Source organism: Microtus oregoni, unplaced genomic scaffold (genome assembly GCF_018167655.1).
Source record: "Microtus oregoni isolate MIOR12 unplaced genomic scaffold, Mior012 000006F_ref0000085, whole genome shotgun sequence".
NCBI classification, from domain to species: Eukaryota; Metazoa; Chordata; class Mammalia; order Rodentia; family Cricetidae; genus Microtus; species Microtus oregoni.
In genome coordinates this window covers 30,986,866-31,058,954 of record NW_024543065.1, presented here as the reverse complement: position 1 = coordinate 31,058,954, position 72,089 = coordinate 30,986,866, and positions in this window count along the sequence as shown.

Here is a 72,089-nt window from a genome sequence, read left to right as displayed (position 1 = left end):
TGCCACAGCCAGGGCCCATTAACATCAGCCCAGACAACCATGAGGAGACTTCCATTTCAGTAGCTTAGGCTTGTAAACAAGAAAATTGCTCATGTCTTCAAATCGGCAAAACTCTGGAAGCTAAATGCTTGGGGAAAAACTCAAGCACAGCAACTAGATAGGCTGAAATTATACCAACTCCTGTGTGGTTGGGTCTTTGGTTTGATCTTTCCCCAACCCCGTAAGATTGCTCCATCATGGCAAAAGCTTTGACAAGGTTCAATAGTGTCCTCTACAACTTTTATCAAAAACTGATTTAAAAAGCAGATGTGAAATCTTTTGTTTGTTTGTTTGTTTGTTTGTTTTTTTAAGAAAGGGCTTCTTTGTGTAGCCCTGGCTGTCCTCTCATTGGTTGGTAATAAAGCTGATCTGACCTATAGCAAGGCAGAATAAGGCTAGGCCGGAAAACCAAACTAGAATACAAGGAAAAAGAGGGGCAGAGTCAAGAGAGATGCGAGCCGGCAGCTAGAGGAACAAGACCTGCTAGAGCACAGACAAAGTTACAAGCTATGTGGCAAAATATAGATTAATACAAGTGGGTTAATTGAAGTTGTAAGAACTAGTTAGTAGCCGGGCAGTGGTGGCGCACGCCTTTAATCCCAGCACTCAGGAGGCAGAGGCAGAAGGATCTCTGTGAGTTCGAGACCAGCCTGGTCTACAAGAGCTAGTTCCAGGACAGGCTCCAAAGCTACAGAGAAACCCTGTCTCGAAAAACCGAAAAAAAAAAAAAAAAAAAACCTAGTTAGTAATAAACCTGTGCTATAGGGCAAACATTCTGTAATTATTATAGCCTTTTGTGTGATTACTTGGGACCAGGCCATCAGGACAGAAAAGTCCCAACCCCTTCCTACAATAGGTCTTACAAATCTATGATTACAAAGTCCACTACAGAGTGAAGACTGGCCCTAGGTCATTCTAATCATCTGACCATATTACTAGACATTTATCCTGAATAACAATTAGGCAAGGACCCCTGCTACCACCAAAGTCCTTCCTGAAGATGAAAACCATGAGGAAAAGTGTTACTGATTCTTTTGGTTTTGTTTTTCTTTGGGGAGGGCTGTTGTGTTTGGATCCTGGACCATAGGAGAATATATGCTCAACACAATAACATATACCAAAAATACCAAAGTGAGTAAGGGATTAAAGAATTATATCTAGTGGGTGGGAGATGGTGAATTTGCCAGTGCTGGCTGATTGTAGAACAGGCCCTAAACTTCATTGCTCATCATATTCAGAATATTTGACTCAAGACTTTACAGCATCCTTCTCTTCCATGAGCAGGAGTGCATTGCCCCACTCCCTGACTTGGGCTTTAGCCAGGCAATTGACTAACCAATGAAATGGCAGACATAACAGAACAACAGCTTTACACTCTTTCCAGTCAGCAGAACAATATGCCTTAGCGTCTCTGCTGGTCCAAGGGAGCCGGGAAACTCCTGGAAGAGATTCAAAGCTCTGCATCCTACATCCTGAACTGAGGATGCTGTCCTGGGAGGCACCTCCACCGAGACCAGCAGAAGGAGGCCAGCTGCCCATAGACTATGAGCTAACCACGAAGTTTCCAACAAGCACACCATTGTGAAGCCAATATTTTACTCCTGCCCTTTGCTCCTCTCTAAATATTTGTGCTTGTATGTTTAAAATTCCAATATGGGGGTTACAAAAAGGAAGGTGGTCTTTCCTGCTTTGTTTTATTTTATGACCCTAAGAGCAAGAAAACAGGTGTGACATTGCAGTCCCTTGACAAATACTTGATGAATAAGACAAGTCTGAGTTGAGTATCTGACAGTTTACACAACAGCCCCAGCTTACAACACAAGCCGCAAATCACCACAATGGCCCCGCATCTTGTGGATTTCTCCTGGATTTGGAGGGTGTGCATCGATAACAAATGTTAGTGCATGGACAATTAACACAAAAATGTAGATTGATAGTTAACAAAGTCTACCCTCAATTGCTTCTTCATAAAGAAAAGGCAGGTCATAAAGTCTTAAATTCACCTAACCAAGGCCCCACTGTGTCACCAATTCAACCTGCCTCATTGCTAATTTGTATTCCCTCTGCTAAGGAGTGACCGACCAGAGTGGTTCTGCACGATAGGACTGCTGTTGATTCTACATTTACAGAGAACTTTCCAAACCAGTACATAGGCCAGGTGTAGCAACGCATGCCTTTAACCCCAGCAGAAGTCAGGCATGGTCGGCACAATGAGTTCCCGGCCCACTAACAGCCAAGGCTACAGAGTGAGACACACACACACACACACACACACACACACACACACAAACAGAAGACTAGCACCTTGGATTGCGCCTTTTCCTTAAGAGTCATCAGTTCTTAGCATGTTGTTCCATTTGCTTCATCTCCTCTTGCTCTGTATTTTTCCCTGCATCATTTGAGAGATTTTACAGATACAGGGCTCCTTTATCAAAACTTCTTCAGTGGAATGTATGCTCCTCAGAATGAAGAGTCTTGACATCTGCAGAACACTTAGCAAAACAATAAACACAACACTCCTTGTCCACATCCAAATTTCGTTGTTGTCCCAATTATGTCCTTTATAATGTTTTCTCCTGTATTTGAGAGCCAATCCAGGATAATACTTTGTAATGGATTGGATTATATTTCTAGCCTCCTCGTATCTATCAATACTCTTCAACTCTTCACTGGTTTCACAATTTATATATACTTGAAAATGTTTTAACTGAACTGAAACCTATTTATTGGAATGTACAAAGAAGCATTTGTATATTTTTCTCCTTATTCCTCTCTCTCCTTCTTAATATATGACCGAGTATAAAATATCAAGAAAGTGTATTAATCTCAACAACTTTGCTCTTGTTTTGGGTAAGATAGCATCTCACTTTATACTGCAAATTGCCCTTGACCTCATAATATCTCTCTTGCTTCAGTTTCCAGAATGCTGAGTCACAGGTGGATTCCACTACACCTGGCATACTGAGAACTTTTCAAGTTTTGGTAAGATACACAGGGAAAAAAAATGATCATCATAACAATTTTAGGTAAAAGCTTTTTTAGGTTTTTTTTTTTTTTCGAGACAGGGTTTCTCTGTAGTTTTGGAGCCTGTCCTGGAACTAGCTCTTGTAGACAAGGCTGGTCTCGAACTCACAGAGATCTGCCTGCCTCTGCCTCCCGAGTGCTGGGATTAACGGCGTGCGCCACCACCGCCCGGCTGTACAACCACTGTTCGCATCCATCTCCCCAACTCCTTTCACCTTGGGAAGCTAAAGCTCTGGACCTCTCAAGCTGTAACGGGTCAGGCATGGAAGTTCTTGCCAGGCATCCCAACAGCAGAAAAATGTCCTTATGATTATTAAATCAATAATGAGTAAGAAGTAAGTATTCGATAACATCAAAGCTTGCTAATTCTGGGCCTAGGAATGTGGCCCCATTAATAGAGCTCTGGGTTCAACTCCCAGAACCATATAAACTAGACACCATAGCACACAGTAGCACTCAGGAGGTGGAGACAGAATCATCAGCAGTTCAAGGTTATTCTGAACTACAGAATGAGTTTGAGGCCATTATAGTCTACGTAACACTGTCTCAAATATCCAAGTAACAAACCAAAAGATTTATGGATTCTATTGGAATTATCAACAGTATAACTTATAGTTTTGAGTCTTTATCTTTAAAGTAGCATTGCCAGTGAAACACTATGGGTATCAGAATTTGTTTTTAAATAAGCCAGTAAACTAATTAATTATTTAAAATAAACTCATCATGATGGCACATACTTGCAATTCCAAAACTTGAGAAGTGGAGATAGGAGGATGATCAGACATTCAAAGTTCTCCTTGGCTATCCGAGATTGCCTCAATAAAACAGTGATAGTAATAATGATGATGATGATAATAATAATGACAATGAAAATGTGGGAATAAATACAGTAACAATAACATAAAACTAAATGGGTAAACTCGATAGACAGACATATACTCAGCATACTCTTTTGTTTTCTGTATACATTTGGAAATGTCCACAGTAACAAGACAAAAGTTACCAAATTAAACAAATGAAAATGTCCTGTGGCACAGCAGAACATTAGAGGACGGGTCCCAGTTTATTCTACCAATCTGCTAATAACCTGGCCCTCGACACTAGGACTCTGGACCTGTTTCTTTATTCCTAAAATAAGTTGCATTTTAACTACTAATGACTCTTTTTTCCCTTTTTTTTATTTATTTGTTTAATTTACAAATCAATCCTAGTTTTCCTTCCCTCCTCTTTTCAGACTCCGTCCACCTTACCTTCACCCCACCCCATCCACTCCTTAGAGTGTCAACTAAAGGCTATCCCATCATCTCTGCTGAGGTAGGACCAAGCCCTCTACCCCCACTCTATGCCTATGCCTATGCTGAGTGGCGTTTCTCTCCATAGAGAATGGGCTCAGTTTATGCACTAGGGTTTGAGCCTAGTCCCACTGCCAGTGGCCCCATATACTGCCCAAGTCCCACCATTGTCACCTGCCTTCGGAGGGCCTAGTTTAGACCTATGCAGGTTTCCCAGTGGTCAGTTAGGAGTCAGTGAGCTCCCACTAGTTCAGGTCAGCTGATTTGGTGGGTTTCCCCATTATTGTCTTGACCCCTTTGTTCATAGTATTGCTCCTCCCTCTCTTCAATACTCCGGGAGGTTGGCCTAGTAGTTAGTTGTTGATCTCTGGATCTGCTTCCATCAGTTTCTAGATGAAGGTTCTATGATGTCAATTAAGGTAGTACTCAATCTGATTACAGGGGAAGACCAGTTCAGGCACCCTCTCCACTACTGCTTAGATTCTTAGCTGGGGTCATGCTTGTGAAATCCTGGGAATTTCCCTACTGCCAGGTTTCTGGTTAGCCTCATAATGGCTCCTTCTATCAAGATACCTCTTTCCTTGCTCTTCCTCTCTGTCTTTCCCCACAACTCAACCTTCCAGATCCCTCCTATTCTCCTCCCCATTCCTCTTCTCCCCTCTCTTTCTACCCTTTCCCCATGCTCCTAACTTACTCTGGAGAATTTGTCTATTTCCCTATCCCAGGAGGATCCATGTATGTCTTTCTTAGGATACTCTTTGATACTTGGCTTTTCTGGGGTTGTGGACTATAGGCTGATTGTCGTTTGCTTTACGTCTCATGTCCACTTATGAGTGAGTATATACCATGTTTGTCTTTCCATGTCAGGATGATTTTTTATCTTGTTCCATCCATTTGCATACAAATTTCAAGGTGTTATTTGTTTTCACCACTGAGCAGTGTAAATGTGTTACATTTCTTTATCCACTCTCTTGTTGAGAGGCATCTACGTTGTTTTCAGGCTCTGGCTATTACAAATAATGCTGCTATGCACATAGATGAGCAAATGTCCTTGTGGTGTGAGTGTGCCTCCTTTGGGTATATGCCCAATGGACTCTTCTTATTCTAACATACCATGGCTCTGTACTCTGAAATCCCTATCAAGAATCCTTTTCTTGCCGGGCAGTGGTGGCACACGCCTTTAATCCCAGCACTTGGGAAGCAGAGGCAGACGGATCTCTGTGAGTTCGAGACCAGCCTGGTCTACAAGAGCTAGTGCCAGGACAGGCTCCAAAACCACAGAGAAACCCTGTCTCGAAAAAGCAAAAAAAAAAAAAAAAACTCGAGTGTATGGTGAGCCCATGTCTGTCCTGCCGGCAGCACTCAGGAACTGGAAATACAAGGATCAGGAGATCATCAACAACCCAGCAAATGCAAACCATCCTGGTGGGAAACAGACCCCCTAAAGAAATCAATAAAATGACATTTAAAAAAAAAAGAATCCTTTTCTTGGGCTGGAGAGATGGTTCAACAGTTAAGATCACTTGCCGCCCCCGCAGAGGACCTGAGTTTGGTTCCCAGCACCTGCACGACAGCTCACAAACACCTGTAATTCTGACACTTTCCTCTGGCTCCTGTGGGCACTGAACACACACGCCATAGACATACATGCAGGCAAAACTCCCATACATTTAAATAAAACAATTTTTTAAGAAAAAAAAAAACAACCTCCTTTCCCAACTAAGTAACTGTAAGCCCGGACTTCTCTAACTCTCTCAAGGATACGGTCTCTGAGTAGGTGGCAGAAAACACACACTTCCCTTTCTATTGTCTCATGCAGAAAAAGTTCTTGCCCTGGCTCCCAGAAATCCAAATCACTCAACACTTGGTATATGCGGTCTCTCCATCTGCTTCTGTTGCTTGCTGTGTGTGTCGGTGTTGTGCGTCTAAAACCAAACACACAATTAACCCAACCTGTGAGTGTTGGCTTTAAACACACCGGCGAATCAGCACAGTCTCAACATGCAGCAAACGGGCAGCGACCTAATATTCCTGTGTGCTCAGCAAACTGAAGTAGTTTGCTGCCACTGACCTCTCTGTCCACACAGAGAATGCAAAACTATATTTTCTGGTTTGTTTCTTTTCTCTCTGTGCACCATTATAAGTTAGAATTTGGTAGATCATATTTCTATGAATGAACAAAGAATTTCCATTTTTTTTTTTGTTCTGTGCAAAAGAGGTCTAATCCCACAAAGTTTCTCTTTTCCTGATACTAATAAGGGTATAGGACCTTTTTGTTATATTAAGAATATAAACCCTTCCAATTTTCAAATTTTGCCTATGAATTATCTACTGACTAGATTGCATTGTGTGGCATTTATCTCTACAGTTTCTTCTGAAATCTGCAGGACTGCTGTTCAAATACAGCAGATTTTAGAAAGTGTCGGTATACACCCCAAGATAGTACCTATTAGAAGTGGTCAGAAACAGTTTAACACTTGAGACAAGTTTAAACCAATTACTTACACTTTTCAAGACTTTTTTCTTCTAGGAAACAGTAAGCACACAAGAGCTTCTGTGGTTCTTTTCTTGTGGCATGAAGAGGTAAGGTAAGATGCTGTAGTTTGCAACATTTGACTACTCCGAGTCCCTACAGTTTGCTAATATGTAATTTCCCTACTCCGTCATCTCAGTTCTAGGAGGATGTTATCTAAGATATTCAGTAATTCAGATAGCCAAGTCCCATACCTGCTGGGTTAGCAACTCTTTTTTTTTTTTTCAAAAAGCTGTTTGAGCACAGCTCTCCATCAGAAGTTTCAAAGAAGCACTTCCCTCTTGTTCCAAATGACCTGAAAACGACACTGCTCTGATGTCATTCCTTCGGTTCTATGTCTTCAGTGTGTTACCTGTAGTGACATGGAAATTCCTCTGCTTGCATTCGCGGCATACAGTAATGACAACATATACATGTATGTATACATGTATGTATATGTTGTTACAAGGATTAACTGAAACCCTGACTAGAAGGGGCTAGCTATGCATAACCAGCTCTTTGTGTGTTCCCTCTGTACCCTTTCTCTGGGAAAGGAGTCTTTGTTGGAGAATGCATTGCCTAGCATAACGAGGAAAGTAAGTTATTCAGTGTCTGTGAACAAACAGAATTGATGGTTCATGTGGTGTGGAACTCACGGAGGGCGCAGAGGGCTTTTACGCAGGGTATCAAGTGTTGACTGCCACAACCCTGCTCTGATTCTTTAAAACCAGACAGCCCAGGTTTGAAATTTTAAAAGGAAGAGAGTTAATAAAGAGAAGGACCATTTATTCGGATGAATCAAAGATGAATCTGATATATAATCATGCTTTATTTGTACAGGGCCATTCACCCTAGAATCAAAGCGCTCACCACATATCTCATTAACACTTACGACACCCCCAGGAGGCATGTAGATGGCAGAATGATCCCCCCCCCTCTTTACAGAAGAGAGCCTCAGGCTCAGGACCCTGAAGGGACTTGTCAGGGGCCACATCAAGTGAGTGAGTCATGGGGCAAGAAAGGAAGCTGAACTCTGTCTTTTTATCTTCATGACACTATTATATTTTACCATGGGGTTGCCAAACATCATCATTACTTTTTTGTTAGAATTCGTTTAAAAATAACTGCTTCTTTAAAAAAAAAAATCAGAAAAAAAAGTGACTGGCTAAGAAAAAGATATTGGGATTTCTGTTTGTTTTAATGAATCCTTCATTCAACATGTCTAAAGAAGGAAAAAAAAAACGCTGCGTGAGAAACTACTGTCATGAGACAAACATCTACATTTTAAAGGTAATTAAGGGGAACTCAAATTCGAACTCTAATGTGTGACTGAAAAGTCCAAGCTGCTTGTTCTTGAGTTTTCAAACAGAACCACAAAAAATGTCTTTCTTTGCTGACTTGCCCCAGCATTGCTCTGGCAGTGATGGGCAAGCCAGTGCTTTAACTGCATTACCAGCGTAAAAATTATCATCGTTTTCAAATATTTTAACCTTTACATTTTGCTAAAAGCCCACAAAGTGAGCAGTTACATTTTAAGAATCCCTGTAATAACAACCAACTGTTCCTATGAATTCGTGATTCCACACAGTAAAATGGTTTACTCTCTAGCTTCCCTATTTTTAAAAGCTGTGGCGACATGAAATCAGGGTAACGGGTGTGACTACCTGACAAACTCTTCTTGCTGTGGAGTGGCGTGAGGGTGGCGGGGGGAGGGGGCGCAACAGTAAGAATGCCAGTTTGCAAACTGAGGCCTGCAGACTCTGGTGCCTAGGTCCCTGAGCCAGGCCAGCTTGGGTATGGAGCTCTGACCCACGCATGAATTCCGGGCGCTCACGCTACATTGGCCTTGGGATTCTCAGTTCCCAAAGCCCACAGTTCCCGATTTTAGTTTCCTTACACATGTGATAGCTGTGCGGGGATCTTCCCAGGGGATCCAGGGGAACGCCAAGCATAAAACCTGGGGAAACCCAAGGCCTAGTGGGTGCGACCTTTGGTGGCTCCTCTGCACTAGACGCTGACTGTGTGAGTTGTCTGGGTACCAGCAGAGATTCTGCGAGATGGCTTTGAAGATGCCGGACCTGTTGTTTTCTTCCGGACAGTTGAACTGGAGGGAGGCCACACCCACAGAGAAAACCATGAAAGGAGGTTCAGATTTGGCAGTCTCTGGCCTCTTAGCTCCTGACCATTCAGGATCCAGAGCCTCTTCTGTTGTCTTTCCAAGGAAGTCTGGGACACTCAGAATGTAAATTCTATATTTAGGCCTACCATTTATTAGCTGCTGTGTGACTCTAAGCAAGTTAGTTGGCCTTTCTGTTCTCTCCTCTCTTAATTAGCGAATTGGGAATTCTATAGACACACACCTCCCTCCAGGGGCTGTTGTGAAAATGAGGTGAAACCTTTAGTAGTACCTGGTTTCTGTCAGCACTGCTTAGGAGAATTAAGCTTTGTGTCACATCGGGCATTTGAAGAGGACCAAGCACACCAAACTCCACCCTAGGAACTGGAAGGAAAGCAAAGAAAACTGTTGACCTACTTGCATGGTTCAGACAGGGTGGGGCGTGGGGGTGGGGGTACATGTGTATCACAAAATAAGTAAAGCCAGGTGAGAGAGCAAGCTAGGGCAAGGGTGGTTGAGACAAAAGGAATACCACAGTACAACGGCTGTCTAAGCTACACACACACACACACACACACACACACACACACAAGCCCAGCACCCCATGGAGTGAGTCTACTTGAGAGAGATTTGCCTAGGAAACAGGCTGGAAAGCTGTTGGAAACCATGGTAGGTAGGGTCATTTCCAACCTATGGAAGTTTAAGTCATGTGTCCCCTCCTCCAAGACCTGTAGCCCCTTTCCCCTGGAAAGACAAGTGGTCATACACAGAGGAAAAGCTTCAGACACAATAAACAGGCCAACAGCCATCTGCCGGCCAGAGAGCAGCCTCAGGGGGAAGCAAACCCATTGACGTGGGTCTCACACTTCCAGCCTCCAGGATGAAGAGAAAATTCATTTCCGTTGTCTAAACCAAATTTTTAAATGGAGAAGTTTCCAGATGCCCATGTCCAGCCTGGCTTGTGTGTTTCCTTCATCTGGTTCAGTGATACGAGTTGTTACAGAGGGACAATGGGGAAAGTCTCAGTAGCTGGTAGGTTCCTGTCGAGAGCCTCTTTTTCTGCTCAAGATCTAGCCTGTGACACTTCTGGCGAGCTGTGAAGGAATGTCTACTCGCCCCAGATAGGGCAGATAGAACAAACAGCAGGAAAAGTAGGGTAGGGGAAAGGCTAGGCCGTTATGAGCAAGGACTGCTTGTCCAGGGGACTCGGTTTCAACTCACAGCATCCACATAGCAGCTCCCAACTGTCTGGAACTCCAGTTCTAAGGGATCTAATACCCTCTTCTGCTTTCCATGGGCACCAGGCATTCATGTGATAATGTAATACATTCAGGTAAAACACTCACATACATAATGTAATAAATATTTTTATATTATTTATAAATGATGGAAAGGGGGAAACTCAAATCTGTCAAGGAATCAGATTCCTGCTTTCTTTCTTTTCTTCCATGAAATGGATGGGATCATTGTAAAGCAAGCAGCACAGACCAAGGAAAGGAGGCTCTTCAGATCTTCTGAACGACCTTTTCCTTTCAACTGCCTCAAGTATTATTAATGACACACTTCCAAGGAACCAAAAATATCAATAATAAAAATCTGAGCCAGACGCTATATACTATAGACACAGAGGAAAGACTAAGATAAGTAGGCCAGGTGCTACATATATTTCTATATATTTTCAAAATCCACAGATATATCAAATATATAGCACAAGTCAGACCTGCATATATATCAATATTATATATCACTAGAAGTACTAAGTATTATATTCCTATGTTTCTAGTGTGTTATATGTTATTTAACTCTTATCGATAACCCTGTAAACTAAAAGATGCCAGAATCTTACAGCTGATAAAGTTGTGGTTTAGGGCAATCAAATAATTTGTACAAGGTCATAGAATATACTGAAGTTATTCCTTTCCCTAATTTTATTAAAAATAAATATTCATTGAATGATTTCCATGTGTTTGGTAATGGAAGACAAGAGTTTAAAACCAAAATGTTCATACTCTTAAATAGATTTTTTTTTTTTTTGTCAAATACACTCTTAAGGGGAGACAGAAGCAGCCCAAGAGGGGAAAGTCAGTCATTCCGTACGAGAGAAGTTAAGTACCATGAAGATGACAAGGAAGGGAAAGTGAAAAAGAAGGCCACTGGTGAACAGCTCACCCAGAAGATGGCTTAGGAGTGAAGAACCACAGTAGGGTCCAAGGAGCCTCTCTCAGCAGAGGGACAACGATGCACAGACCCTGAGGCAGAGAAGCAGGAAAGTCAGTGTAGGTAGAGGAGAACGAGATTAGGTGAGGCCTCAAACAAATTGAGTTTCAGATCTCTAGGAGCTGCCGGGCTCACTGGGAGGGACCAGAGTGGAGAGAAAGGCCAGCTGTGGGCTCTGAGGAGACCTTTATTCTGAAGTGGGCACACCAGGTGTTCCCTAGGGTGAAAAAGCTGCCATGATCATCTACGTGATAGAGGACAACAGAGCAAGCCCCAAACAGTGGTAGGACCCATGTGGAGTGTGAGTTCAGGTTTCAGGATGGCCTCATTGCTCCCAGATTGTAGACCTAAAAAATTTCCGAAAATCTGAAGGGAGAATGCTGTCCGGGAACGAGAAAGTTTAAATCTGAGGGGTTTAGATGTTGAAGTGAAGATGCCTAATCAAGCAGGCAGTTGAGCTGTAGTTGTGGGAGGGGTTCCGATTTTTGTTTTGCTTTTAATATTTGTTTTGGATTTTGTTTTCTTTTGTTGTTGTTGTTTGTTTATTTAAGATAAGGTCTCACAATGTATCACAGGCTGATCTTCAATTCCTCATCCTCCTGCCTCAGCCCCCTGAGTCCTGGGATTACAAGCTTATGCCACCATGTCCAGCCCAAGTGGGTAGCTGGCTAACCAAACTGAAGGTGTGGTTTAGGGAGGGTTGGACAAAATTCCTACCTAGGAAACAGCAGTTTCTGGCAGGCTGTTGAGGCGAGAAGGGTACAGGCTGAGCAGAGACCTGGGAAAACCAGAGCCGGTCACCTCATCTTACCTCCTAGGGACCCCAGCGGGTCTGGCAGTGAAAGGGCGAGCGATCCACCCACCCCGCCCTCCAGCCGCCTGCACCTCCCATCCGCCTGAGCAGCTCTGGCCTGTGTCTTGCCTGGTGGATGAATCCGAGGGGCTGTGGAGAGAGGGGGCGCACGTCTGCCTGCAGACTAGTAAAGTACCTCATCTGTTCTCCAGTTACAGGCTCAAAGGAAAGCGCTCCTGTTTCCCTCTATTGTCACCTCTCAGATTTCTGAGGAGAAAAAAAAATTGAGCACGGAGTTCGTATTTGCTCTCCACGCAGGGAAGAGAGCAGTGTTGGAAGCGGCGTGCAGAAAGTCGTCCCTATAGGAGCGGTACAGGACTTCTTTCACTGCAGCCCTGGTCCTTGTAGAATGCATCCCCCAACCTAGGCCCGGAAAGTCAGGTCTCCCTACGTGGAGAAATCAACTTGGTTGTTGTGGGCAGTGGTTTTTCACCTCTCGGGAACCACCAGTCTCTTCAAAGCTGGGTACAAACTAAAGATCCTAGCCTGGAAGACACCTGAAGTTTGAAGGTGAGGGGAACGGGGAACGTTGCGTCCTCACCTTCCACACAAACACACAGCCTTCTGTATCAGACTGGGAGCCCTGGGTAAGGACTGGGGGCTGGCTGAAAGAAAACGCAAACTTAGTTGCCTCTTCAAGGAAGGAGTTAAAAAAAAAACAAAACAGACAGATTGGACTGGCTTTTGTTAACCTGCTTGCTTTTCCCCTCACTGGAAAGTGGACAATAGTTAATCAAGGGATCAAGTAAATTTGGTAGATATGAAAGGGACACAGACCTCCTGGGGAAGGAAAGATGCAATTAGAATGAAATCATTCCCTTGGGTTGTCCTGGGCTCTTCAAACCACCAACGAAAATGTAATTAGGACAAAAATGTTTTGGAAGGAAGTTAGCAGATTGAGGATTCCTTAGACGTAATGCTGACAGTTCTGTACTTCCGTAATTCCATTAGCCAAAAAGAAAACTTTCTATGTGAAAAGCCAATAAGGTTTAGTGGCCTCAGGGTTGCAGTGTTGGGGAGAGACAGAGAGAAGGGGCAACAGGAACATATCTACTGCACCAGGGACTCTTGCTTTCCAGCATCTCACTGTCTTGTTGGTGGATTTTTGTGTAACAGCATAACATATCTGCCTTATTTTATTACACCAGATGGAGAAAACACAACAATATTTGGAGAGGGAAAAAAAAAACATTTCCTGTCTTTTTGTTCTTGACATAAAAAAGTACTTTATGGCTATTTTTCCAGCATATTTTCTCCTCCTCTGGGGCACCCTTTAAAGCCTTAAAACACGCATTTGCCAGAAAGTCTTTGAATCATCACAGCACTGTCTTCCTATCTGCAACTGAGACGCGCTGCTCTTGGCTCCATTAGGGAAACTTGTGTTTTACAAGCTGCGGAGGACAACTGCAATCGCTAGGGGTTTCTTTCTTTCTTCCTTTTTTAATCCAGAAGAAATGTAAGCTTAAAACACTTAGTATTTATGAGCCATTGATTTTATTTTTTACTACCCAGTTAACCATGTCTTTCCTTTGACGCTTGTCCAGGGGGACTCGCATCACCCAAGGCTAGATCAGAGGAACCAAAGGAAAGGGCTTCATCATCTCTAATCTCCATCTCTCACGTCCCTCCAAAGCGGTTCACAATAAAGAGAACTCACTCCCACATCCTGATCCCTGTTCTTCTTTGATCTTCCCCATCATTTTCTTATTAAAAACAACTGCTCTGTTGCCACCACTGCCGCCAGTTTCAAGTTGTGTGAGTAACTATTTTCATCCTTCAATTTTTAATTTTGAAAATCAGGTCATATATTAGCGCTACTATGGTGGCAAATACAATATCCTCACTTGAAAACCAGGGGAAATCTGAAGAGAACAACCTATTAATTTCCCACAAGCTAAAAAAGACTAAAATGCTACTTTCTGAATTCGGGTCTTTGCTTTCCCAGTCTAGTCTCTTCCTGTCTCAGTCCATACCACCTTTCATGGTTTCCTGAGCTATTTCTTTCATTGAGAAGAGAATAAACATGAGCAAGCATTGAACTTCATTCCTATCACCGAAGTTATTTAGAACTGTTTTCTGTATCACATCCTGAAACTCCAGCCACTGATGCAATACACCACCAAACTCCAATGAAGCAAAATAAGTTGAATAAACCCTCGGATTTCATAGTTTTGGAATTTATCCCTAAAACAGACATATTTCATTAAGTCAATTAAACAGGCCACATAACTTATCAAAAAAATAAAAACAAAAGTTTCTGCTTTAAATTGTGGACCAAAAGACTACAATCAGATTGTAGAGGAAGGAGGCACTAATATTAGCTAAAGTTGAAACAGCATTGATGTGGGAGGTCCTTCTGTATATGTGCTGCTTTTATTGGTTAATGAATAAAGCTGCTTTGGCCTATGGCAGGACGAATATAGCCAGTCTGGAAGAGAGGTAGTAAGAGAGTAGGTGTAGTCAGAGAGATGCTGCCATGTAGCTGTTGAAGGAGAAAGACTCTAGAACAGAATCTTAGCTGAGAAGCCACAACCTCGTGGTGATACACAGACTAATAGAAGGGGGTTAATATAAGATGTAAGAGCTAGCTAGAAACACACCTGTGTCGTTGGCCAAACGGTGTTGTAATTAATATAGTTTCTGTGCGATTATTTGGGTCTGGGCAGCCAGGAACTAATGAGCAGTCTCCGTCTTCACAACATTCTTCTGATTTCTTTTTAAATATTTATTTATTTATTCTGTCTGTGTCTATGTCTGCAGGCCAGAAGACCTCATCACAGATGGTTGTGAGCTACCATGTGGTTGCTGGGAATTGAACTCAGGACCTTTGGAAGAGCGGGCAATGCTCTTAACCACTGAGCCATCTCTCCAGCCCCCTTCTGATTTATTTTTAATAGCATCTAGTACCATACACAAGTCTGTGGAGAATGCTTTTGTTTGCAATTAGTTAGATCCCTCCCTTTTTCTAACTTTAGTGTCCTAAGACCAGCGGTACATTGCACTTAGAATTGTCTTCTGGCAGATGTCCTCTCAGGTGAGGTCTTCTTTCGCTGGATCAGGAGCTGTCTCTGCCCTGAGGACTGTGGGCTTAGAATTGTGGTTTTTCCCTTCTTTCTTCTTCAGTACAGAAGGGAAGGACCCACCTCTGCTTTGCTCAGCATTGAATTCTCTGTATCTGGTAAACACTAGATTTTTATCCAATAGTTAATAAATTAACAAATAGGCTTATTAAAATAGACAAATGTGCTGTTTCCTCTTTTGACTTTGGCACAAGAAGCCAAGTGCAAGAAACAAAAGCAAAAGCAAATGCTCTCATCTTTTTTATTGGGCCATCTGAGGAAGTCTCCAAAGTGAACACTGGCTTGACCCCCAGCCAGCTCAAGGGCTAGCTGTGCAACCTTAGATAAGTAATCCTCATTTCTTTTCTTGTATAATAGGTATCACAAACCTCCCATTTGGTTGTGTCAGGGATAAATATGTGCATCTAGCATACACAGCTACTCTACAAATAAACATTATTGTCATTAATTCTTGAAGTATTTGATGGCCAAGAAGGAGTACTACAGATGTCATGGTAACTACCTGCGAATCTTTTCTCAGTACCTATGTCTTCCAGATCATATGGCAAATATAGAACAGGGCTGCACACGGTAGCAACACAGCGAGAAAGAGGGATACAATTAAAACAGAAAGTAAATGATTAAAGACTCAAAAGTCTGCACATGATGGTTTGTGTGGGAGAGTGTGACCACAAGCGGTTGACCCCCCTAATTTATTACAAGAGCTAGTGAGAACCTGCCCCAAAGCACACTCATCTCCCATATTCTCTTCAGGCCTTGCCTCTCTCTACTAAGTTAAATAGTCCTTATCTCGAGTAAGATATGCTTTTGGTTTTGGAAATCTTTGAGTGTCTACTTGGGAGTGGGGTGAAAACTAAACACAGTATTATTTTTACTTTTTCTGCTTTTATGAGACAGCGTTTCGCTATGTACTGCTGACTGGCTGACTGACCTGGAACTCCCTGTACAAACCAGAGTGGCCTTGAACTCAGAGATCTGCCTGCCTCTGCTTCCCTGGTTCTGGGTTTAAAGGCATGCGCCACCTCATCTGGATTAAACATGGTATTCTTTTCAATTCCATAAATAGCTTATAACATAGACTGAAGATAAGATTACATAATCTTCTTAGTTTTTTTCTCTTTTTACTATAACCTATCACATACCCTATCACAGGTACAGAATTTTCAACCTGTGTCCCCTTGAGACAGGGTTTCTCTGTGTAGCTTTGGAGTCTGTCCTGGAAAGTGTTTCATATTATGTATTGGGGAATTAGATATACTCAACCTTACTCCCTCTTGTTCCTCTCTTTTTCTCTCCTTGATTGGCAAGGCCATTCCCACCCATCTCAGGGTTTTGCTTTGGCTTCCCAAGGCCTAGATAGCCTTCATATATATATATATATATATATATATATATATATATATATATATGTATATATATATATATCTACATAGCTTGCTCTCTCATGGTTTTGCTAACATATCATATTTGCAGTAAAGCCAATACAGACCAGAAGATCTAAAATTACCCTACCTACACCCTATAAAATATACATATTAGGTTTTTTTGTTTACTGCCAACCCTCCAGTACCAACATATAAGTTTGAGAACAAAGTTCAGTCTTGTTCCTTCAGGTACCCAGGGTGCCTAGCCTAGCAGCGGGCACACGCTGATATAGAATGCATGAAGCCTGGCTGGAATGTAGTCAGGGCAGGAAGTAGCGAGAGGTAAAGCTACAGAGTGCTAAAGAGGATTTGGATGCTGGGGCCAAGAGCTTAGATTTTATCTGGTAAGTAATGGGGAGCTTTAAAGGCAAGTGGCGTGTTCAGATCTGCTTGCCAGATAAATCACTCAAGGAAAGGATTTGAAGAGAATGGTCAGGGCAGAACCCGACAGTGAAGATGCTGCTGCAGTGAGAGAGGACGCAAGACAAGGGACACATCTAATTAGGTTAAAGGAGGCAAGTCTCCTGGACCCAGGGAGGGAGAAAGAGAACTCCCAGCACCATTCCCATACTTGCCTAATAGGTAACTGGGAAGGGGGGGGAGGGGGTTGAACTAAGTAAGAGAAGGAATGGGAGTGGGGAGTTTGGAACTCAGACCTCCCTCCAGCTCCCTCCCTTACCACCCCCCATCCCCGCACTCCTCCCCACCCCCCTCAACCTCCCACCCACCCCCACCCCACCCTGTCTCCCAGGGATCCAATGGGGGTGGGGAGGGAGTGTACTATACATGCTAATCAGTAGGCACTGGAACTCTGAGTTATATCCCTAGGCCAGAGATTTTTTTGTCTACCAATGAGTAGTTTTAAAGAGAAAACAGCTTTCATTTCAGGCTTCCACATATACTTGGTCCCAAAACCAGGAACCAAAGCAGGACTGTTTTTAAATGAAGAATTTATATATCTGTTTTATATGACTTCTTTGCCCAGATAGCAGAAAAGAATGTAACTTTTTGTATGTAATTAGTTCTTATTCTAGGCTTCACTTTATGGTAGACTTTCAGATAACCACCCAGAGAAAATAATAATGTCTTCCCCCCCAAAGTCACCGTGTTCGGTTATGAAATAACCCATAATATAAGTCCAGACTCTTTCATTTGGTAAAAGTACATGGGAGAAATTAGAGAAATTCAAAGGCAATATTATATATTCAAAACCAATCTGAGGAAATACTTTCAAAATGACATGTAATTAGTCAGTGGAAGTTACTTCTCACAACATACTATTGAAGCAAATTGCTTTATGAGCTTTGCTTTCTCCCTAATCAAACTTCTACATAAAAATAAAGCCTAGAAGGACCACGGCTACACCGTCACTTCAGACTCTGTAGGAGGAAGTGCAGCCTAATTTCAATAATAATTTATTGAGTATTTTGTGCCAGAAACTGTGCTAGATAATCAATGGTGCACACTTTGTCGATGTGGTTTCCTCTTACTCTTTAGAAAAGCAAAACCAAAACCAAAAAGAAACACGGGCTTAGTTCAGAGCTTGTTAAATGTCGCTTTGCCATCAACTTGTGGAGATATCTTTTCAAAGGAGGAAAAACAATTTTCTTTCTGAAACCCAATCTTTTGTTACAACCTGCCTGGCTTATTAAAGATGGGGGTACTAAACAAGAAAGGGATAAAGAAGGGATGGAGGCAGTTTGATGCTATGTCCCAGAAGTTCATAAGTAAAATATGTACAAAACGTAAAATTACTTTTATGTAATAATAAGAACAAACGACATGGACTATTGAGTGCCTGAAGATGAGATTACTCAGGATTGTGGAAGGAGCAGATCGGCTGAACAGACAGAGGTAAGAGCTGGGGTGTGCGTGGACACTCGCTTTGGGTTGCTTCTGAGTCATCAATTGATCACAGAGCTATCAGGGACCATCCTTTGCATATTTGCTGTACTAATTGGAGCCAAGGCATCCGCGTGGGCTAACAAGTGGCCCTTAACTTCAGCTAACCTAGCAAACTACCTGGCAGGTTTTCCTCCTCAGAAACAAAAGACTAAATCAGGGCTTGGCGGATTTAGCTCCCACTTGCTTCGGACTTTTGCTTACTAAGCCCCGGTTGGCGGGTGTCACTTCACAGGACATTTCTCGGACACACACACACAAGCTCAAACAGCCGTGCCCCCCTAAGGCTAGCAGCCCAATTTTCCAGGATAGGCACGCTACGCAAACAACCTCCTCACTCCTCGACACACACACCCCCAACTCCCGCCAAAAACATATGCGACTTCTTGTTCGAAGTCTCCCTCTCGCACTTAGTTGCCTCAAACATAAATCTTAAAAAACAAAAAAAAAGCCAGAAAGTTATCATTCGTGCATGAACTTCCAGTGCAGAAAGTGAAAGTAAGCACAAAGCAAGCGCGGTGCTACACAGCACGCGAGGAGGGAAGGGGCGGGCGCGAGCGCACCCTGGCTGGTCACGTGGCTGGAGGCTGTCCAATCCCTGAGGTCCCGGTTGCGACCCGGTGGGGTCCTCCGGTGCCTCGCCCGCTGTGAGAAGGCCGCTTAGCCAGGCTGGCCCTGCAGGACCCCATGCGCACAGTGGTTTTGCAGCTCGCTGCGGTCCCCGTCCGCCCTGACCACACACTTCCCCAATGGGACGCCCAAGCCCCGCGGCTCCTGGGGAGTGCGAACCACCTTCCTTCGTCTGCTGTAGCTGCTGGCAAGTGCAAGGCACTTGCAGATGCGTCGCTCCCTTTGGGGCCCGGAAAGATGGTTCTCGCTCGGTTCTGGAGAGGGAACTAGGGCTGTATGCCTTCTTCCCCTCAAGCAAATGTGCACAGTGATAATTAGATAGAGTCTGAAACTCGGGTTTCCAGGGCAAGACCCAGTGAGTCCTGCTCTTGCTACTTTTCTTAGTTTGACCTACCCCTGAGCTGGACTGGGCTACTGAAACACCTGCCAGGTAGCAGGATTCAACGTCAGTTCTTAGGAATATTTGAAAATTTAGTTTTATGTGAAGTGTGGAGTAGTTAAGTATTCCACGGTGAGAACTTGCAGAATTTGGATCTCCCACTCTGTGGGATCGAACTTGGGTCACCAGACTTGGCAGCAAGCACTCTTTACCCTTTGGGCCAACTGGCCCGTCCTCTTCAGAAGGTATTTCAATGACTGTAAACTATTTACACTTGATTCGGTGTTGTAATTTAAAAGAACCAAAATCCTCACTTGAAGTTAAGTTTTATCCTAATCTCAAAGACTTCTGCAAACTTTAACTGCGGCGTCTACTTTTGGCTTTTGCTTTGTTTTGTTTTCTTGTTTTGTTTTGTGTTTTTTTTTTCTTTTAACCACAATATCACCCACAAAACAAAAGCTAGCTTTTCTTAGCTAAATAACAATGGGGAAACTGGTTTCAACCACCTCTGAGCAGACAAACCCCCACCCTCAAGGCGCTCGTCACACTCCAACCTGCCCTTAGGTATGTTTGTGTAATCGGAGACAGATTGTAGCTGCCTTCAAGTTTCTTCGGGAAAGCTGAGTTTGCTTTCATTGAAGTTGCCTGTTTTCTGAGGTTATTGAGACACAGAGCGCGCCCTTAGGAAGACTGCGACTCTCAGACTGGAGGTCTTCTGGAGCTGACCGGGCTGCGCAGGTGTGCCACTTGTGACTGCGAAGAGCATTGGACGGCGGAAGGTCTTTAAAACGTTCCTTTTGCTACCTTAAAAAATAGATTTCCAAGTCGAGCCAGGGGTGGTTATTAAACCAGGATATCCGTGCGGGGAAAGACGCCCAGGGTTGGGATAGTAAATCAATGGGGGTCTCCTGCTGCTTCTTCTGTAAGCACATCCTCCGGTGGCAATAGTGATTTAAGATTTTTAAACGGGATGGAAGGGAAATTATGCTATATCCCCACATTCTGCTCAAAGGTATGTCGAATTTTGCGTTACCCGTTGGTTAATAAAACGCACAGTCGGATACACTTTATTTTGGAACGTAAACTTAATATTGTCCGAATTTTGAAAGACCTGTGCCAATTGAACTGGTGCAACCCACGTTTACTCTGTCAGTAGCGCAAAAGCTGCGCCCTTAGTTTTAGGCGCTGGGAGCGGGACAAGGAAGGCGGAGAGCGGGGCGTCTCTAGAGATGGGGCATAGGGCTGTCGCGTCCCGGTTTCTTTTAGGACTCCGAGACCTGGTGGGAGGCCATGGGACGAGGTAAGACTCAGAAGAGGGGGACTCAGGACCGGTGCTCCAGCCATTTGTCAAAGACACAAACTGAAAAGGGAATTCGGAACTAGCGGCTCTTAATTAGACTATGCTGTACTAGATTGCGCAATTTATTTTAAAAAGGAGAGGGCGGGCAGCAATCCTGCTGGGACTCTGGTCCTCCTAGACATTCAAGGAGGTATGAGAGAGTGGAGACACCTTTTATTCATCTTCTTTGATCTGAAGTCCCTTTCTTTAAAGTCCCATAACCAAAGAAGAGCGGATTTAGGGTAGCCTAGAGGTTGCGTCACTTTGGATATAATAAAAACTAAGGGTTCTGAGAAAGACCAGGATGATCCCAGAAGGGGCTTCTTTCTGTGTCGGGTCCCCCCCAGGCTCCGGATTGAATTGTTTTGCGAAGCAAACCTTCAGAGAACTGACGAGACCCTCCCGCAGTCATAGGCTGGGGTGCTGCCTGTCACTTCCTAAGTGTGGCTGCCTTCGAGCTGATTCCGCGGCTTTGATGGCTGGACTTACGAACTAAAGTCTATGGTGAGCGAGCCAGGCAGGCTTCCTAGTGCAAGGCAGCCTAGCCTAGACTCTGGGGCCACCAGAGCTTTGGAGCCCTTGCAACCTGTGAGCAATATAGCGACATGCAGAGTTTGGGAAGTCGCCAGCCTGGAGAGATGGGGCCCGGTGGCTTCTAGAGTAGCCTTGCTTTCTTCCCGGTTTTGAAATCCAGAGGGATGAGTCCCACTCGCAATGACACGAAGCTTCCGCGTCTCACCTCCTCAGGTTCTCGGTTCCTGGCGAGTGTGTAGGTTAGGCTCCAGCAGAGGATGGTTTGGACAGGTGCCAGTACTGAGAATCTAGCTGGCACGATCACCTTCACTATGGGGTCAATGAACCATGGGCTGCCTCTTTCACAAGCAGGCTAGGCGGTTTTTTTTTTTGTTGTTGTTGTTGTTGTTGTTGTTTTTTTCAGCAAGGGTTTATTTATTTATTTATTTTTCTTTTTAAAAGGAACCTTCGGAGATCACTATTTAGAATTTTAAACGTGTTGATGCAACAGTCAATTATAAACAGAACGAAAGGCAAAGGTTTGCCTTGAAACTGCTTTGCTTTGTTAATGCTGAATAAAACAGCAGAAAACAATTGGTTAAGTGAGTCTTCATCTGGAAAGTAACAGGAACGACCCAGAAAATGAGGAAAAGAATAAAATGTACAGTCGATACTCAGTAGAGATGTCTGGGAAGCTCTGTTCCCACTAGAAGCCTCTTTCTCCCAGGGAGAATATTTGTGGAGGAAAATGATTTGGTTATTTTCACAGTATTACAGCTCCCTTTGAATCAAACTCTTTTTTCATCAAGTAGACTTGGTTCTTTAATTAGGAAGCACAATTGAGTTTCTAACAGATGTTGTCAGCCACAAACTCTGATCCAAAATAATAGTGTAATTAGTTTGGGGGACATCTTTAGTTTATAAGGCCTGAAATTAAAATATGATGTTTTTAAACACTGCGGTACAAAACCACGGGGAACATTTGTTCCAGAGTCTGGGAGTAGCACCACTTCCTTGTTCTGCCTTGGAAAAGCATTCAGTAGGATGGATGCAGCCCTCCTCATTCGTTCTTGTACCTCTTTCAATTTTATTCAGGTCTTTGGAAATTCAAATTTCAAAATATTTTCTGATCAGAAAAAATGGAAATCCTTAAAACAGTGATTTCCCAATTAGTTGGAATTTTTGTATATATATCATAACTTTAGTCTTCTAGAGCTAGTTAAGCAGCTAACTATAGTTTTTTTAAAGCACACGCTTAATCTGAATCACTGTTACCAAACTTTTAGTACCCTGAAATATAAGTATAAACACAGATTTTCTGTAATAATCATCTGACAAGTGAGATGTTTGCCAATTTTACTCGGTGTGGTAAAATTAACAATTGGGCCTTTCTACTTTGAATATCAATATACAACATCAAGATAAGCCAAGCAGGTGTTCTTCTCCAGCTAGCTCTGGCGTCTTCTAGACTTTATGCTGCCTGGTTCAGATTTGTCTTTATAAACTATCCATTTCCTAGACATTGGAAGATGCAGGAAGTCAAGATGTTCTCCACAGTACTCGACAGATCCACCGCCAGAAGTTCTTATGATTTGAACAGCATTTGAATGTGTACCAGGCTTCAAAATCTATCTGGTGCTGAGCAAAACCCAGTTTCTGTTTAAGAATAGTCTGCCACCCTTGTGTGGATCTCTGTGCTTGTCTTCAAAGTTTTTTTAAACATCAAAGGCCAAGAGAACATTACATTGTGAGGTCTGGGCTTCCTTAAGAATCGTCCCCATTTGAGCCCCCAGCCTCCTGAATCCTCCTTATTTTCTAGTGACAACACCTCTTAGGGGCCAATAGAGTTAAAGTTACCCCCTCTGGCCACAGTCACTAGAATCCTTTGTTTCGGACACAAAGGAGACGTTATTTTAACCAAATAGAGTACCTTTGCCTTGGAGTCACATCTCTGTGGGTTTTATTTGTCTTAAGTTAGCGAGAAAACAAACCTCTGCTACAAACTTTGCTGCTTAGTTTAGGACTGCAGACTTTAACTCTATCCCCAAATTGTCCACGTACAGCTGATAGAGATCTGCGTGTAGAAACTTCCTAAGTGGACAATGTAATGTGAGTGACACTTGTGTGATGAGCACAGTTGTGGAGTAAAAGTCAGACAAGGGGGACCAGGCATTCCCAAACAAGTCTCATTGATAAATGTAAGGCATTCAGCATTCTCAAACAAGTCTCTTTGATAAGTGCAAGGTACCCATCATTCACAAACAAGTCCTAAGCATCTAAATGATTCCCCAGTTTCTTCATGCATCGTGAACCCCATGAATGCAAGGCCAGGATTGAATTTGTTTTAAGTTGTTTCTCTTTTTCTGTCTTATACCAGGGTGTGGGTTTAGTTACTAAAATAATTTTAGTCTGCTAGAACAGTGTTTGTTGGTCATCTGCTGGCATTTCTGGCCTGATCTATATTTAGGAATTCTTCCAGGTCTATCATCTCCTTCCTGACTGCAGGTGGTGACATGAACGTTCTCTGGGTTCTACTCTCAGTGACTCCTCAGTCCTCTTCAAAGGCGGTTGGTTGGAGTGGTTTTCCTCAGAAGTTCCTAGTCTGTGCATTTGTAAAAGAAAATTTAGATTGTTTCCTGACTTCTTGGGAATAATGAAGCCATCAAAGGCATTACAACTTACTAACAATTATTGGGAAGCTGATTTCTGGGCTTTATAATGAGTATTTGGGCGAACGCGTTTGTCTATATTTTAAAAAGAGCTATATAGCTTCTATTTCGGAAGAGCTTTATTGTTCTACACTGAAATCTTAATATATTATGGCTCATGACCTTCAAAATGTATCTTAATTTGAGGAAAAATTTCTCACAAAAATTGAGCCACATTTTCTTGTAATTTTTGCAGAATTCTACAGAGTTGCAGTGGGAGACTCTGTATACCAAGCAGCCTGTCTGTCACCAGTTTCCTGAGTAGAATATGAGGTTTTTCCCCGATGAAATTTCACGTATTTTTCTGTGACTTTTAATGCAATATGTGGATAATATATGAACAAAAGCCCGTGAGCTGAGCAATGCCACTGCAAAGGAAAAATATTGTTTGCTTCTTGTAACTGTGAGGAATACTTACGTGTTCGTAGGGATGGGGGTCACTGCTTGAAAGAAAAGGTCACTACGGGCAGTAGTAAACATCTGACAGCAGAGAGTTGATTTGTACCTAGTTCACTTATTGAAATCACAGGGAGCGGGTTGTTGGAGCTTAGAAACTTTCTATTAGAAAAGTATGTATTTAGGTGGTTTCTGTTTTATATTGATTTAGGTAACAGCAGCGTGCAAGTAGCTTGGATATATGAATTTCACGTATCTTTATTACTAATTAGACTCTTTTCTGGTGGAGGCTTCCAACAGCTTTGTCAACCCTTCTCAGCACTTCCCACTCGACATGTCTGAATATGGTATTCTGAATTCATCAGCGTGGGAGGTTGTGGCTAAATAGTAACCTTTGCCTTTGGTTGTTAGTTAGAAAGATACTTTAAATATGACACATACGAGGGCAGCTTTAAAAGGCTGCTCTGCACTTACTAAGTATTTTCTGCACTAACATAAATTGATCTAAGACCTGAAAGACGTTAGGAGTAGGAAATCCAGACTCTGCATAAACCCCTAATTCAGAATGACACATTCATTTTCCTGCCACACGTCTGACCATGAAAAAAAAATGTTTTGCTATGATTTGTAGGACTGGGAATATAGTTCAGTGCTAAAGCACTTGCCTTACTGGTGCATGGCCCTGGGTCCAGCCCTCAGCACAAAGGAAGGGATTTGGAGGAGGGACAAAGGGAGGGAGGGGTAAAGAGAGAGTGGGAGGGAGAAAGGACAATGAGGGAATAGAGCACACCTGTAATTCCAGCACTTCCGGAGGCTGAGGAAAGAGGGTTACCCCAGGTTACAATGGGCTGCATAGTAAATTCCAGACCAGTCTATGCTATGAACTCCCAGATTAATAGTCTCAATTTGTTCCCGAGTAAGACGCCAAGGAATCTGTCGACCTGGTTTAAAATCATGACAGTGATTTCAAATTTCTATGTATCCTTTTTTCGAACATGTTCTCAGCCTAAAGATTGGTAGTCAACTTTTGTAACAAGGTAACTTCTTGGGCTGATGGTTGTCAGAATACCTACCTACTATGTACCAGGCCCAGGATTTTATCCCCAATGATGTATCCCCATCATATAACAAAATAATGTTTGCCATTTATGATCCTGCTTCAGCTTCCTGGCAACTTCTGTCTTTCCTTGTTTGGTTGTTAGAATCAACCTGCCTAAATTTTTGTGCTAGGATTTTATAATTAAATTTTCTTTGCATTTAGATTTGAAAGACAATGTAATGAATTAGAATAAAAAATATTACCTTAAAGTGATATATAATTCTTTTTATTTGGGTTAAACTAGAACAAGACACCAATTTCTGGTTATTGATTACTGATATGTCAGATGAAGTGTTATACCTCAAAACAGAGAAGTGATGCCCCAAGTGCACAGCCAGCCCTAAACTCTTCCAAAAGTTTTCCCATTTGTTCCTCTCTAGGCTTTCCCCAGACTTGATGGTCATACATACACACTGTTGTGTGCTCCTGCTGTTTATGGTAGACATAGTAAACTAGGAAACCTTCTCTTCAGCCCAAAGTACTCTTTCTTGAAGTCATACTCTGATGCATGGCCTGGCACGAAGTCCTCTCAGACTTGAGTGTCATGGTGTGATAAGCTCAGGTGTACCGAAGCAGAATTCTCTGTCCTTGGTGATTTGAGCCTCCAGCACAGTAAAAGACTGTCTTATTATTTACTAACAAGCTTATGCAACTTTTGCTCTTATTCCATACACATATCTAGGTTTCACTAGTCAAACAGAGAATCCCAAAGTTATACATATTTGAATTGAAAAAATAACCAATTAAAATTCAACAGTTTCCAAATATTTAACACTTACATCTTTTTAAAAGATTTTGTAGATGCAAGTTTCTGTCCCTGATGGCCCCACAGCTGTTCAGTTCCAATGAAACATGCAGAGGCTTATATTAATTATAAACTGATTGGCCTATTAGCTCAGGCTTATTATTAACTAGCTCTTACAACCTAAATTCATCTATTTACAAATTCTTGTCTATGTTTAGCCACATGGCTTGGTACCTTTTCTCAGTGAAGAATTCTCATCTTGTTTCCTCAGCAACTCACTGGTGACTGCCTCTCTGCCTTTCCTCTTTCTAGAATTCTCTTAGTCTGATCACCCTGCCAATGCTTCCTGCCTGGCTACTGGCCAATCAGCGTTTTTTTAAATTAAACTACTGAGAGCAGCAAATCTTTTCAGTGTACAAGAGCATTATCCCACAACTTCCTCCCCCCCTTTTTCTTTTCAAAACAAGAGCTCTGAATCTAATCTCTTTTTTAAAGTTTTTTTTTCCCTGAACATTACAACTGGTACCCAATAATATAAACAAAGACAAACATCCATAATCCTTTTTTTTAATTGAGCATAATTATCTAGGCCACTTCCTGCTGATTGGGGGTGTTTATGGTCAAGTCCTGCCTGGAATATTCTGTGAGGCTGGATCATCTCAGGCAGCATTCTTGAGACTATTCTAGATGTAGAACTCAGAGGAAACTGCAACAGAGGTGCTCTGAAACATTGGATCACCTGAGCCATCAGCATCTATTGGAGATTTTTCAGAGGTCTTACTTGATGAAACTTTTTCTAACCAAGAATGAATCCATAGCATTTTGTGTTGGTAGGTTTGTTTGGATTATTGATATCTTTTTTCTGTGTCTGTTCTAGATTCCTATTCCTTTCTTAGTCATATAATATTTTTCTAATCTGTGGCTTAGCTTTACATTGTATATGACATCTTTTTAAAAAGTATATATTTAGCCACGTATGAAAACCTGTAATCCAAACCATGGGGTGGCAGAGGCAGGAGAGCCATTCTCAAAGACTTGGAGGTCAGCCTGATTACATGAGACTCTGTCCAAACAAATGCACAGACAAATGTGTTTTGATTTTAATAAAATGAAATATATTGATCTTGATTCTAATGTACCTAAAATTTATGTTTCTGTTTGTTAAAAAGCACTGGCCAGGCATGGTGGCTCACGCCTTTAATCTCATCCCTCAGGAGACAGAGGCAGACAGATCTCTGAGTTCAAGACCTCTAGGTCTACATAGTGTGTTCCAAGCCAGGTACATAAATAATTCCTGCTCCCCCCAAAAAATAAGTAAGGAGAAAATAACAGATAGAGAGATATATGTTTAAGTTTTTAACCAAGTGAATACCTATTCATTATTTGTCAACGCCCTCATCTTTTCCTCACACTTTACAAACGCTATCTCCTTCGCTAGAGAAATGGATCAACCACTAAACACACCCGCTACTCTTCCGAGGACCCCAGTTTGATTCCCAGCACCCACATCAGATAACTCAACTCTCAACTGCCTGTAACTCCAGTTGCAGGATATGCAGTGTCCTCGTGGGCACTGCACATATGGACCACACAGACCCACATTACACATAAGTTTAAGTTTTGTTGTTGTTTGTTTGTTTTTCAAGATAGGGTTTCTCTGTGTAGCCCTGGCTGTCCTGGAACACACTCCTTAGTGCAGGCTGGCCTTGAACTCAGAGACTTGCCTGTCTCTGTCTTGCAGGTGTGTCAACAACTTTAAAAAGCTGCCTCCATCACCTGTCAATCTCTTATGTCTTTGTATATGTACCTTTTCGTGTTTCTGTATCATTGCAGTGGATAAACTACTTTGTCTTTAACATCCGGCACAGTGCATCCCCTTCTATGTTCTTCAAAATAATCTCTTTGTGTGTTCATTTAGAATTACTGGGGACCAAACCTAGAACCTCACCTATGAGTAAATCATGGTTTCTGTGGAAACATTTTGGGTCCTTGACTTTTTCCTGTGACTTTGAGGTCAGCATATGTACCTTTTACATAGTGAAGATAACATTCATAAAAATTTTGGACATTAAAATCCACAAATAACTTTCTGCAGAATTTCAAGCTGAGCGTATTTAGTATGTTCTCCATATAATTTTTAGATCTTTGTTGAAATTAAAACTTATTATGTAATGGATAATAAACACTAAATTAAAGTCTACTGATTCTCTTGACTGTCCTGAATTTTGGTATGTTAACAAAGTCAGAAAGTTCATCTCATTTTAAAAAAATGTGAAAATTTGACTAAGCAGAAAAGTTTGCTTTGTTTCGCTTTCTTAAGTAACACTTGCATTGAGATGTGATGGTCTAAGCAGGCAATGGCTTTCTTTTTCCTTTTGTTTTAGCAGAGCTGGAACAATGGGTGTTACTTGAGAACAGCCTTCTCACCTTTGCTGGGCTCTGAACAGGTTTCAGGTCATCCCAAGGTTGTTAGAGGCATTTCAGTATTTTAATTTAATGTTTAACTTCTGAGAGAATTGCTTAGAAACATTTACCTTGTCGGTTCCCCAGGGAAATAGTTAGATAATGGTGACTATTTGTGAAGATAATACACTTCATAAGAAGCTTCTTTGGACAAAGGATTAAAAGTAGACTTGCTGTAGATTCTTTTCACTGGAAATTTATTTTTAATGCTTTCATCTTTAAGACATCTGAAATGGGAAATGAGCTTTAATATTAAAATATTAATATTATTAGATAATATAATATCTATATATAATATCTATAATAGATATAAATACCTAGAATGTCTTTAAAATGTATTTTGCTTTATACAAATTTAGAAATATCTTTGTATCATCTTCATCAAGTATAAATTTCCATCCTTCTTTTATATATTTGTTGAGGTTTTCGTTTTGGGAATGTTTTTTCCCCTTCCTTGTTTTTGTACTGTGGAGAAAGAAATGATACTTAGGGCAGGCAGTTTGTTCCCTGCTGTAACTTCTACATTGGTCTGAGAGGCACCTGGCACACTGCATTAACAGGCCCAGGGCCCTCATTTTGACATCCTTTTCTGTTCGAGGGTTAACTTGGCTAAATTTCTTAGTCAGGGGCAAGAGGACATTCAATGGGATTCTGGGTTATTTGGGTATGATGGGGTTAGTTTAGAGCTATTATTCTTCTTTCATGTTTAAGTTAATTCACATATTCCAAGTTATGCCCTTTACAGTTATGCCCAATATAGGCCCTTTACAGTTAGATATAAGACCATATAGTCGCAGCTTAGGATAGTGTCTCATTTATTGATTTACCTCCTGCATGTGAATTTGTATTCTGTGACTGAAGTGATCATTGTCTGCGGCAGGACACTTTGAGTGTAAAATGGGGCATTAGGAATAATCAGTGTCAGGATAATAAGCACAAGCCAGGCTATTTCCCAGCAAGCCAGAAGACACTAACTTCTAAGTGTCATGATTCCTACAGCCAAGAAGTTTTAAAAATAGCTTACTTAGCTCTCTCAGGAGAAAGATGGGAAAGAGGGAAAGAGTTGGTTGGAGGGAGAGGCATTGTCCGTGTAGGCATTGTACCTAGGACCCTAATTCACACAAGAAAAGACTGTTTGGGTGTGAAGTGTGCCCTACCTGTTCAGGTCCTTGAATTTGCACACCCAGTGCACATTTTGAAATATTTCCCTGAACATCTTCATTTCCTGTCCCTAAGTCTTATGATGTACTCTGTCTTGAGAATTTCTTCCGCTTTTTTTCTCTTGTTTTATAGTTGGATCAGTTTTATTCGTCTAGGTCTAGGTGAGTGGTTCTGTGAGTTGCAACCCCTTTGGGGGTCCAACAACCCTTTCACAGAGGTTGTAGATCAGATGTCCTGCATGTCAGATATTTACATGACAATTCATCACAGTAGCAAAATTACAGCTATGAAGTAGCAGTGACAATTGTCTTATGGTTGGGGGTCAGCACAACGTGGAGAGCTGTATTAAAGGGTCACAGCCTCAGGAGAGTTGAGAACCACTGATCTAGGAAACTGGTTCACTCTTTAGTTTTGGGTTTTTGCCTTTTGTCTTTTGAGCCACTAGGGGAAAAGGCCTCCAAGTGGGCCTTGTGTTGACTTTCTTGGTCAATCAAGCTGCAAGTCTTGTTGATTTCTTTGGATTGTAAAGATTGTGAGAAGGGCAGGTGGAGTATAGTAGCTCCCCACACCATGTAAACCAGGCATTGTGGTATACACTGTCTACGATCCCAGCAGCACTGGCCCCAGGGGAGGAGGAGGGAGGCAGGAAGCTGAAAATACCAATCCTTGACTGCATATAGCAAGCTCAGGCCAGTGTGATCATCTCAGAGATACAGGGTCTGAGAGGTAGGAAAAGCCTTTCATGGAAGCCTAGAGCTTGCTCACTTTTGGACACACGTGCGTGTGGTTCTTAAACCAGAAAAGCTTTGTATGCCTCGGTTGCTTTGATTGTTTGTCATCCGGAGGGAAAGTGAGGGGTGAGTCAATGTGGACAGGACAGCTGGGAAAGGGGTTGCCTCTCTTTGAGGAGGGTGTATGGAATGTTTATGTAGAGTCATTTTAGGTTTTTGTGGGTCATATCCCCTGACCCCCTCTGAAATCTATACCCGGGAATACAAAATATGGCAGTGTGTGTTTGCCGATCATCAGAACAAAGGTTCCCACAGGGGTTAAACTACCTGGAAGGGAGAAAGGGCTCTGTGGCTTTCCACAGCCTGACCTCTCTGCTCTCTCACTGTAGATAGATTCTGAGTAAGCAGCAGAGAGAAAACTGCAGCTGGGGGCCCTTCCCTGCCTTCTCTGGGCAGCGGTATGAGTCTGTGCCTGGGCGGGGTGAATCTGAGCTACCTTGAGGAAATGGGAGGAGACTGAAGAAAAGGTGGTAACATTGTTGACATAAATGCTGAAGCCCAGTGTTACAAGTTATTGGCTTCTTTGTTTAGAACCCTTCTGTTAGACAATAATGAATGGAAATGGTGTCCCATACTGTTTAAAAGACTGGTATTTGTGTCCCCAAAGATAAACATGTCCCCAGCAACTTTCTGAGGATTTACAAATATTTGCATGTAAAAGAATGTAGTTGAAAAAAAAGAACCAAGTGATTTCCTATCAGTCTATTCTCTAGTCTTCCTATAACTGAGAAGATAATGTATCTTAAAGGGGGTGGGGGCTTGGTTGTGTGATGTTTAACAGATCATTCACAATCTTATCCTTTTCTTTGGGGATTATTAGTATTATTACTCTCTATTTTCAGATTTGGGGTAAGAAATCTGGGGGAAATCCTGTCAATGCCAACTGTGTAACACAGTTCCTGAATGCATGAGTTTCAGTGACCCAAGCTGGTCTGCAACTCAGCGATCATACTGCCTTGGCTTCCCATGGTACTATTACAATATTGGGTTAATACGTGAATGTATGTTTTAACATTCCAAAGTGTCATCAAAAGGTACATGCAAGGGCTAGAGAGATTGCTTAGTGGGCAAGCTTGATGGCTTGACTTTAATTCCAGAGACCCACACAGTGAAAGGAGAAAACCACTCCCACAAGTTGCCCTCTGACCTCGGTAAACATACCGTGGCTTATACATGCATGCGTGTGTGTGCGCGCGCACGTGTGCGCGCGCACACACACACACACTAAAAAATATTTAAGATGTATATCCACTTTTACTGTCAGCATAGGACCAGCAAGGTAAAATGCTTGTAACCCCAGCACGGGGAAGGCTGAGGTAGGCGAACTGAGGCAGGTTGATGTCAGCATGGGCTGCTTAGCAAGATCTTGTTGCTAAAAAAAAAAAAGAAGCAGCTTTTTAAAAATCTTTTCTTAAAATAAAGACTTAGTTAAAATATTTACCCTTCTATATAACTTATCAAACAACTATCTAAATGCTGTATCTGTGAAGGATAGAACAGCTTCTCCCCAAATCAGTATTTCTGTGGAAACACCTGCTGGATCCCCCTTCTAGACGCGGCTTCAGTTGCCTCTAACTCTTCCCTCCATCTTTGCTGCCCTGCAGCTGAGCGCTGGCTGGAATTTTCTTAAGACAGAAAGAATGACACCTTCAGAAAATCTTTGACGACGTTTAAACACCTCTTATCAAAACTTAATTTCCATGAATGATTGATTTGGGCCCTTGAGGGGAGGCTGAAGGACGTTCAGTTACCGCATTTTCATGTGCTAATGAAGCCGAGGGTGACACCGCAGCCTGTTTGGATATGCACAGGACTTCTACAGTTTTTCTCCAGGGTTTGGCTCCACCAAATTGTTGTTTTACTGGGCCTTTGTGGCTAATCTGTCTGCCCGCACGGGCCTTGGCCTTCCTCGGCAGGAAGGACTGCAATTAGTGAAGCTGTCAGCCAGGGGTTTAATTTCAAGAGAATTTATTCTGTACAAATCTTCCAATAAGTTGCAAAATCAATGATGTTCAGGGGTCCTTCTTGTCCTCCAAGGTGCTCCTTGAGGATTCATTTTTAAAGTAAAATCATTTAAATCAAGAAAGAAAACCTTACAATTTCGAACTTTGAGGTTTTTAACTTTTTTCTTTTTATTGAAAATAGATTTTTTTCTTTCTTCACATAATATAACTTTGATACAATTTCCCCTCCTTCTACTCCCAGTTCATCCCCACCTTTCCCTCCTCTAAATCCACTCCCTTTCTGTCTCTCATTAGGAAACAAAAAACAAACAAGCTTCTAAGGAATAATAGAAAAATAAAATATATAAAGATAAAACAAAAACCAACACATAAGAATGGGACAAAAGAAACAAAAAGAAAAGATCTCCCCCAAAGGGACAAGAAACAGATATAGACACAGAAAACCACTCCTTTTCACACTCAGAAATCTCATTGGAAAAAAAAAAAAAACAACCAGAAAGCAACAACAACAAACCCTCTAAACTGGAGAACATATAATCAAAGAACCTGTAGACCAAAAAAAGAGAGGGGGGGGGACACAACTATATAAATAAATAAGATTAAATTAACAAATAAGATAAAATTTAAAAAGTGGTGGGGAAGGAGTGATCCCTGATAGAAGGAAGCTTGAGAGTCTCCTAGAACTTAATTTTGCTTCAGATACCATTTTATAAGGCTACTTGTACTTATAAGATACCTTCTCCTGTCTTCCAGCCTCCCCTTCCCATAGTAAAAATTAGAAAAGGGAGTAAGGCCGGGCGGTGGTGGCGCACGCCTTTAATCCCAGCACTCGGGAGGCAGAGGCAGGCGGATCTCTGTGAGTTCGAGACCAGCCTGGTCTACAAGAGCTAGTTCCAGGACAGGCTCCAAAACCACAGAGAAACCCTGTCTCGAAAAACAAAAACAAAAAAAAAAAAAAAAAAAAGAAAAGGGAGTAAGCCCTTTGCCAGCAAGCACCAAAGTGTCCTCAGGGTCTCTTTGTGCCCACCTAAGAAGCAGGCCTCCTTATGAGGTTCTTGGGGGTGAAGGCTATCCCTGCCACACTCCTGTCTGGGCACATACCACTCTGGCATTGCACCACAGTGGTAAGGGAAGAATCCTCCTAATGGCTTCTCTCTGGGAAGAGCACTGTCTCGGTGGACCTGGGCCTGAGAGTGACTCAGCGTGCTACCATGACTAAGGTTTTTCTGACAGTGGTGCTCCATGCAACTTGGGCCATTTCCTTGCCAGACCATAGAAAGCACATCGGACTCTTGTTAGTGTTTATTGCATCATGTCCCCATTGTTCCTTTGGGGCTTAGTCACAGTGAAATCAAGCCTGACTCTCCGTGATGTCTCTCCTGTACTTCCTAACTGCACGTTCAAGAGCTGGCGTGTCAAAACATCTTTGAAACAAAAGCAGATGTCATTTTGTTATACTGTCTGAGCAGATCATTCATGTAAAATTTCCTATTACATGATACTAAGGGTACGAGGAGACCTGGCAAATGAACAAGCTATATTTTTAAAGATTTATTAAAGTTGTTTTAAGAAAGCTTTATAGAGCTAGTGTGTGTGCACACACTGGGGAGTTGTGTATGCTGAATGTGTACATGAGTCCCACATACATGCAGGAGTCCGTGGAGGTCAGAGGAGAGTATCAGGTCCCCTGGAGCTGGAACAATAGACAGTTGGAACTGCCCGATAAGAGTTCTGGGAACTGAACCCTGGTTCCCTTGTAAGAGCAGAAAATGTTCTTCAACCACTGAGTCATCTCTCCAATTCCTGAACAAGCTTTTTTTACCACTCATGCGTTGTTACTTTTCCTTTCTTCCATCTTAGGGTTTTAAGCAGAGACAATGTGCTTCCCATATTATTGGGGATTTTCCCTCCCACATTGCTGGAAACCTTTCCTTCCTCTCACTCCCCACTTGAGGGCTAGTAGTCCAGTCTACCGCCAGCTCACCCCTTTCCCATTGCAGTAGCTTGTCTTTATAATTTCCAAAGCTCAACTCTGAAGTATTTTTCCCAGCTCCATCCTGTCCCCTGGCCAACCCTTCGTCCACCCCAGCATCAGCTCAAGCTCCCTAACCATTAGGATATTGTGTGAGGATGAAGCCCAAGATCATCTCCTACCCACCACACTCTGTGTATTGTGATGTTTGTCCATCCTGATGAAGTCTCTTTGAATCTTCAGATCTTCCAATGCACTGGTTCTCAACCTGTGGGTCATGGCCCCTTTGGGGGTGAGCGGCCCATCACAGAGGTCCCATATAAGAAATCCTGCATATCAGATATTCACATTATGATTCATAACAATAACAAAATTGCAGTTATGAAGTAACAGTGAAAATAATTTCATGGTTGGGAGTCTACACGACATGCATTAAAGGGTTCCAGCATTAGGAAGGTTGAGATCGCTGCTTTGCTTTAAATACAGACCAGATTTTAAGCACCTTAATCCTACATCCTTTTCAAAGCCCTTCAGGAAATTGCCTGATGTCTCTCCCCTCACTGCAGCGGAGTCTGTTCCATGTGTATTCTTTCTTCAGTTCATTCTCCCTGTGCATCCTGTGTTCCAGGATTAATTACATCATTAACAAGAACACTATCGTTTGGTGAATGCTTGCTGCAGACATTGCAAGCCCAGCAACTGCCTTCTGGGAACATGTGTGCACGTGTGTGTGTGTGTGTGTGTGCACGAGCACACACACACACACACAGACACACAGACACACACACTTTACCGGGGGCGGGCGAGAGGGGAAGTAGGTAATCAGGTGATATGGGACTGTTTGGTGGTGCCCCTTACCTGAACTACAGGCAGAGACCACTTCAGCACTCTCCCCAGTTCCCACAGGGCTTCTTATCTTAGCTTAAGAAGAATCCTGTTTCCTAACAGTGGCTTAGCCTGTCTTGATTTTCTTCCGGTACCTGAAAACCCTCTGCTTCAATCCTGTCTGGATGAATCTTACCCTTTCGGTAAGGTCCAGATCAAAGACCACCTTCTCCATATAGCAGTGGCCAGGTTCATAGCTGGACATCCTTTTCTCTGCTGAAGACCAAACAGGCTGAGCACAGCTGCCACCGGTGGGCAGGTATTCTCCCATGCGCCCTTGTCTTCCCTTTGCTCTGCACCCCAGTTCCTGTCTTAGTCGCTAGTTTCCCTAGAGTGTTTGCATGGGAGGCTGCTTGGCATTTGGTTTGCCTTTAGCATGAAGTAAATTAACTTTGACACGAGATATTTGAAACAGAGAAATTGTACAAATCGCAGACGAGTGGAAAGACACTCAAAGTGGATTTATGACAATCAGACTTCAAACTGTCACTCAGATACTTCCGGGCGGATTCACTCAGCCTTCCACATCCAGTATGGCGACCATGTATGTGGACTTTTAAGGATAACTTTCTCTTTCTGCTGCTAGAAGGGAAAGGTTACAGTAAAGTGAAAAAAATTGAGGAAGTTGGCAAATTGACCTGAGAAATTAGCATCTTCAGGCGGATCATTTTCCAGGGGAGGGGACCGTCCGCACATATTCACAGGTGTAGTAAAGGAGGAAGAGCAGCAAGGGGACACATCAGCATGGACACTTCTGGAAAAAAGCTATATCAAGATAGAGAGCACAGATAAACGAACCTGGAGTCTAGCTAAAAAAGAAAAGAGGTAACCAGAATGGGAGACACAGAACATCTGAGTTGCGGGGCGGGGAGAGGGGGGGACTGTGAATGTACATTCTCCGTCCTCAGTATGTAGGTCACTGCTGTGTCAGGTTACACTCAGAAGTCCCCTGAGCCATCTGCCATCTAAGGGTTCCCAATACATACTCCATCTCCGTCTCTGGTGCATGGGAAAACTGGCTTAGCCCATCATCCACAACCCAATTCAGCTGATCTAGTTAAGCCTCAGAGCTTGGGACCCCAGAGAATCTGCCTGAGTATTGTCCTGGGGCGGCCAGGGTTGTTTTTTGGTTTTTTTTTGGCTTTAATTTTTTAACCTGTAGGGACAGAAGTCATCCCCTTCTTTTTGAACAAGTGCTAAGAAGCTCAGATTTAAACATTTATATGCTATCCAATGCAATTTTATGTAGCCATGGAGAAAACGAAATGCAACTAGAAATCAGTATGTTAAGAGGAATCCGGCAGAATTAGGACAGTTGTCATGTGCTTTCTGTCATATGCAGAACGTAGATTTAATATTGTGTGTGTGTGTGTGTGTGTGTGTGTGTGTGTGGTGTGTGTGTTTGTGGGCCACAAAAGAGAAAGGGGATCATGAGAGGGAAGGAGGACGTCTTAAGGGAGGTGACAACTAAAATAATGAATTACAAGGGATAGGGAAACAGAGACAGGATAATTTAGGGGAGAAGAAACCAGCAGGACAGAGGGACAGGGCACAGAGGAAGAGACTAGGGAAGGGAATGAAGGAGAGCAAAGGATGATGACATGCCTGATGACGATGCTATGATGAAACCCATGTTGTTGCACGCTAACCTAAAAAATTAATAAAATTTTTTGTTACAGCTTAATGCTGCAAATATATAAGTACAAGATTAATTTTGTATACGTTTCCACTCAAAACACTGATTGATTGATTGATTGATTGATTGATTGATTGATTAAATCGTGCTGAAATCTATTTGTGAGATAAATGACCATGATCCTGGGCATGGTGAGAGATGCTAAGGCAGGGGGATCACAAGTTCGAGGCCTATCTGAGCTGCCCAGGGTTTTGAAGGAACTTCGTAAGAGCTTCTTATCATAATTAAAAGGCTTGGACACAGCTCCCCAGGCAACCAAGGCTTGGCCTGCAGTATTTGTTGTTGCTTCTCTCATTTTCAACAGATTCATCTTTTAATACTTACAGGCTCAGTGCCGCCAAGAGTCTCAAAGGGCGCTCTGTGCTCTCAGACAGCTCTGCCCACTCTCTTCTTGCCTGCACTGGCTTGCTGCAGGCAGGCTGGGTCTTCTGTATGCAGTTTTCCTTAGCACGGTTTGCCCCCCTCCCTTCACTGGGCTTGATCATCTCTTCACAGCAGCAGCCTTTCCTGGTGCTTCTGTCCCACTTCTTATCTGGCTTTAGTCAACTATTTCATAGCTCTTGTCACTTTCCAAATGCCTTTACCAATTTGTTTACTTCCTTATTGTCTGACTCTGCCAGAATGCTAACTGCCACAAGGCAAGAAATTGATTTGTTTGTGTTTCTCTTCTGTCTGAGGAAATCTCTAGAATATAAAAGTTTTTTTTAAAAAAAAATACATGAATAAAAACTTCACTAAACGACTTATAATACAAATGTCACTGCGTTTAGCATTTTTTTGAAAAAAGAAAAAAAATCCAGAACCGGGCATAGTGACACACATCTCTGATTCCAGCACTCAGGAGGCAGAGGCAGGATCTCTGAGTTTGAGGCCAGCCTGGTATGCAAACAGCCAGGGCTTACAGAGAAACCCTATCTCAGAAACCAAAAACAAACAGAAAAGACAAAATCTGAAATCAGATTATTTTTAATAAAGAGTATCTTCCTTTAACTTTAATATAAGTCTAAATATAGCCTTTAATATAAATTTATTATAGAATGAGTATAAATAACAACAGAAAATTATAGACTAGAAGTATAAATTTACATTTTCTCTATAATCACATTCCAAAATCGTAGATTTGACCTTAAAAAAATAGAAAGTATTGGGGGGGGTTGGTGTTGTTTTAGAGGACTTTAAAGGCAGCAGTTGGTTTTCTGGCGACAGGTGTCTCTCTCTTTTTAAATTGCCAAAGCTGGGAATGATTGCGACAAAAATAGTGAGGGGGCAGAGAGACTAGCCCAGCTGATGGGGTTTCACTTATTCCTTTCTGGGAGTCGGTGCTGGAAGCAGGAGCCTTCCGGACTGCCTGACGTCATAAGTAGTGGGTTCTCAGAGTTCAAGACGCAGTCCTGCAGGGTGCCAGGTGGATTTCCTTAAATTTAAAAGGGGCACTTAGCCCTTCCAGTTGGAGCAGTGGTCAACTTGGGGCCACTTCCACCCCCCCCCCATCTCTTCCCTTGCTGCGGTGGGTTAGGGTGGGGCCTTTGCTTTTCTTCCTTTCTTTTACAAGGTGGTAATCTCCAAGTGACCAATGGACATAAAGCGCTTTGAAAGAGGAGATTTACACACGTTAAACTTTTCCCCAGGGCAAGTCAGGCAGCCCTAATGTTCCTGAACCTTTAAATCCGCCCTCCCTTCCTCCTTCCCTCCCTCCCTCCTCTCCTTGTCCCTATTCCTCCCCTTTTCCCCCTCTTCTCTCTCTGTGTCTCAACTTCTGTTAAAAATAAAGCAGAAAGCAAACTTCTCTATACTATTTTACTTGGGTAAAGAAAATACAACTATGTCTTGTCGACAACTGTAAAATGAACAGTTTGGGGTTAGCTTTTTAAAATTCCAAATTCTTCAAGGTTTAGGCAAAGTGCTTAACAGTGAATATAGTCTGTCACCTTTTGAGTAAAAAAGTAGGAAGATAAGAATATGTGCTCACTTACTTCTGTCTGCTGAAGAAACGGGAAAGTAAAAGAGCAATAATTATGGTCTTTGATGGCCAGTTGGGATGTAAGAGGAGGGCCCATTGTAGGGAGGTGACAGGGGATGATGTCTGTGCTAAGGCTTTCTCCCTGTGTGTCTTTTTACATCAACCTGACTTTTGAATCATGTAGTGTAATAAATAATAAAGCATAAGATAAGGCCTAATGGAATGGCACAATTCTTTTTAATCGCAGTACTTGGGAGGCAGAGGCAAGAAGATAGCATCAAGGTTGGCCTGAGCTACATAGTGAGTTCCAGGCCGGTCAGGGCTGCACAGTGAGACTCCATCTCTACAAAATTACCACCAGCAGCACAGAACAAATCAGAAAATCAAAATTTTCCAAGTTTCTAACTCCTATTCTGTTTGGATCTTCGTCCTCCAGTGTCCTGGTTTTTGTTTGTTTTGTTTTCTTAAGTAGTAAAATGAAAGCAACAGGATCCACCATTTTAACGCTGCTTGGCTGGTGCTACGGGTTGAGCCCTGGGCCTTGCTCATACTAGGCTGAACCCGTTTTCTACCACCAAGCTATGCCCCAGCTCCATTCTGACCGTTTCTAAGCACATGGTTCACTCAGCCCTACACTCGTGCACAGGATGGTCAACCATCACCAACATCTGCCTGCAGAAGCTTTTTCACAGACAGAAGGTCTTCATTAACAGCTCTCCCCACCTTCCAGTCCTAATTCTGCTTTCTATTGTCTCTTTTCTCTCGGCTATCTCTTGCAACTGCAGTCAGACAATATTTGTCCTTGTTTCTGTCTTACGTCACCAAGCATCATGTTCTTAAGGTTCATGCGTAGTGTAACATATGTTAGCACTTCATTCCTTTTATGACTCAATAATATTCCATGATAGGCATGTACCAAGTATATGTCATCTTTTGTATGTTGGCGGATAGTTTGGCTATTTTTACATGTTGGCTATTTTGAATAAACTTTAAGTTGTCAAGTGATGTCTTAGGTTCAAAACAAGTTTCCAGCCTAAGTCAGAGAGAACAAAACAGAATTCAAAGGCTTTTTTTTTAAAATCTGTTTGAAAGTAATGTCCTCCTTTATCTGAAATTAGTTTGAAGCTAAAGCACATTTAAAAAATAGGGAATAGCTGCTGAAATGTAACCATTTTCCAAACAGGGCCTGGCAGCTAGAAGGCAATATTAATGATCGCGGGCTAATGGAAACCACCGGTGTCTGGGTCTGTGACTCCACCATGAACTGGCCAGAGAGGGTGATCTGCGAGTCTTTGCCCTCCCCCTGCCGGGGGTGGGGGGCATCACATTAAGGATAAAGCAACCAAGTTTAGAACTGGGCAAAGGGAAACAGTGACAATTTGGGACAAGTTCACACAGTTGCTTGGCCACTGACCCTGGGCAAATGTCCCCTCATCTCTCAGTGATGGATGGTGTAGCAACTTTGACCAAGCTAAGTAATCTTGGTTCCAAAGTCAGCTGCCAGATTTTCTTTCCTTTTTGGAAAGACCCCTAAAGGCATGTTGATTCAGTGGCATCCTCTCACAGTTGACTCTGTCAGTCATGATGTAATATTGGAAGCAGGGCCATTTAGAGGCCAGGCCTACTTCAGGAATGAGAAACAAAGCCTTGAGAAGGTTGAGAAAAGAAAAAAGATCTGGGCGGGGAGTTCTCTGTGGGTCTGCATGTGCACTTCTGGCTTTGGGAGAAATGATACAAAACAAAAGACTATTATTAGCTGGGCGGTGCTGGTGTGTGCCTTTAATCCCATTACCTGGGAGACAGAGGCAGGAAGATCTCTGAGTTCAAGGCTAGCCTGGTCTACAGAGCAAGTTCAAGACAGCTACACAGAGAAACCCTGTCTGAAGAAAAAAAAAAAAGAGTCGGGCAGTGGTGGTGCACGCCTGTAATCCCAGCACTGGAGGCAGAGGCAGGCGGATCTCTTTGAGTTCAAAACCAGCATGGTCTACAAGAGCTAGTTCCAGGACAAGCTCCAAAACCACAGCGAAACCCTGTCTCGAAAAACCAAAAAAAAAAAAAGAAAAGAACACCACTGTTAAACCACTCACTCCAACTTCTCAGATCTAGAAGTGAGGAATTTAGCATGAGAGATTTTTAGGAAGGTTCGCACATGGCAGAGTTCGCTGCACAGAACCAAGACACTGTCATCTGAACTGCCCAGCTTTGGGAAGTTGATTTTTCGATAATGGCTCTTCTTTCAATAAAATACCTATCTTGAAAAAGAAAATGTAACAAATATTTGACTAAGGAAAAAATGAATTTTGTAGTAATCTAAGGCAGTTGTTAAAATTGTTTTGCCAATATAAGGATTTGGGGTGTTTTTAAACAGATTATATATATTTTTTAAAACATCTTAAATTTTTAGAAAACTTAAGGAGCTTGTACAAGGGGGGGGGGTTGTATGTCGAACATCCAACCTACTTTGTTTTTAATGTCTGGAATTAATGAGGTTTAATTTAATATAACCATCTTGGCACAGTTTTAGGAACTGATCCATGCTTGTTCACACACTCCTTGTTTTCACCTCGTTTCCTCTTTGGGTCCTAGAGCAGACACCACATCCCACTCACTGATCCTGTGCCTAAGATCCCGGCCTGAGGGAAGTTTCTCTGGCCTGGCACTTTCTTTTCATGACCTTGAGAAGTTTGGTGAATTCAAAATACCTGGTCAGGTGCTTTGTAAAAAGTCCCTCAACTATAATTTATTTGTCTGGAGAGTTTCAAAATATGGTTAGACTGGGGTTGTGGGTTGTATGGAGAAAGACCACAGAGGTCAAAAGCCATTTATTTCTTCCTGTCAGTGTGTGGCACTCACCACTGTTGACATGACCTTGATGGCACCACAGAGGTCATATTTGTCATGTTTAAACTCAGGGAAGTGACTTTTTGTTTGTTGGTTTGTTGTTTGAGACGGGGTTTCTCATGTAACATCCCTGCCTGATCCAGAAATCACTGTGCCGTCATACTGGCCTCGGTGCACAGAGATCAGCCAACCTCTGCCTCCTAAGTGCTGGGATTACAGATGTGCACCACCACTACTAGGCTGAGTGATTCTTTTTGTTGTGCTTTCCCAAGCCATACTTTCTGGAAGACACCATGTTTAGTTCACACAACGGAGGCAGTTATGTGACACTTCCTTGAACAGAGAAGCAATACAAAGCACCTGGTGAAGAGGGGCTTTGTATTCTAACAAATGCTTAGGATCTCCTGCTGGGTTTTCTATGTTGTTTATGGAATATTAGCAGATCACATCTTAGAATAACAAGAGTAATTAGAATGTAAGTAAATCACAAATGCTTAATGCAGTTTATAATTTTTAGTTTTTTTCTTCCTTCTATAATCAAAAGAAAAAATTAGAAGCCAGCCATGTTGGTATACTCCTGTATTTCCAGAATACAGGAATCCCAGAGAGAGGGATCTCTTGAATTCAGGAACCAGCCTGAGTTCCACAGAGAGAGTCCTGTCTCAAAATTAAGTTTAAAATAAAATTAAATAAATGTTTGATTAATTTACATTTCTTTCATCCACCCCAAGAGGTAACAAAAAATGTCCATTAAAAATAAGAGCCAGGGCTGGAGAGATGGCTCAGCGGTTAAGAGCATTGCCTGCTCTTCCAAAGGTCCTGAGTTCAATTCCCAGCAACCACATGGTGGCTCACAACCATCTGTAATGAGGTCTGGTGCCCTCTTCTGGCCTTCAGGCATACATGGAGAAAGAATATTGTATACACACTAAATAAATAAATAAATAAATAAATAAATAAATAAATAAATATTTTAAAAAAAATAAGAGCCAGTGAGATAGTTGACTGATTAATGGTGTTGTTGCTAGTAAGCCTGATACCCGAATTCAAGCCCCAGAATTCACAATAGGAAAGAACCAACTCCCACAAGTTTTCCTCTAACACCTGTGTGTAACTTGGTCCCCTTTCTCTCTCTCTCTCTCTCTCTCTCTCTCTCTCTCACACACACACACACACACACACACACACACACATGCACACACACACGGCAAATTTTAAAAATGGAATGGGGTTGTTAGAAGAATAGATGTGAATATTCCACATATGGCTATTCATCCCTAAATAATAAATGATATGCTACATTTATCAATGACTCAATTTCCTTTTATTCTTTATTTCTTTTTGTTTTTGCTCTATTAAAATTATGCAAGAGGGCCAGAGACAGAGATCAGGGATGGAGGATATAGTTAGCATGTGCAAGAGAAAAACTCTCAACAGCCAATGGAGAGTATCACCCTCATGTCAAGGAAAGGAAACTATTGCATGAAGGGATTTGTCCAAAATTTACACAGGCTAATGTGAATCCAGTCTCAGTCTACAACACCCTTGGATGTGTCTGTGGATTACACTATGCATCCAACCTCCATCGACCTATTGTTCCTGTGCTGCTAGTGAATTTGCTAAAGAGGACCTAAACCAACCAACCAGACAAACAAACAAGAGCCTGAGAGCCCCACTCCTGGCATTCCACATACTTTCCCATGACGTGCACAAGTCGGGAGTGCTGCTCTCAGTGAGATGGGCAAGTCCCTTCACGTCTGAATCTGTTTCCAAGGAGGTAAAGACAGACGGTGGAGGGCATCATCCCCGAGAATCACACCTGCATCCTGTTCCACGTCATTCATCCTTTCCCGTCCCTTGCCAGCTACACATCCTGTTGGCTGAAGTTCACTCCAAATTGTTTTTCTACTATGTCTCAGCTATGACCTGAATGCTTACTTTCTCCCTAATAAAAGATTCACAAAAATCAAGCCCATGCTCACATGTCCAAGGAAGCCACCACAGTCCTCTGTCCCGGAGTTCCAGCTCCCTACTGAGCATGTCTCATAATAGTCTCAGGATAGCTATGAACTTCCTTCCACAATTGAAATATACATCGTTCTCCCAGAAGCCACATGGTAGAAGTGGAGACCCAATTGTTTCAGGTTTACTTCTGATTTTTATATGTACCATGGTATGTATACATAGTACACACACACAAAAAAAATGTAAAGAACTGTTTTTCACTTAACTGTAGTCTGTCTTCATCTATTCAGTAGGGTACAAATGAAAGTACTGGATTGGTGGGTGTGTTGTTCGGTTTGGTTTGTGTTGGAACTGGGAGCCGGTACTTCTTATAAACCAGTAAAGTATTCCATGATTCAATTATGCTCCTAAGCCCTTCGATGTGCTTTGAACCTACCAGACACTTGTATTTAACTCACAATGAGCTCGCTTTTCTTCTTAGCTGTTAGATCTGCAGTTAGAATATGTGTTAAGCAATACAGTAATATATCCATTCTCGTTTTTAAAAAATAAATGGTTCTGTACAAAGCGTGCTTAGCTGAAATCTAGCACTTAGGAATGAATCAGCACTTCTCAGTCTGAAGAATTTTCCATGTCTTATCTCTATATGGTAGAACATCTTTATGTCTTGAACCGTGTCTCTCTCTCTCTCTCTCTCTCTCTCTCTGTGTGTGTGTGTGTGTGTGTGTGTGTGTGTATGGTATGTGTGTATAGGGGGACAGAGAGAAATTAACAATTTTGAAAAATAAAAATAACAAGCAAAATTAGGACTTTTAAAGAAAGTACACCATGTCAGAACTATCTGAAGCTTAAATATATTATCAGTTGTCTTACATTTTAAAAAAGGAGGGAGAAACAGTGGTGATGGGACCTTATGCTAAAGTTGAAAAGCTCCATAGGCCTACATCTTAAAATGTAAAACAGTTACCATGTAATTTAGGCTTTCCCACAGCTGTCTCCTTTGTGGCCTTGAATCCATTAACATTTATGCCATGTGCTTGACATAATTCATAATACAGAATGATCCAGAAGTACAAGGCTTGGATTTGTCAACCTACAACCTTCAGATTGGTATCGTTGTTCAGGTTTAGTATGCCAGAAATTTGTATGCTTAAAAACATTCAGTCCACTGCTGGGCAATGGTGGCACACGCCTTTAATCCGAGCCCTCAAGAGTCAGAGGCAGGTGGAGCTCCGGGAGTTCGAGGCCAGCCTGCTCTACAGAGCAAGTTCCAGGACAGCCAAAGCTACACACAGAAATCCAGTCTCAAAAAACCAAACCAATCAAATATCATTGACTCTATGTGGAGTACTTTTAGTGGTGCAGTTTGGAACTCTGCTGTCTTTCTGGTTGCTCTCTGAGGGAACATGGATTTGGAATGCTCAAGTCTTGAATCCCCTTTTCAGAAGAAACATTTAATATAAGGCCTTATCCTGGCCTGATCTCCTCATGTGAGGCTAGGTGTCTACTTGGTTTGCGAGGCATCAATTAGACAAGAGCTAAATATAAAAACAGCTTTCGTTCCCCTTCCAGAAACGAAAAAGGTCTAAGCTGTGTCCTCTGCATCTCAGAGGTTGAGCGTGGCCTTAGTGTGGGTGGAGCATGGCCTAGCATGCCTCTAATGATGGAAAGTTCCCAGTCTCTTCCCCTGCAGACTCAGCAGGCCTGTAACATACGAAACTTCCACCTTCCACCATTTAGTCACAAAGAGTAAACGTCGTCTTATACATGAGGAACACAGAGTTTTAAAGCAGACCTTGTGTGGCTCACAAATTAAATAAAACCTTAAGAAGCTCTCTTGCATTTTCTTCAGCTTCTTTCCTTCAACAGTCCCCCCCCCCCCCACGTCTGCAATAGAGTCATTCCTTTCTGGTGGTCTCCTTTGCTTTGTGACTTTGTGACAGATGCTAGGAAAATCAGTCATCAGACACTCGGGACACTTCACCGCACCCCCGAGGCTCTGGGGGAACACTCTGTCACTGATTACATTTTTAGGGCCATTGAAATGGCTTCCTTTTTCCTTGCTGTATAGTTTTCACTAAAGGTCAAATCCTATGCATGTATTTGACTTAAGGAACAGGAAAAGGAACAGCATACCTTTCTCCGATGCTGTCCAGGGAAGGGAGGAGCATGAATTTAAGGGAAGTGTGGGTCGAGAGGCCTGTGACTGGCCAGCAAGAATGGCTAGTGTGTGATTGGTTTTTGAGGAGTCCATCCCTTAGTTAGGCAGATCTTTCTTTTCCTTCTCTCCTGTAAGGAATTCTGTCTGGCATATGGAGATGTCTGTTTGCAGGCAGGAGACTGGAGAATGCGTACAGATCAAGACAGTTATGGACGAGCCGCAAACAATAAACTTTCCATGTGTTGGAGAACATGGAAAAGCAAAGCCACAGACAGGAAACAGTACTAAATCGAAATGGGTCCCAGCAGTTAAGCTTTGGCGAACGGCAAAGCAAATGTAAGATGTGCTCTTTCTACCAAAGACACGTGTCCGAGTTTGAGCTTTGCCTACCACAGCTGCCACCATCTCTTTCCCTTGCCGCCCTCCCCCACCCTTACCCCACTTCCACATCATTGAAATTTGGATCCCCACCACCCACCTCATTCTGCCACAATATGTCCTGTGTGATCTACTCAGACCTCATTAAACTGACTTACTGAGCCCACTGGCTCTGCTCACCCTCAGTTTATTCCGACTTTGTTTAAGGTTCGGGAAGTGCTGGGGGCGGGGCAGGACATTAATCGCCGCACTTGTGCAAACGGAGTGCCAGCTGATTTATGGCAAAGGTTATAAAGGAAAAGTATTAACCATGCCTCATTCCATTTGGCAAAACCATCCTGCACAATGTCCACAGAAACCCCAAGAGTCCTGTTTTTTAGCAAGAAGGGGGAAAAACTCCACCAAAGATGTGCTCTTCTTTTGAGCATTAATTAAGACTGTAAATCACAGGCCACATGAAACAACTGTATTCGACAGAACGTGGATGGTCCAGGAACTCTGCTAGGATTGTGTGATCAGTCTGAATACTTCCACCGAAGCCCTAAAGAGAGGGCAGACTTCAAAGAGCAGTTTGGGCATGAAGGAGAGATTTGGTCCAGCAGAGAGAGAAAGAGTTGTAAAGTACAGACTGCGAGGAGAAATAGTGCCGGGCACCAGCAGAGACAGACGGGCAGAAAGGGAAGCAGCTGAGGGCTTTTACTTAAAGGAACAAGATAAGTTCTGAATAATGTACCGGTCTATTCTAAAGCAGGAGCTTTGATTTCATCATTGAGAAATGCCTTCCAGATGAAAACATACCTTGTTTTTAAGGAGAGAAAAATAAAACATTTTGGCGTTTGACTTGGATATTTTTAACACATTCGAAATGTCCATTCACTGCTGATTGACCACCCATTTCCCACCACTGGATCTCAGGCCATTTTCACAAGCTGCTCAGGACACACAAGGCTGTGAGTGGGTTTACAAATGGTGACTTTACCTTAATTTGCTTTGTTCCATGCAATGTCAGCACAAGGATGGGGTGTTTGTGGGAGATCCCCTGTACATTCTTCTTTTATCGCCAAATCTACATTGAATACCTGCGTGGTGTTTTTCTTTTCTGTTTTTTGTTTTTTTTTTTTAAATTGAGCACCTTTGCATTTGGAGGTGGCTGAGCCACTGTTCTTGGCTTTCTTTTCTTCTGCTGAGTTTCCCTTACATTGAAGTGGTGAGGTGCTCCAATTGCCTGCATCTTTATGTAACAGTCCAAGGCTAAGGGTGTGTCCAAGTTGATGTCTATGGGACTGAATTTCCATGTTGGACCTTTGCTTCACAGGTAGTTTGTTCTGCTTTGTTTCTTTCTGTTTTTCAGTTGCTGGGTAGTGAACCTGGGCATGCTAATTGCCCCACCACCGAACTATTTACCTAACCCTCTTTTTATTTTTGCTTTGAGACACTAGCTCCTTTAGGCTGGTCTATAACAAATGCTATAGCCCAAGCCCGTCTTGAGTTTACTACAGTCTTCCTTTCTCAATCAACTGAGGAGCTGGGATCACAGGTCTGGTCCCCTGGACCCTATTCAAGGGTAATTAATAGAGCAGCTGAGTGTTGGTCATGACCCCCCCCCACTAAAAATAGCACTGTCTGTAGTTTACAGAGTGAAAAATTGAAAAGGACTTGGGCATCTATAAACAAAGATTAAGATTAATATAACAAGAAGATGTGGAACACTCTCTCAAGAGTATATGTAAGGAAACTAAAATATGGTACAAAAATTAAAGCATTAATGTGAAAATGTGTTCTCGCCGTATTGCTTTACATTAATGGCACGCATGATCTTATTTGACCTCTAGCTTTTTAGCCTTATTAAAATACGCTAAATGACAACTTTTTAATACCTATAATTTGATGTGGGTTTTTGCTTTATTTATTTTATTTTCTTGGACCTTCAAAACTGGGTTTAATGTAACCCTGGATGTCCTGGAAATCTCTATGAAGACAGGTTGGCCTCAGACTTACAGAGATCCTCCTGACTCTGCCTCCTGAACACTGGGTTTAAAGGTATGCTCCACCACACGGGCATAATTTGATGTTTTGACATCTGCAGGCAATTCTAATATTGTCAGGATTCAGACATTTCATCAGCACCATCCCCAAAGTGCCCTTGTACTCATTTACCCTGTGTTAATGCATCCACCTGTACCGCTGCTTAAGTCTCTTACATGTAAGGTGCGTACTAAGGAGGGGCTTACCTAGTTAGTTCTGTTCTTCATTCTCTACTTGCCTTATGGAGACATTTTTCTTGTCTTTGTTTGTCTGTTTGTTTTGGTCCCTTTCTCTCCTGCATCCTGGATTTAGAATACATCAGTTTGAAACCCACACCCACTTCACGCTATAAACTTTGTAATCCCTGATCCATTCAAACCTCTGTCAATTACTGATACTGCAAGTTTACATCTCTGTACATTGTGTTACCAAAAACATGAACTAATATCCCAAATAATGTAGAGTACAAAAAGTAAAGTTAAAAATAATTTTATGATGATCTTTTAAGACGGCTCAGCAGGTAAAAGCATTTGCCACTCAAGCCTGACAACCTGCGTTCAATCCCCAGGACCCACAAGACAGATGGAGAGAGTTGACTCACGTGACCCCTGCATGTTGTCCTCTGACTTCTACAAACATACACATGCCATGGCATATACACATAACACACATGCACATACACACCACACACACACACACCACACACACAGCACATACACACCACACACACAGCACAAACACACCACACACACACCACACACACAGCACATACACACCACACACACACACCACACACACAGCACATACACACCACACACACACACACCACACACACAGCACATACACACCACACACACACACACCACACACAGCACATACACACCACACACACACACACCACACACACAGCACATACATGCCACACACACATACATACCAAACATGCCCACACACACACCACACACACACCACACACACAGCACATACACACCACACACACACACCACACACACACACACCACACACACAGCACATACATGCCACACACACACATACATACCAAACATGCCCACACACACACCACACATACACACAAATAACAAATAGAGTAAAAATTGTAAACAAGTTTCAGTAATACTAGCTTGTGATTTTCCTTTTCATATAGCCTTGAGTTGCTGTCTAAGCTCCTCTAATTTCACCTTTGTAGACGTTTTGGCACAGCTGATAGGGTGAGACCAGTAGTAATCAGTCCTCTCTCAGAACGCCTTCGTTTCTTCTCACGTTGAAAGGATTCTTAGCCGAATTTTGACTTCTTTTCTTTTAACTTCCAATTACTTCTGATGAGAAATCTGAATGTTTTTATTAAAAATTTTAATTCCTAATATGGCTCATAGTAACTCACGGAGTCTGAACCAACAGCCAGGGAGCCTGCTTAGGGCCAGCCTAAGCCCTCTACACATATGTGTGACGGGTGGGACTTTTAGCAGTGGGAGCAGGTGCTGTCCCTAATGCTCTGGCTGGCTTTGGGGAACCTCTTCTTCATACTGGGTTGCCTCGCCTAGCCTTAACACAAGGGAGGAGCTTAGTCCTACCTCAGCCTGATATGGCATGCTTTACTGATACCCACGGGAGGCCTGTTCCTCTGTGACAGAACAGAGGAAGAGTAGATGGGGGTCAGAGGGGAAGTACAGAGGTGGGAGTGGATGGAAGGGATGTGAGGAAAGGAGGGAGAAAAAACTGCAGATATAAAATAATAAGTAAAAAGGGTTTGTTGTTGTTGTCGTCCCCCTCCTCGGTCTCCCCTGGTATGGTTGTGTGTGTGCCTTTCATCCCTGCACTCAGAGGCACAGGCAGGCAGGACTCTGAATTTGAGGCCAGCCCGGTCTACAGAACTAGTTCCAGGTTAGCAAAGGAGGTTGCACAGAGAAATCTTATCTCCAATATCTAAAAACCAAAACAACAAAAAAAGTTGATTTATTTTTGTTTTGGTTTGGTTTTTTTGTGTGATGTTTTGTTTTGTTTTTAAAAATGGGATCTTACTATGTAGCTCTGTCTGGACTAGAATTCAGTACGTAGACCAGGTTGGCCTCAGATTCAAAGAGATCCTCCTGCCTCTGTCTCTTGTGTGTACTGGGATTAAAAGCGTGTGCCTCCATGCCTGGTTAATACTTTTTATATGCGGTAATTGGCTTCATATGATATGATAGGCCTTGATTCCTCGATTCCTGAGTTCATCCAACTTGGCATTTAGAGTTTATTGAGCTTCTCAGATTCTTGCATATAAAGTATTTCATCAAACTTGGACAGTTTCAGCCTTTATTTCTTTATATAATTTTTTCCACCCCGTGTCATCTCTTTTGTTATGGACACATTGGTCAACTGGAAAATGTCCCACAGGACCCTTGGGCTTTGCTTTTCCCAGGCCTTTTTCTTTTTGTCCCTAAGATGTAATTATTTTCCTGTCTTTTCTTTAAACTTTCTGATTTGTCTGCCTCCTTACATTTGACAGAATCTCCTTAGCAGAATTTTCACTTTAACTGTAGAATTTTTTTTATCATTTTGTGGGTTTCCCCCTCTTTATTGGCATTTCTAATTGTTAATCTACCAGTTGACTTTATTTGCATCTTTCTTTACTTCTCAAGCATCTAGACTTTAAAATTATATGTCTTTGTCTTGTAAGTCTGCCACCTGCCTTTCCAAAGGACCACTTCAAAGTTTATTCTCTTCTTCTTCTTCTTCTTCTTCTTCTTCTTCTTCTTCTTCTTCTTCTCCTCCTCCTCCTCCTCCTCCTCCTCCTCCTCCTCCTCCTCTTCTTCCTCCTTCTCTTCCTCAGGCCAGGCTGTCCTGAAACTCACTTTATAAACCAGGCTGGCCTCGAATCACTGGATCCTCTTGCCTCTGTCTCCCAAGTACTGGGATTAAAGGCATGTGCCACCACCACTGGCAAGCTTAGTCTTTATTTTGTATTACCATTGTTTTCTTGCTATTCCTTGTGATTTCTTTCTTTCTTTCTTCCTTCCTTTCTTTTTTTGTTTTTTTTTTTTTGTTGTTGTTGTTGTTGTTTTTGGTTTTGGTTTTTGGCTTTTGGCTTTTGGTTTCTCCTCCATACTAGAAAAAGGAAAACTTGAAATAATGGGTAGAAGGTGTATGCAGCAAACTCAGCAATCATGTTCCTGTACATCCATGATCAGACTCTGCCATCAGCGATGAAAACACAGATCCCACAATGTGAAGACAGAATCTTTACTGGTTATTCTAGCTGTTCCCACCAGCTGCTGCAAGCTGTGCAGGAATCTATTCATAGCTGCCCAGCAAGATCCTGGAGGTTAATGGAACGGATAGCTGCTGCTGAGATTAAAAACTAAAATTGACCACAATTAGCTACAATTTGCCATTCAAGCCTTCCTTTACAAGATGCATGTGTTCGATAGACTACATGTTCCCCAAATAATTACATCAGACAGATTTTGCCAGTGTGATCGTTGTCTAGGTGTAAAACCTGATTCTCTACACACTCACCTTTCCCAAACCTTCTCTCCCAACTGCCGCTGTTATTATTTTACATTGCTAGGAATGACACGTGGTGGGCAATTGTCTACCTCTAGACTACACCCACAGTCTCCAACTGTCATTTCAAATGCATACTTCTTTATATTCTTTTGTATTTCCTTTCTGCAGTTTTATCCTGATCCGAACTGGTTAATCTGAACAGACCATGGGCAGAGTGATCAAATAGAAACTGTATGTGCATATGTTTTGAAAACTCTTTGCAAATAAGTAAATTACCTTCTCTCTTGCTTACATTCTTTATAAGTAGGCCACAAACTTGGAAAACTACAGACTAACTATGGTATAAGTAGCTGTAAGAGAGCCTATGATCACCTCTACTCTTTCATTGGGAAGGTGGGGAGAGGCGGAGATGTGCCTTGAAGGATAGACGTTCCTCAGAAAACGGATAGGCAAAGAACCGTTTTATGCGTATCGATTTTTTTTTATTAAATTGAGAGTATGAAACAGTACTTGATCTGTGTATTCATTCATGAACTCCCTTCTGGGGTTGACTTTTTTTGTTTGAGTAAAAAAGAGAGAAAAAAAGAGTCAACCCATGTTGTAGAAGTTTATTGTTTTTCTTTTATGAGGCCCGAAATATAAACCACCTGGAATTAGCTTCCTTTCATCTCTTAACCGTTAAATTCAAGTGTATAATTTTAGACTTGATGTGTTCAGTGAAACATGAGTAATGGTTAAAATAAGCTAGTTTTCAGAACAATAGTACAAAATGGGTTAGTCACAAATCTACTGTCATGCAATATTAGAAATAAGTATTTCTTGATGACATCCTTGCCATAGTCAGTTAGCTGATCCACAGCGGATTAGGGAGATTGTGGTTAGCCTATTTCCCAAACGGTAATTAAGAGATGGTTCCAGCTTCCTAGGAGAGGCTGCTCAGTCCCTTACACTCTGTCTCTGGCCTCTGCTCCTTTCCACTCCCTACACTTCCTTTTCCTCAGCATGGAGACCAGGCTATTCGAAGTGTTCCCTGTGCGTTTGGACACTGCGCACCACGGAAGACGTGATCAGGCAGCCAGTGTTTGAGATCCAGCCTAACTGTGCTGTTTACAATCTGCTTAACTCTTTCTTATCTTGCACTGTGCAATGCTTAATGGCTGAAACTCATTGTTCCCCTTCTCTGGGCATTCAGCAAGAAATCAGAGCATCCTGTCGATTTCCTCAGGTTGACTTAGCTATCCCCTTCTCTCCAGGACCCTTCCCAGACCCTTCCATCAGGAGGAGTAGAAGTGAGTAGCTGTAGAATAAGAATACAGATCCACACACTCACACACACCGCGGAGTGTGCCCTAGTAAAAGCAGAGGCTGCAGATGGTCATTGCAAGGTGTTCTCGTTTCTGTACTACTCTCAGTGACTGAGAATCCTGGCAGCAGCCTGCAGCTCTGTACGAAGCAGACTGTCCACTACAAACCTGTGGCACACGGATTCAAGAGCTGTCCAAAGACACCTGACTGTTTACTGTTCTATTTATAAAACTGCTGGTTTGCAGAAGATTAAGAGTAAAAACTCCTATTAAACATTTTTAGTGTCGTTGTATACTCTTTGAAAGTGTTTTAATGGTTGTATATCGTTCTATTTCTAGATATATCAAATCTATTTAACCTATTGCAATATGTTTCTCCAGTATTATCTTAAGAATTATGAATATGGTCAAATTATTAATTTAAAAATGAATATTCCTGTTCTTATTAGAATTACTCCCAGAATAAAATCTGAGAATAAGAAACCTTGACTGAAATGTTCATGAGAAAAAGTCTTTTCTTCTCATGGGCTAAAAAATTATGTAGCCTTAGTTTTTGTCATGTGGCCAACTATAGCAGTGGCCTCGTACTCACAGGACCCACAGAGCTTTCTCCTCTGGGAGTGTCAGCATTGCCTTCTCTCCTCCTGCCCCTTCTTCCACAACTCCATGGCTGTCACCATTAAGCCTGGGTTTAAAGCTTGCTTTCCAGAGTCATCATCCTTGAACACTTGACTCACTTTTCTACTCCCTTGTATCTTAACAATACTGTCATTTCATTTTGAATACTTTCCACAATTGACATTTCTTTTCAAATTAATTTTGTTATTGGTCTCTCCTGTTAATTTTTCCTTAGCATAGCACCTAGTGGGGCCTCAATAGTCGCTGGCTGGACATACGAGTGGATGATTGAATGAAGGAGAGCTATTGTGTTTAGTACACATAAGCCTCATGATTACATTAATATGTTTAATATAATAATATGTTTAAAGATCTTAAATTTAGACTTCACCATTTTTAATCAAGCTAACTGTAGGTAACAGTGAATAAGCTCAGTGACTATCAGTGTATCTCTAAATTAATTTGAATTAGTACACAGAATAATGGCTTCATTATGACATTTGCATATAAGCATATCATTGTACTTTGCTCCTATTTGCCTACTCATTGTCCCTTCTTGTTCCCTCCTTTTTCTCCCACTGGCTTCCTAAATTGAATGAAATGCATTGATATTTAAAATCACATTTTGCATTTCTTTATTTTATATATGCCAGTGTTTTGTCAGTATGTATGTATGTATGTATGCATGCCTGTTGCCCGTGGAAGTCAGAAGAGGGCATGAGATTCCGCTGGAACTGGATTACAGATGATTGTGAACGGCCAGCTGAACCCAGGGCCTTTGCAAGAGCAGCCAGTCCTCTTGCTCATGCAGCCGTCTCCCCAGTTGGGATGTTTCAAAATACAGACATTTTTTGATTTTCAAGATAGGGTTTCTCTGTAGCTATGGAGCCTGTCCTGAACTCGCTCTATAGACCAGGCTGGCCTAGAACTCAGAACCACCTGCCTCTGCCTCCTGAGTGCTGGGATTAAAGGTGTGTGTGGCGCCAGGCATTTTTATCTTTATGTCTTCTTTCACGATTCATATATCTTTTGCTTGCCCCCATCCTTCCTCATCACTTAAATATTACCCTTCCTTGGTCTCCTTTTAGATGTTACACTATACCCACATTTATGCCTTCTTATAGATATACACGTAGGCATTATATGTACAACCAGAGTACACATTTAAGGGGGAACATGAGGGTTTTTTTTTTCTTTCTGAGTTTGGGTCACCTTGTTTAGTATTATGCTGTACAAATCCACCCATTTTCCTTATGGTTTTATGATCTTATTTTTCTTTACAGTATTCTGTTTTGTTCATGTCCCACGTTTTCATTATCCGTTCAGAGGATGATTGGCAGCTAGGTTGTTCCATATCAGAAGCAGAGCTGCGCTAAGTGTGAATGTGAGGTCTGATGCCAAGCTCTCTGAGCACGTGCCCAGCAGTGGAACAGCTGTACCTCGTGGCAGTTCTACTTTGAAATTAAACATTTCTCCAGTCTTTTCAACATAGTTTCTAGAATTTTTGAGAGTTCTGTATTTACATGTTTATGTGTTTACTATTTATTCATGTCTTTCTTCCCAGTCCTCCTGCCCCTTTCTCTCTGAGGAACTGGGATCATAGGTTGGTTCACACTTCCTAGACATTCTTCATTATCTGAGCCAGCAAGGGTCAAAACCTAGAGTGGAAAGCTTGGAACTGCCACCCCTTGTCCTTCGGGTGCGCGGTTGTTGTCAGGGATAACACTGAATCGGGGTCTTTAGGCACCTCTCATCCACCTCCAAGGACAAGAGAAGGTAGAAGACCATTCTCATTTCCAGAGAGAATTGGGTAAGAGTCGGAAGGCAGAAAATAAAGGTGGGTTCATTGAACTCACCCCAACCCCCATACTTCCCCCACACCCTGCCCGCCAGTGGAAAGAAAGGTGAACAGAGAGTGAATTACGGCAAGCTACCTCTCCCTTTGAAACCAGAGAGCTAGGAATGTTAGTCTAGGTTAACCTTTACAGAGATAATGAAGGGCCGCATTACACATACATGTGTACTAAGATGCTTTTAACGTGACTAACTCTGTGTAACTTTTCCTGCAAACCATCATGGCTAGACGGTGTGATCTCTCAGATCTCATATTTAGGTCCCAAACAGGAACTATCCCAATATGACACTGTCATCACTGGGACACACTGCGGCTAGGTAGGAGCAGCAGTGTTAATCTCCAGAGAAACGGCTATTGCACAAGTCGTGTGGAGATAGGGATGTCCCTGGGAGGTGAAACTTGGATTAAGGGTCGCAAGTCCATGTTTTTACTGCTTAACTTAAGATATGTGGTTTAAAAAAAAATTAGTTTTCCGTTCGGCTTTTTTAAAAGCAAGCAAACTTCAGCTGAGATTTTTCTTCCTGGTTTCTGGAACTATGCCCTCATTTATTATGGCTCACTAGAAACAGCACATTTTGAAGTAGCGATTGAAGTAGAGATGACGGAGGAAGCTGGATATGCACTGTGCCAGTCTCAGCACGGTGACCGGGGAAATCAGTGTGGTTTCTTATTGGCAGCTTTCAGCAGTCAGGAAATATTTTCAATAAGACGCTTGTTGACTGACATTGGGAGGTTTCGTTCTGTTTTGTTTTTGAAAACTGAGGGAGGGAGGAAAGCTAAATCTCCCTTGGCTTTTGGAGTCTGTCTTTACTATCTCTAAAGTGGGTAACGTGGCAGAGGCAAGGGTCTCCGCATTTCATCTGACTGCGAGGGAGACGTGGGAGAGGCCAGGCCTTCGGAACAGAAATTGAACTATGGAGCATTTTCTCAACAGCCGAATGAAACCAATGCTGACGACTTAGAAAACTTTCTAACTTCCAGTCTCTTCTCCCCTGCCTAGCCTTTGCCACATTCCCAGGGTAGTTCTGCTATAAAATGCTTCCTATACACGGAGCCATCAAGTGCGTGTTTACCTTGAGCAAGATGAGAAGAGTTAGCAGGAAGAAAAGCAGTAGGAAAAAAGAAAAAACCTTGGCAGGATGTTAATCAGGCCTATTCAGAAAAGCCCTAATTAATGTAATTAAAATCTGTCAGATCAAACCGATTGCCCTGATACTCAAGCCTGGGGGAGGGACTGAGGCTCCTCCTGGGGGAGGGGAAGACAGCTGCTGCTCCTGTGGAGTTGGGGCTTCAGAAGGAAGAGATAGATGGTCTCCTCGGTGATCAAAGCAACTTGTCAAAGAGTGAGGACAGTGGCTGCTGGATGGAGATCTTGTTTCCTCCTCGTCCTGAGCCGTGCAGGTAGAGAGGCAGGTGTCTAGGTTACGATGCAGGCAGGGCAAGAAGCTAGCTGCTTGCCTTCCTCCTTAACCCTAGAATACAGGTGAGATATTTTCATCTCCCAGCAGTCCCCCACTGCAGCAGTTGGCCATGACCACAGACTCACTAGCAGGAAGCAGGCAGAGGCCATGTCATGTGATCTTCCCAGTAGGGATGCTGACATCAGCCTTTTGCAAATCCACGTTCTAGGACAAGGAGACAGTCAGTGGCCTCTGTCCACCCTGCTCTGCCCTGGGGAGAGGGAAGGCTCTGCGTAGGGTCATCTTTTCAGAAATTTCGGGTGCCCTTAGTGGATGAGTTAATATTTCATCAACAGTTGGAGAGTCTTATTCTAACCAAATGGGAGAACGGATAAATCAGTTTGGGATGAACACGTTCTCTGCTGTCTAATCAATGTCCTCTTCCTGCTGGCTGCAAACCACCATCCTCCTCACCACTTATCTAAATGTAAGGCAGGCACTTGCCACCTCCCTACTGAGTCAGAACATTAAAAAACAAGATTCACCGAAGAAACTCTTTTTTTTTTTTTTTTTTTTTGGTTTTTCAAGACAGAGTTTCTCTGTGGCTTTGGAGCCTGTCCTGGAACTAGCTCTGTAGACCAGGCTGGTCTCGAACTCACAGAGATCCTCCTGCCTCTGCCTCCCGAGTGCTGGGATTAAAGGCGTGCGCCACCATCGCCCGGCCCTAAGAAACTCTTATGAAGGATCTTATACAATTTTTCTCATGTGTTTGTTTTAATTTGCTTTTTCAAGACAGGGTCTTTGAACGTCCTGGACTCTCTGTAGACCAGACTGGCCTCAAACTCCCAGAAATCTCCCTGCCTGCCTCTGACTCTCAAGTGCTGGGATTAAAGGCATGTGCCATTACCATTCACAGTTTTTTGTTTTCTTTTTTTTTAAAAAAAAAAAAAGGTCAAAATAATGCAAAACTAAATCTCCTGGCTCAGGACGCTTTAAGAATGTTGTATCCAGTTTGATATTTTTTCTGCTAATAATCACCATAACTACCTTTAAAAACAGATAAGAGTTATCAGTGGAAATAAGAGAAGAATTTGACATTTCACTCTTCTTCTTGTATAGTGCCCCTTGTTAGTCATAGCTTAGGAACTTTAGTTTATAAAAATTCTTTTTAAAAATTTGTCTTTAACAATAGAATGGATTTCCAGTGAAAATGCCCACAAAATATGGAAAGACACGAGTGGTCAAAATATAAATTAAGAGTTGCATTTTTGCTGGAAATGGTGGCAAATACCTTTAATCCCAGCACTCAGGAGGTAGAGGCAGGAAGATCTCTGTGAGTTCAAGGACAGCCTGGTCTACAGAATGAGTTTCAGGACAGCAAGGGCTACACAGAGAAACCCTGTCTTGAAAAACCATAAATAAATAAATAAGTAAATAAATAAATATTGTAGGAAGTGAATGGGAGCTGGCAAGGATTGATTCCCACCACCGAGAGGTGTGGTGCCACATGCTGGTAGTCCCAGTATTCAAGAGACCAAAGCAGCCAGCCTAGGCCATGCAGTGAGTTAAGGAAAGCCTGGGCCACAGGGCAGGAGTGTGGTGTGCCTGGACGTGTGCCTCCAAGGCTGTCCTCTGGCATTCTCATCCTCAAAATGACATTTTGCTAAAAAGTAGTCACGGTGCTTGTATGAAAACCAATCGTGGGGCTTCCACTAGAAACTGAAAGGCTAACAAGCAAGCTGTCTTGATAGCTAAGAGAATCAACATTGGGAGTTTAATACCAAGATAGCTGACTGTGTTTCATGTTGATTGGCCAAGGGAGAGCAAATTCTAGCACTCACCCCTCTGATTCTTCTGAGCTAAGCTACCAAGGCCAGGCTAGAACTGCACAGTTCTGAAACTCTGGTTCCTTTCAATGAGTAGATCCCAGGTAGAGAGATGGACTTCTGTGTTGGGGAGGTTTCCTATTTAGTACTTCTAGATTTAGTACTTCTTACTTGTGCTGGGAATTCTGAAGCGGAATGGCAAGCAGCAAATGACTTCTATGCCTTTATTTCTGTTTTGTATGAATAACTAGAAATTGGAGAAGAACAGTCCCCCTTTCCAGAACCCTGAGGGCATGGGCCCTATGCCTGCCCAGAAGCAGCAGAGGTGGCAGGACTCGGGTCCACAGAGCAGAGCTGGACACACGCAGCGTCTCCAGTTCACGGCTGCACCTGTACTGGCCGGTCTCAGCCAAGCCTCTATTTGACTTAGTCCCCCTTTCTTACAATTTCACAATTTTTATGGCCCTCCTGGCTGTATTGATATCCTTGAAAAAGACAGCTGAGTTCAATTAGTGAACCTGCAGTAAAGTGTGCCTGCCCGGTCAGCACAGGGCTTATCAGGGAGAAGTGTGTTTTATGGACAGCGAAGGCCAGAGCCGGGGGAAGGCTTTTCTCTTTCTCCTTTGTATTATTTTTTTCTCTTGCTTCAGGTTTAACCTTTTCCATTCCTTCATAGTGAGAGCTGTCCTTCTTCCTAAATGTGAAGTGAAGCCTTCAAACTTTCTACTTAGCACTTTTGTAGGCAATAGAATATGTAAGTGGATGCGCGCGAGATGTGTGTGTGTGTGTGTGTGTGTGTGTGTGTGTAATCTAAAGACACTGCTACTGAAAAGCAAATCAAAGCCCCGAGAACTGAGAACAAATGCCAATGCCTCCGTTATTTCTACAGTAGAAGACCTTGATAGCAAATGTTAAAATATATGACTTCCTTTTAGCAGCAGACAACGCTTGGGTGGTTGACCTAGCTACGTACATCTTCTATCCATATGGATGTGTTCTCCATGCCTTTCTTAGTCACATTTGCAGACACGCCTCTTAGAGTTCTGTCAGATGACACCGAGTAACCAGCTTTGTGGGAAAGATGCGTGCTGCCGCCGCAACTCGGATGCCGTCCCAGGCTCTGCTGAGACAACACCATCTCCGTCATTCTGTCCTGTCTCTTCCTCCTTTCCTTTCAGCTCTTCTGAGCACTTTTGGGGAACCCAGCCTGTCCTGGTTAGGACTACGTGCATGCTCTCTCACACACCCTACATGTACTGTGCCCCCAAAACAATGGCACAGCAAGTGTCAATGTCCGTCTCACATGTGGCATCTGGGAGTAACGGATGGAGAAAAAAATGATGAACGGAGAACAGAATGATGCCCACTCCCTTTCCCTTAAATTTAGGGGCCCTTGCTCTCCCAAGTCTCCATTACCCTTTATTTCCTGTCTTCTTCAACCTGAGAACCTGAATGTAAGTAATCGAAATGTCAGGGCCTGTGAGGTGGCTGACCAGGTAAAGGTGCTTGCTCCTGAGCCTGACCACATGAGTTCCATCCCTGGGATCCACATGGTACAAGAGAGAAGCAACTCCCACATGTGAGCGTGCACATCTGTGTGTGTGTGTGTGTATGTGTGTGTGTGTGTGTGTGTGTAAATGTAAAAAATGTCAAACCCATATCTCTCCTCCATACTAATATGTTGACTGCTGTAGTTCTCCAAATCCAAAATAATCACCCAGACGACTTTTCAAGTCATCAGCATTTGATGGGGAGGAACATGGCGGCACTAAGGAAGGCACTTAAGCTCAGTGGAGGGGTAAAGTGGTTTTCAAAAAGTCATGTGACTGTGTTTTGCCTTGCCGAAGGGTCTCATGCAACCTAGACCCAACGTGAATCTTACTTACTATACAGCTAGGACTGGCCTTGAACTCCTCCTACTCCTTCTGTACCTGTTTCCCAAGTGCTAGAATCACAAGCTTGTGAGCAGGTGATAGATAGCATGCCAGACTAAGTCACCTGATCCTGTTGGGCTGCTGTTTCCACCGCCTCAGAAGAGCGGGTTGAGTGAATCTTTGGGTTCCTTCCACAGTTGGATTTCAGCTTTTGTCTACTGCGTTATTTTAGAGTTACTCTAAGATTTCGGAAACTTTAATAGGACCAAAGCTACCCAGAGGTGTTCTACTATAGAGATGAAATGTCCTGCTAGTTCTCCACTGTGCAGCTCTGTCTCCAGGGCTCCTTACAGAGTTCTAAAGCCATGCGATGTGGGCTGAGAAGAGAGCTCAGTCATAGGACGGCCCTTCAGTAGGTGCAAGTCCCCAGGTTCAGTCTCAAGCACCAGCACTCACCCCCCAAAATAAATAAGCTAAAAATGGGTGATTCTAAGAGAACATAAGGAGAACATCACTAAGATTAGAATAAAAGTCTAAAAGAGAGCCATGTGTGTGTGTGTGTGTGTGTGTGTGTGCGTGCAGTGCATGCATGTTTCTGAATATAAAGTATTGAGTATTTCCTTTTTAATGCCCCACCCTTTGCTAAGAATCAAACCCTAGGGCCTCAAACATGCTAAGCAAACATTCTACCACTGAGCAGCATCCCATCCTTGGGTGTGTGTGTGTTGTTTTGAATTTGGGACACTGGGGTCCAAAACTTATGAAGAGAAAGTTAAGAGATCAGAAAATCAAACAATGTCTTTAATTATACCTAGGAGTAAAAGTCATGGCAACGAGAATATGTGAGATAAAATACAGACCTGGTTAACGGTTAACTCTGGTAGTTGCCCCCTGCTCCTTGAGCAAACACAACCACAGAACGAAGGGTGCACTTTCGGGCTTAGGGGCTGAGCCTGAGGATTGAGGCAGCCCCTTCCCCAGACCCAGAGTGGACTCACAGCAGGTGCCGTTCACTGTCTCCTCAAACAGAAAAGGAAGGAATCATGTTACTTAAATTGCTATTTTCAAATAAAGAAGGCAAAGAGGGGGACCGGTTCTGTAAATGTCTTGAAGATCACAGGGTGGGTGACCTTCCTTTCTCAGCTGTTATTTTCCTTTTTTCCTGCCCCGTGGTCTGAACAGGTGTGAGGAGAAGCACGGGTTGCTTAGGACAGCAGGCAGAGCTTCCTTTCCATCTAGAAGAAAGGGGCAAAAAGAGGCACAGTGTGACTTGGCAAAAGATGCTACAGTCTGAACCCTAAAAGGGGAAATGATGCTGATGCCTGAGTTTCCTTATAGAAGGTAAAATTATTTCTGCAAAGGTGAGTGGGTAGCCTAGGTTGGCTAGATTGTATTTGGGGAAGGGTACTGCATATATATTTTCTGGGTAATAAATTTCTTTCCTATTCTATGTGTAAGTAGGACGGTTAGGATTTTCATTTTAAAAACATTAACATTATGCTAGTAAGTCAGGCACAAAACAGATAAATATTGTATCGTTCCATTCGGGGTGAGGTCTCTGAGACATAGGAAGCAGAATGAAGTTAGCAGAGAGATGCGAGGTGAGGATGATGAAGAAGGGGTGACTAGTATGTAGACTGAGGCAATGGAAAGTGCTGGGGATGGGTCATGATGGTGGTTGCACAAAAATGTGGCTATACTTAATGTCACTGAACTAAACATTTGAAAGTGGGAAAAACAGTAAACTTTATGTTATTTATATTTTACCGTAGTAAGAAAATCCATTATAATTATTGGACGAGCAGAAGGCAATTATAAAACCAAAGTCAACTTGCAAAAACTTGATCCAGTGACCAAGCGATTAACACAATTAAGAACAAGTTTACTCCCACCCTGCCCCCATTTTGCTCTATGGAAAACTTTGCATGCTCTATGTGGTAAAATGCATGAACTTTTGGGATGTCTAGTTAATTACGTCCTTTGTGTCTTTTATGTTTCATGTACTTCACATTTGATTAACAACTCTAAAAATAATTATCAGCTTGAAGTTAGTGATTTATAGCTTGGCTCATCAGACTGCAGCTAGCAAAGCAGCCACCATGTTAGCCTCACCAATTATTTGGGGTCCTTTTAGGAAAGTCTCCTCATTGTTAGGGCTTGGCAGGAAGGCAAGTTTACCTTTAAACACAACTAGATGTGCAAAAATCTCTAACCTAAAAGTCCAGAGTCACCACAGAGATGTTAGAAAAGCATAAAAATTGCTGAGCCGCTGTTTTTCACAAATTTACTCCTGAACTTTTAAAATAGAACTTTAACCTAAATTAAATTTTAAGCCTTAGATTATATTTGTCCTCTTGTTTTATGCATTGCAGATAAAGTAGACAGTTTCACTTTCTGCTTCATTGGTGACTTAGTTAGTAAACTTTAACACAGTTTTAATATCATTGGTGATGCCTCTTCCAAATAACAAAAATTACTGTAAATAATTTTAATTTCTTTTTAAAAGTTTATTACATTTTTATCACATCCACATACAAATAATGTATGTGTGCATGCCAAGCCAGGGGACAACTTATAGTGGTCAGCTCTCTCCTTTTCACATGTGTCTTGGGGCTTCGGGCTTGGCTGCAGGTGCCTTTACACAGTGAGCCATCGTATTTCCCTTATTTTTTAATTTACAACTCAAGCATTCTTGTCTGAAAGAAGACCTCTTAGTTCAAAGCTAAAATTGAAATAACCAAATGAGAGAGTGAAAATATTAAGCAACAACCTCTTGAACATAACCTTCTTCCTTTTCTGTGGTTTTGCTTCCTCTGCAGTTTAACAAAGAGAAAGTAGTGTATCCTTATGTCTGTGTGTACCACATATATGTGTATGTGTCTCTGGTTCCATAGTATCCTACTTGTTTAAATTCTTCTGGATTTATCTTTTATTACCTTACAAAATATTAATACTCCAACCCAAATTTTTATTAAAAATATTTTTCAGACAATATATTCTGATTATAGTTCCCCTTTCCTCAACTCCTCCCAGATCCTCCCCAACTCCCCATCCTCTTAAAGTCATACCCTTTCTTTCTCTCTCTCATTGGAAAACAAACAGGGATCTAAAAAAAATGATAAAAATAAAAACAAACAAATGAGAATAGGTCAAAGGAAGCAAAATACCAGGAGAGAAGGAGCTGACGAAAAAACACAGAAAACACTTATAGATACAGAGACACACACAGACACACACAGACACACACAGGAAAATCCATAAAAACACATCAGAACCCATATTATATATGCAAAAGAGCTACAGCTACAGAAAAAGAAAAAAAGAAAAGAATGTCCAGACAAAGCATCATGAGGCAAGGAATCTCCAAAAATGGTAGTGGTTTGTTTTCTGCTAGCTGTTTGCTGCTAGGCAGGGGACCTGTTTCTGAAGGTGCTTGCACACCCAGTGGAACTCCTTGCAGACGTCTTCCTCCGTGAGTGGCTGTTGGAAATGGCTTCTGGGTTAGGGATGGCATCTGTGTTCACCTCCCTTCTTGGCACTGTCAACCACAGTTCTTGAAGAAGCGAAAATGGAGTTCACTAACTAGAGAGGCCCCCTGGATCACAGCGCCGTGGTTAACGTCCTTTTTTATGGTTTATTTTAGCAGTAGCACCATGCCTCCCCCCGATGTTTACAGTGCAGTTTGGGTAGAAAGTTCATGTCTTATAGAGTCCTCGGCCCCTGGTTTACAGAGCTGTGAGATAGTCTGAACGGGAGTCTAGAGGACAAAGGTTAGGAACTACTTGTAAAAGGTTCAGAATAAAAGCCCCATCTGGGTTGCATTGCAGAGCACAGCCACCAGCTTGGCCTCCTCTTCATCTTTGGCTCATAGGTCATCTGCTTGCAGCAGCGTCTGCCTACCCCTGGGTTGAGTGGCTGACCAAAGACTGATGGTATCATGCAGTAACTGCAATTATTTCGTGGTAGAAGGCAGATAGTAGGGAGAAAAAATAATCATTCAAGAATTTTTTACAGCTGTGTCTAAAGAAAAGCGAAGGAGGCTACCAACTCAATATTCTACAGAAAAGTTTCAAGATGTGCCCAGGCTTTGAAGGAAACTGCTCAACTCTTCCTGAAAAGACTTTAAAAAAACCTTTCGTGTGTACTTAGTACCCAGCTTTAAGCTACCTGCCCCTATGTCTGTCTGTCTCTCATTTAAAACCATTCCCAAGGCCAGGTGTGGTGGCACACACCTGAACTCGCTGTGCTTGGAGGCTAAGGCAGAAGGACTGAAAATTCAGGGGGAGTCCTGTCTGAAGTCCATGTCTCCAAAAACAAACACATAAACAATTCCTGATTGGAGATGAGGCAGCAGGGATTGTCTCTGATGATATTTGATTTTCTTTCAGTAATATGTCCACCATCTGAAAGCCTCATGGATTTAAAACAAACAACAACAATAACAAACCAGCCCATGTATTCCCACTAAACAGCAACATGTCCTCCTGTGCTTTACAAACTAACACCGGGATATCCCAGTGTAAGAAGATCACTGTCAGATTAATGTGTAAGCCTTGAGAAGATAAGGACTGTGGCACTCTACTTGTTCAGGTACAACTAAGAACAGCTTCGTTCAGCTTATGCAGGCATTTTATGGTGACTGTAATGAACCACCACTGGGCTTTCCAAGAAAGAAAAAGAACTTAAAACTTTTCTAGGCCAAGAAGAGGCCGGATTTCCTTTGTCTTTATGAGAATAGATTATATTTATTCTTCATGAATACTCTTTCAGCAACAGCATTGTACACATAGATCCTCAACAGAACAAACAGCTTTGACACTGTGATGCTGTCGTAAACACTGGCAATCCCTCAGCTCTCTTGGGAAAGAGCATTTTAAAACGACACCAACAGCCCTTGGGTCTGTGATATGGCTTCCATTGCATGGCGAGCCCTCACCCATATGCCTGGCCTACTCTGTCTGAGTTGAGGAAGGGAATCATTCTTACAGAGCACACCCTACTTCAGAGTCCCCTATAATTAATGGGTTCAGCTTGACTTGTCATACCCAAACTGCTCACCCTCCCCTAAATATTGTCATCACTGAGAATGCCAAGGTCATTGTGAAGGATGACCCCTTCCCACCCACCATGTCCTGGTTCAAAACATGCCATGGAGAGTTGACCTAAGATTGTTTGGTAGTTAAAACATCACTACCTGAACCGTACCAGTGTCACGCAGGAAACTAGGTAGATGTCCTTGAATGGATATCTGAGTAAACAGATACTTTGCTCTACTTTATGGCTTTGTGAAGAAAAATGAAGATCTGGCGTTTAAAGGATTTTTTTTTTAAATATCCCCTCAAAGCAATTACTATCATGACTTTGGCAGGAGCCATGCACGTCCTGCATTATTTTACACTGAAGATGTGTTATTTGCTATTAATCTTGATGATGGCTGGTATATGATTGTTAACTGCTGTCTAAACTTCTATTTTATTTACTGTTGGAATGTTCTAAGGGAAGATGTTTATCCTTTGAATAGCTCAAATCTTGGTGGGGGGGAAGAAGTATGGATTATGTGTCCTTTCGAAAAGCCTTTGGATTAGGTTATCAGCACAGTCAATGCTTGAGGGACTTTGTGTCTCCCTGCCTTGCCCATTTCTATTTGTGGAGTGTTGCAAGAGTTTGCTAATTAAACAGTTCACAAGGTGTTTTGGGGAAGAACTTGGAGACATTTCACCAATTGAACGATTTATTGCTGCAGTTGAAAAAGTTAGTGTTTATTAACTTTCTTGACTTGTTTGTGGAGAATCATTGTTACAGCTCCTGGCCCTTAACTGGATTTTTAGAGGCTGGAGTCAGCAGTGAGATTTCCCAATGTGGCTGTTCTTATTTCAGTATATCTCCTTTGCTTTGCTGGGCTTGGTTTTGTTGTTGTTGTGTGGTTTTTTGTTTTTTGTTTTTAAAGAAAACAAACTATGTTTTTTTCATTATACATGCCAATCCAAGTTCTTACTCCCTCCCCTCTCCCCTTGCCTCCAGTTACCCCCCTCCCTCACCTCCCTCCTCAGAGAGGGTAAGGCACATTGCTTTGGGGAAGGTCAAAGGTCCTCCCTACTATATCCAGGTTGAGCAAGGTATCCATCCAAAGAGAATAGGTTCCCACAAAGCCAGTGCAAGTGTAGGGATAAATCTTGGTGCCACTATCAGTGGCCCCTCAGTCTGCCCCAGCCATGCACCTGTCAATCACATTCAGAAGGACTAGTTTGGTCCTATACTTGTTCCTTACCTGTCCGGCTGGAGTTGGTTTGCTGGGTCTGTAAATAACAGCCTAAGTAATGAGACCCTTGCTGGAGATTGCAAATAAAAGCTGGGCATGGGAAGGAGCAGGGAGAAAGCTCATGAGAACATTTTACTCAAGGGAAAATACATTGTTTCAGATAGGGGAAATGGAGGTATTTAAGGTTAAATGAGAACACTTTCAAGTTAGAAATTCTCATCTCATAATTCCTTACAGATGAGTCTACAAAGGTAGTTTTATTTCACTGTTGAAATGCAAGCCTCCGTCACCACAGAGACCTAACTTGGGGTAGCGGCCTCCTCCATGCCCAGTGTGTGATCCCACCGCTGTGAATTAGAAGGGCAAAGAAGGAATGGGCACAAGGTGAACATGAGCATACAAATGCATCCCTAAAAGGAATGCAGTTTCTGGTCTCTCTACTTCTAGCCACCTCCTGTCGCTTCTGTACAAGTGAATTAAGTGGTCATTTTTCTTGTGGGGAAGGGGGCCAATAAAGATGGAACTCAGGGCCTCATGAATGCCAAGCACACTAGCCCTGAGTCATATCCCTAGCTCCTAAGTGGTTCCCTACGCAGTTAGTAATAATATTAACCTAGATTTTATAATTGTGTAAAATCCACCCCACTCATCAACTCCAGTGCAGTGGGTATCCACTCTCTTGGGCTCTAGTTGCTATAGACAGACCTTGTAGCCTGTTTATCAGCCACACACCACCAGCCTGCAAACTACAACCAGAGAAGCTCCTGTGGAGGAAGTGGGTGTGAGTCTGCCTGCCCTTTGTTGTGGGCAGTAAAGGAACTCCTTGTGCTTTTTAATTAGAAGGGTGGGTCCCAATTCTTCCTAATTGCAATTTGAGCTGTAATACAAAGCATTTACAGAAGAATGGCTTTTAGAAAGAAGTGCACGGCCATTCTCTCCCGCATTCAACCCCGAGCCTTCTACAAATGACTTCTCATTTTACAGTTGAGTGGTTTTTTTACTTACCACAGCCTCCTCCAAAACATACCCCCCCCCCACTCCTGTGATCTGCATTTTCAGTTTTTAAAGCTGTACCATGGCTTCCGTTTGAGAAGGAGCCAGAGGTATGCGAGGGCCGGGGAAGACAATGGATGTGGATACAAAAGTACTCCAGAAGAGGAATTCCACAGTGCACATTCGGAGTAGCCTGAAAGTGTTCATCCAAAATTGCAGACAGCTGCTTGTGCTAAGTAGGATTTATCCTTAGAACTAGACAAGGAAATTTGTATTTCCTGTTTTAATTAGAAGGGACTTTCACAACATAAGAATAAAAGGCATGGTTTGCCCCAAAGACACGCATCTGCTTCATATAAAAATAAATGCATTATAAGTGTGAGAAATTGCTTGAAGATGGCCATGATATTGAGAATATGCTGTGTATTTACTTTATAGTCATCTGAGGTTTTCTTTTCCAGTAAGGTTAAGAACCTCAAGAATTTTTATGAGTGACTTTAGAGAAAAGCATGAGCAAGCCCTGTTTGCTCATGCTGTGTTGGTACAAAAAGGTGAAGAAGCTTTGCGTCTCATCCACCTGCCAGATACGCTCACGTAAGTTCTGTTTCTTCTTGTAGCCCCGAGAGGAAGCAGCGGGATGAAGTTTTCCTCATGGAGACACAGTCAATAAAGTATAACTCACTAGGCATGTGTGTGTGTGCCTGTCTGTCTGTCTGTGTCTGTAATCAGTGTCCAAGCACCTGACTTTGAAAGGAAATATGCTGGCTTCTTGCACAACATTGATTTTTCTTTTTAATAAATTACTTTTCAAATATCAGTGCAGAGAATGCCAAATTCACTGTTTCCAAGGAAACCGTGAAAGAGTCCCTTTGAATTATTTGCAACGACAGAAAATGTCTAGCAGAGCCATAAGTCATCCCTTGAAATCAAAGTGGGTACAGTGACCATTCAGCCCTGCTTCTCTATAAAACTGTTTTGGTTGCAGATTTTGGAGCTGGCATTGAATCCAACAAAATTCCATTTTTATTTTTATATCCTTACTCTAAGAAAGGAGGCATTAAGACTGAAGGAGTAAGGGAATTTATCCTGCTTTTTGTTATTCAACTGTAGGGAAAACAAAACTGGAATAGATATATTCTGAAAGCTATTTTCCATGTGCTTTGTTCAAGACAGGCAGGACTTCATGCAAACTCGGCACTGTTGTCCTCTCCCTTACTGCTGCCACTTGCTGGGGGGTGCCTCTTAGTTGTATAGGCTTAGGCTTAGAGCTCTTTGTGACTCTTCCTTTCCACCCCAACCTCCTAATAGTATATACCCTATGTCAAGACTTGGTACAGATTCCTTTCAACCCTCATATGAGTCTCTCAACAGCTTTTAAATCTGTTGGAACTGCTCTAACACAGAGCAACAAATAACAGAATTGTCCGCCCACCTCACAGAGAAGTCCAAGGCCCTCAGCAGCATGGTTTGGGTTCTTGTGAGCTCTCTCTTCCAGGCTGTATGCTTTTTCTTATTGTAGTCTTGTATAATGGAAAGAGAATAAGGAAACTCTCTTTTGTCCCATTTAGGAGTCAACTAATACCAATGTGTGTGCAGGGCGTACATACTATAGTTCCCTCTTAATAAGGTCACATTAGGGGTCAGGATTTCAAGCTGTGACCTGAGGAGAAAGGCACTTTGTCATTGGTTTAGAAGACTAACATGATTTCAGGAATGTTTAGCATCAAAGTAAGACGTGTGCTTGAAGGGAGCTGGCATAGGAAGCTTCATGATGCCCCTTTTTATAATAATCAAAGCTGACTGAGTCGACTGAGCAGATGGCTAAGAATGGGACCAAGGGACCAAGAGGCCTCCATGATGTCATATGTAACAATAAGACAAGAGTTAGCCGGACACAGAAGGCTTCAGCCTTTAAGGGGCATGACAGCAAGCCATGGTATAACCAATCTCTGATACCATGGCCTTCAAAAGATCTAGGGTTGTTGTTGAAGTTGAGAAATGTGATCTAGTAGCAGTCACAGATGAGAGGACCCCTAAATACTCAAACTTCATTGGCTTTCAGCTAAACATCCATCAACCTTGGAAGTGGTTCCACTACCCAGAGTTGTCTGTCTTCCAGCAGCTTTAGCTTCTCTGCCTTGAACCTCCTGACTCGGGAGTGACCAGTTTGCCAATCTCCCCAGCATCTCCCTGTCTTTGCTTCTGGTTGAATTTATCTGCATTGTGGCATTACAATCGCATTCCATCTCTTAATACTATTTCAAATATGATTTCTAAGGTAGATTCTAGATAGTAGGTCTCCTCTACTTCATTTTAGCCATCCCCTACAAGAAACTTGGGCCTGTTTATCCCACCAGTGTGTAATGTAGTATCAGACATGCTATGTCTTGTTTGAGTTGAATGTCTTAATAAGGAAATCAAGCTCAGAGACATTGAGTGATGGGCTTAAAGCTTTCAGCTAATTAGGGGCAGAGGTCTTCATGCATTTCAGAGGCTTTGGGAATGGTTAATGATATCCACCAGGAAAACTGAGCTCTGGCCCATTCATGATCCAGCTCTGCATTAGAGAATGGACTTGGGATTTAGACTTATGCAGGAGAACTTAGAGTGAAGTAGCTTCAAAGCAATCAGGAGATATGCTCAGGAAATAGTCTGGACTGCCCTCAACAATTCTAACACATTGCATCAGATTTGCACAAAGATGTAAGTAGCTAAAAACGAATGAAAGAGCAACTCTGTGAGTTCGTTACCTTCATTGGTGTTGGAAAAACAGGGGCCCATTTGAATTTTTTATTTCTTACCATCATATTCATATATGTTGTTTTTTATGTTACATGATATCTAAAAAGTAGTCCTTGATCATTTAAAAAATGAAGCCCATAGATTTGACTGTGTGTGTATTTTATATACAATATTCCCTATATTCCTTAAGATTTAAGTATTAAAGGTAATTTTCTATTTCCTTATTCTCTAGAAAACTAAACACCTTCATTTTCTTTTCTTTTGAGGAAAAGAAGCATTTAACTCCTTTCTTAGGGTAATTCTGATATGAGAATTCATATATAGAACTAATCTTTCCCCTGATATGTATACTATATAGAGAGCAATGTGAGATTTATCCTCAGACAGCCGATAAGGTTATTTTCATGGGATGACTACAGAATAACGGAGTCTCTTAGCTGTTTTTAAGAGTGACATGTCTTTTGATGAAGTGTCCCAATTGCAGTTGTTCCACTATAGGGAGTGGTTTTGAAAACCAAGGTTTTGCTGGCTGAGGCTCATCAGGAGAGTTAATATGTTCAGAGATTGTTGATTCCTCTCTCTGGTTGCTGCTAGAAGGTTCCAAGGTGGGGGAGGGGTGGCATCAGGGATAGAAATGAATAATCATCTCTGGGCTTTGTTTTTAAGAGCTAAAGGAAATGGCAGTTCTGTCTCCCTCCATCCCCCTTCATGCCCCATCTCCCCAAAACAGTCTAAATGAAGATGGATGGGCTCCCTTCCCACAGAGGGCAGAGGGGATGCCCTTCATCTACAATGAGAATGGTGGGGTGACTCTGGGTCCCCACAAATGAAGCCCTTTCAGAGTGCTGTTTTCCTGGGCTTTCCTGGCTGTGACTGCTGCTCAGCTCTTAAAACCTCTCTGGCCAGGTCAGGAGAAGGTCAATGTAAACTAACTCAACACCTCCTTTCCAGATCGTTCTTCAAATGGCAAGAAAACGCCGGGGAAAGGATGTGCCTGCACTTTCAAAGGCTGCCCGGTACGGCAGGCATTCACATTCCCAACCTTCCATGGCTTGGCTGCAGAGCAGACCATCTGGGTACCAGCTAGGGTGATTATGCTTTTATGGATAGAACTTTCGTGATCTTAATCTGTATGTCGCCTATAAGTTTCTTCTGCTCTGCCCCCACCCCAGTGGGGG